At 44.2% G+C, this 68407-nt stretch overlaps 10 protein-coding genes across 13 annotated transcripts in view; 7 read left to right on the forward strand and 3 right to left on the reverse strand.

Annotated features, from left to right (window-relative positions):
* LOC8084909 lies at positions 2016-7176 on the forward strand. Of its 3 annotated transcripts, XM_021451201.1 has the most exons (3): positions 2016-2892; positions 4379-4415; positions 6741-7176. In XM_021451201.1, the coding sequence occupies exons 1-2, from the start codon at positions 2135-2137 to the stop codon at positions 4386-4388; spliced, it is 768 nt and encodes a 255-aa protein (XP_021306876.1). In that variant the 5' UTR covers positions 2016-2134; the 3' UTR covers positions 4389-4415; positions 6741-7176. The 3 variants fall into 3 exon arrangements, with proteins under 3 accessions (XP_021306876.1, XP_021306877.1, XP_002465456.1); XM_021451202.1 differs by lacking the exon at positions 4379-4415; XM_002465411.2 differs by lacking the exons at positions 4379-4415; positions 6741-7176 and having other exon boundaries at positions 2018-3123.
* On the forward strand, positions 8348-11141 carry LOC8084910. The gene is made up of 10 exons (XM_021451877.1): positions 8348-8580; positions 9060-9186; positions 9288-9339; positions 9465-9571; positions 9679-9767; positions 9865-10035; positions 10202-10276; positions 10392-10457; positions 10575-10622; positions 10755-11141. The coding sequence occupies exons 2-10, from the start codon at positions 9129-9131 to the stop codon at positions 10917-10919; spliced, it is 831 nt and encodes a 276-aa protein (XP_021307552.1). The 5' UTR covers positions 8348-8580; positions 9060-9128; the 3' UTR covers positions 10920-11141.
* On the reverse strand, positions 15076-18467 carry LOC8084911 (trifunctional UDP-glucose 4,6-dehydratase/UDP-4-keto-6-deoxy-D-glucose 3,5-epimerase/UDP-4-keto-L-rhamnose-reductase RHM1). 2 transcript variants are annotated; one of them, XM_002468035.2, is made up of 3 exons: positions 18065-18467; positions 15873-17460; positions 15076-15783 (listed from the first exon to the last, which is right to left on the reverse strand). In XM_002468035.2, the coding sequence occupies exons 2-3, from the start codon at positions 17436-17438 to the stop codon at positions 15331-15333; spliced, it is 2019 nt and encodes a 672-aa protein (XP_002468080.1). In that variant the 5' UTR covers positions 17439-17460; positions 18065-18467; the 3' UTR covers positions 15076-15330. The 2 variants fall into 2 exon arrangements, with proteins under 2 accessions (XP_002468080.1, XP_021304794.1); XM_021449119.1 differs by having other exon boundaries at positions 15101-15783; positions 15873-17505; positions 18065-18366.
* LOC8081475 (arginine biosynthesis bifunctional protein ArgJ, chloroplastic) lies at positions 25910-30921 on the forward strand. Its single transcript, XM_002465413.2, has 16 exons — positions 25910-26231; positions 26332-26455; positions 26971-27044; positions 27153-27197; positions 27309-27359; positions 27803-27871; positions 27985-28043; positions 28168-28237; positions 28311-28391; positions 28470-28556; positions 29012-29134; positions 29324-29386; positions 29583-29660; positions 29770-29915; positions 30026-30096; positions 30494-30921. Exons 1-16 carry the CDS (start codon positions 26061-26063, stop codon positions 30574-30576), a joined length of 1395 nt encoding a protein of 464 aa, XP_002465458.1. The 5' UTR covers positions 25910-26060; the 3' UTR covers positions 30577-30921.
* Positions 35105-36051, forward strand: LOC8084912 (histone H2A). Its single transcript, XM_002465414.2, has 2 exons — positions 35105-35412; positions 35531-36051. The coding sequence occupies exons 1-2, from the start codon at positions 35188-35190 to the stop codon at positions 35783-35785; spliced, it is 480 nt and encodes a 159-aa protein (XP_002465459.1). The 5' UTR covers positions 35105-35187; the 3' UTR covers positions 35786-36051.
* On the forward strand, positions 38867-39664 carry LOC8084913 (histone H2A). The gene is made up of 2 exons (XM_002465415.2): positions 38867-39171; positions 39279-39664. Exons 1-2 carry the CDS (start codon positions 38944-38946, stop codon positions 39531-39533), a joined length of 483 nt encoding a protein of 160 aa, XP_002465460.1. The 5' UTR covers positions 38867-38943; the 3' UTR covers positions 39534-39664.
* On the reverse strand, positions 44148-45288 carry LOC8084914 (histone H2B.1). Its single transcript, XM_002468036.2, has one exon. It carries the CDS (start codon positions 44992-44994, stop codon positions 44548-44550), a length of 447 nt encoding a protein of 148 aa, XP_002468081.1. The 5' UTR covers positions 44995-45288; the 3' UTR covers positions 44148-44547.
* LOC8081476 (ATP synthase subunit b', chloroplastic) lies at positions 51032-51954 on the forward strand. The gene has a single exon (XM_002465416.2). It carries the CDS (start codon positions 51141-51143, stop codon positions 51783-51785), a length of 645 nt encoding a protein of 214 aa, XP_002465461.1. The 5' UTR covers positions 51032-51140; the 3' UTR covers positions 51786-51954.
* Positions 52051-54214, reverse strand: LOC8084915 (pre-rRNA-processing protein TSR2). The gene is made up of 4 exons (XM_002468037.2): positions 53929-54214; positions 53662-53759; positions 52620-52733; positions 52051-52363 (listed from the first exon to the last, which is right to left on the reverse strand). The coding sequence occupies exons 1-4, from the start codon at positions 54143-54145 to the stop codon at positions 52292-52294; spliced, it is 501 nt and encodes a 166-aa protein (XP_002468082.2). The 5' UTR covers positions 54146-54214; the 3' UTR covers positions 52051-52291.
* Positions 66007-68407, forward strand: part of LOC8084916 (organelle RRM domain-containing protein 2, mitochondrial) — a 7062-nt gene continuing 4661 nt past the window's right edge. The window contains exon 1 of the mRNA XM_002465418.2: positions 66007-66307. Within this exon, the coding sequence (XP_002465463.1) occupies positions 66103-66307 (205 nt within the window). The 5' untranslated portion in view covers positions 66007-66102. The remainder of the gene's footprint in view (positions 66308-68407) is intronic.

A 68407-nucleotide genomic window follows, 5' to 3' on the forward strand; every position in this document is an offset into this window, starting at 1 on the left:
TGCCACTCGGCCAACCTGAAAATCAATAAACAAATCATCATGTCTCCTTCCTGCTTTGCCTCAACTTTACATTTGTCTCATACTTGTGCTTATTGTTTCCATTTCAATCTACTTGGTGTGCTTGTTTGTGAGTACATGTAGTGTGCGAACAAGTTGTTGGGCACCTCAAGAAAACACCTACAAAGTTTGCTTTGCTAAAACCCATGAAATATGGTTTAGTTGGGCTTCCTCCATTAGGCATACAAAATTGTTTTAGCATCTAGGCAGCGGCGGAGCTAGAGAAATATTGAGGGGGGTGCGGTCGTAGCGGCAATAGTGCTTACCATTTACCAAAATATAGGTAGAGGATGCTGCAACTACAAACAAAAGATTATTAATATTGACCAATCCATAACCACAAGATCCTTTCTGTGACTTAAGAAAAGAACAAACCATTCAATTTTATGTAAAGAGAAATGAATTCACTGAAAAAATAAAAATAGATGTATTACCTATATGGATCAAGGCCTTGTTTACTTAATGGAAATTTTTGCAAATTGTTACTGTAGCATTTTCGTTTGTATTTGACAATTATTGTCCAATCATAGATTAACTAGGCTCAAAAGATTCTCTCGTAAATTACATACAAACTATGCAATTAGTTATTTTTTTATCTTTATTTAATGCTCCATGCATGTGCCGCAAGATTCGATGTGACAGAGAATCTCGAACATTTTACAAAATATTTGGGGAAGTAAACAAGACCCAAATCTAGGTCTGTTCCCTTCCATGTTCATAAAGCGATGAACCACGTCAATATGTCATCATTTGTACCTATGTAGCCAATTTCTACTTATCAAAGCATTCTGATTTAAATATTTTAGGATTATCTTTTCTAGCATCCATAATAATATTTAAATTTTAGTTGCTTCCATTGGTATCAATTTTCAAATATCAAAGAAAGAATCAAACAACCTAACTCTAGAATCCAAACAATTAAAAAAGAAGGTATGAACTGAAAATGAAACCAATTTTACTACTCAAGTTAATGGAAAATTGAAAGTAGAGAAATTTTAAGTCTTACTTTGCCCTTTAATCTTGATCAAGAACAAAAGCACGGGAGGGCAGGGACGTAGGGCGGCACTCCTGCCTCCTTCTGTCCTCTCTCCTGGTGTTTCAGTGCTTCAGGATATTAAGTTGAGGCAGTTGGCAGCGGACAGCATCCAGCAGCGTCGGCATGCCGTGGGTGCAGACGTTTGGCCAATGAGGGTGATAGAAACTTGAATTATTTTACATTTGAGCCTGGGTGCACATGCTTGTATATGGATCCGCCCGTGCATCTAGGTTTCACCTATTCACCCCCTTTCTACGACATCGAAATCCTTTCAAGATCATCTAACGATCATTGAAATCTAATAAAAAATTGATAGGTGATCCAAACATTTCAAATTATATCAGAAAATATAATAGTCGAATAAACAGGTTAATAAATTCCATGATCTCCCTCGAACCTATTGTTCAACCAACAATAATTAACCTAACGTTTATAATCTAGCCACCTAAACAACCCAAGTTATTATTTTATAGATTCAGATCCTTATAATCTCATTCACTGTATATATTATAATAATTCATATGTGATTAAATAGTGTCTAAATTGTCTCTAGATTTGAGTAAACATATGGAAGGATACATGAGACCAGAGAAATGATGGGAAACTTAACAAAAAAAAGGGTCAATTTTATAGCCACTTTGCTACATCCTTTTTTAAATCTATCTACTATATTTACTAATTCCATTACAACTTCTTATAATACATACAAAATACAAAATAGAATTAGTTTTTATAAAACACAATTTATTTGAGAAGGACTTTTTCTGCACCACATGCCCATTTGCAAGGTGTCACTTTGTCACTTTGAAATGGGCCACTACTATGCTTACCAAAAGTCTAAGGTTAAAGCATCTGAAGCCCAGCCCACGCAAGAGGCCCAGGTTCAAACACTTCCCTTCCAAAAGGAAAATATCTCATCGCTTCTGCCATCGTCGCCGTCCACCCCGAGTTGGCGTGGTCATTCTCCAATCCCCAACCTGCCGTCCCGCTTCCGCAGCCAGCCAACGCAACCCCCGAACCCAAAACCCTACCACGGCGCCCATGGCCTCGCCGCCGCCGTCTCCTGCGCCGCACCCCACTTCCGCAGCAGCCGCAGCTGCGGTGGGCAATGGTCACGCCACCTCCGCTTCGCCGGTGGACGCGCTCTTCCTCCAGAACCTCATGAGCCGCGTCCAGCTCCGCCCGCCCTTCCTCGACACCAACTCATTCCTCACCCAGGACCTTGACGACTTCCTCCTCAACGAGTTCGCCGCGCTATCCGCCGCCGCAGGGGCGTCGGATGATGACGAAGACGAGGAGGATGAGGACGGTGGGCTCGCTGGCGGGGAGGGCTCCGGGGAGGCGAGGCGGCGGCGGATGCTGGCGAGGGAGGAGGCGAAGTTGGAGAAGGAGATCGTGCGGATGGTGCTGGCCGGGGAGGCCGAGGACAAGCTCAAGCCCAATTCGGGTCAGTCCGTGGCCGTCGGCGACCACCACCTCTGCGTCGGCTTCCATGACGACGCCAGCGGGGAGTATCGCATCTGGGAATGGCACGGCCACGTCATGTTGTTCGACGACGACGACGGATACTCCGCAGAGTACATTTATGGTAACCACTTCGAGCCGCTTGCTGCTGCCACAGCCCGGGCCAAGAAGAAGGAGAAGGAGATGAGAGAGAAGGACATGAGCATGGGGCTTCGGGATTTGGTCTTGGACACTGACGACGGTGGCAATGGCAGTCTCTCCAAAGTGAACCGCAGCAATGGAGGGCACAGGGTAGTGCGCAGGAATGTCGTCAATGCCCCTCCCACGCCTGCTAGGTAATGGCTTTCTAGAGCTTGCAGTTGCAGTGAGCTTGGTTGAAGAAGCAGTGCATCAATCCGTGTGACAAAAGCAAATAAAGATTTTGCTGTCCTTTTCTCGCTGATGGCTGTTTAAGCTGTCTCCTGTATTATGATGAGAAATCAATCACATCTATACTTTGCTTCTGTTATCACACATACACTTTAATTCTCGGATTTTTAAATGGAATCTTTCTTCAATACTCTACATATATGTTGCTTGTTGGTTAAATGTACCTCTTTTCTCTTGCTGCTCATGTGATCATGTTTTTGCTTCAGTGCTCTGAACCCTCTTGTTTACACATTGCAATGTGCTATGGGTGACTGATATGCTCAAGGTGTATGTGTGATGACAGAAGCATGGTTACTGATATGCTTAAGGTGATTTTGCTCGGAAGTAGATCTGATCTGCGAGAAACATTGTTTTCAGCCAACCTTGCACACATTCCATTGGCATGTGAGAAATATCCTGCAAAACTGTTTCTACTACTATTCAACTTGGATAACCGAACAGGTGATTTCCATAGAAAGCAGAATATGGTGAATATGGTAAAGGCCTTGTTTGGATACACTTGTATTCACCTCAATCCATGTATATTGGAGTGGATTGGGGTGGAACTTTGTTTAATTTCCACCACAATCCCTCCCACACACGTGGATTGAGGTGGATACGAGTGCATCGAAACAAGCCTTGAATAAATTATGCTCTGAGGACCTGACTAAAATTCAGGTGCCTGAAATTTAGTTTCTTTTCAGGCGACAGTTATTGCACATATTTTATACTAGAGTTGCAGATTTTGTTTATTGCAATTTCAATTGGCGCAATCTGCAGTTTTCAGTACCGAGAATAAAAAACCCATTAGACAAAACCACAAACCCGACAAAATTTGATTTGTGTGGGCACAAAGATAATTTACAATTTACAATTATTTTCTATAGGAAGAGAAGGACACAAAATTAATAGGTTATGACACAAAGACGAATAACAAATCACAAAAGTAACAATTTACTTGTACTAGTTAGAGGTACAGGAGTGTTGCCTGAAATCATCTTAAAATTCAGGCACCTGAAATATATTGATTGGCTGCATTCAGTTGCTATTTTGTTCTTTCAAAGATTAGAATTAGTTTTGTTGAGTTGTCATTGTTGATGGATCATTAATAAGCCTTTACAATTTTTAGGCCCATGACTCTTATACACTACAATATGCTGTTTGTTCAATTAAATGTGCCTCTTATTTCTTGCTTCTCGTGTGAACATAGTTTTGCCTCTTGGGATATAAAGCTGAGAGATCAGGCATTGATATGCTAGGTACTTGCAGTTTTTTTTTCCATTGCTCTGTATCCTGTTGTCTACACTTTGCATCATGCTGTCATGGGTGGCTTTATGTGTTTTGAACGGTTGAGTATCACTGCCAATTGTATCTGTGGTTTGTTATGTTTAATTAAAATGATTTTTCTTGCAGGTATATCTGATTTGTAGAAGAAATGTCATAAATAAAGGTAAATAAAACATCACAAATGATAAAACATTGTTTTCACCTACCTTGAACACGTTCCATTGAAATGTGCAATATATCCCAACAGCTTTGGCTGTTACTATTCGGCCTTTGAATTATCCAGCCGCATGTAACTGCACATGTGGTTTCCGTAGAAAGCACTATAGGATAAAGAGTGTAATTGGATAAATCTATGCTCTGCATTCAATAACCACTATTTTGTTCTTTCGAAGATTATGATTAGTCTAATTGAGTTGTCATTGTTGATTGATCATTAAGCCCCTAGGACTTTCAGGCTCATGAGTCATGACTCAGGAGCCAACGCCACAACACTGTTGTGTTGTTACTCTGAATGATTGTGCAGGCCATCCAGTCTTCCAGACTTGTGTATTCAATTAATCATTTTCCTGTGGGAAGATTGGCAACCAAGCCATATTCTTGTAGCTCCATAGACATTTCTGTTACACTTTAAAAATTTTGTTTCCAGAAGGACCACACGATACTGATGATTATTACTTTAGAGCTGTTTTTCAGCAGGGATGTCAAAGGCTTATTTGTAACTACATAGTATATATTTTCTCAGAGGTCTTTATACAATTGTCAATGAACTAAAGCTACTGCTGCTAAAGTTCAAACTTCAAAATCTTTTAGAGTAGCATCTCACTCTTACATGGTATTAACATATCACATGGTATCCTGTGATGCTATTCTCCAAATCTTTGTTATTTTTCCTACTAACATTGAAATTTGTTTTTGCGTGACATAACTCCTGCAGTGGACCCAACCAGATTAGAATTTTCTACCACCTCTTTAATGAAACACTCATAAATCCATGCTCATAACCAAAGTTCTGGCATTTCTGGTAATTATGATTATTGGTCATAGCCTGTTTAGACTACCCTGACTAAGACATTTGAACTGCTCAATGTTTGAACGTTCAGTTTTGTGCACATAGTAAAAGTCACAGACAGGGATCCCCTTCGTAAAGTCAAAGGTTTTCTTGGCTATTGTAATATCACATTAAACCAAGATAGCTACAGATCATATATCATCTTTATCCTTCTTTCTAGATTGAGTTTGATATCTTATATCTTCCGGGATTTGTGTTTGCTTACCATTTTGTTTAACTTTGTGGTTTCTAGCTTGTCTCTGTCATCTTGGCTTAGATCTGCCTTTTTCGAGAACATGCAGGAGAGCTGTGCCTGTGAATCACTATACTATAAGAAGTTTTTTTTTTTTTTTTGGTGGGGGGGATCGGAGCCCCCATACAGATCACACACACACACGAAACACCTAGCAGAAATATAACTCATGCGCTTAATAACTTTAGATACCAACTGGTGCAAGGGCAAGGAGATATGACACACCTTGAGCCCCAGCTGAACGTCAAAACCTCGACTCTAGTTCAATTAACTTTAGATCTGTTGATTTATGGTTGCTTTTTGAAAGAGGTTAAGTTGAGTTCTTAAGTAGATGTAACTTGTACAATTTGAATAGAAGCATGCAAACGACTATCGTCCATGGTGACCTTGGTATTAATATTATATATGTGATTTAGTTGTGTAATTGGGCACTCTGGACTGATTTTTCAACTTTCAATGTGAGGTTAATCAAACTAGTTTGCATGATTAGTTGTCATGGAGCAAAGTTGCCTTATAGTCTGCATCTCTTCAAGATGTCATATACCTGCTAGTGTTTCATTTTTTCCTAAAGTTATTATTTTTGTTCAAATTATAGATGTTGTTAGTCTGCTTCCATATAAGCCGATAAGTGTGTCATTGGCTAGTGGAAGGCAAGTTGAAATCCCTGTCTTTTTCCTGAGGGAAAAAAATGAAATGCCTGTTGCATCAAAGCATGACCAAGTGTGCTCCTGTTGAATTGAGTATGGGTTTACCTGCCACATAGATGATTCTTGATTCTAGTAGTGGAGTAGTAGCATCCAAATGTAAGCTTTCTGGGCAAGAGATCCATGATTCGAATCATGTCAATATGTCATCCACTTCATTTGCCCTTTTCTGCTCACACCTTACCTGCATAAACTAGAGTTAGTCCCTAGTTTAAGCCTTTGGAAGGGTTGATACAATAGTAGTAGCGGTCAATGTGGGTCACGCATCTTGTGTCATGTAGCTCCTATCCGGTCACTGGTTGGAAGAAAACTATTGAGGCTGATACAGCACTCCTCTGTCCTGTAATGAATCGGCCCTTGTGATGACTGATGATCAACAAGCCGGGTCAGAGTTGTCCTTGCATTCTTTAATCTCGTGCTGCTGGCTGCTACTGCCATGACTTTGTGAAATGAAACAGTTTCTTACTGCTTCCTGGTGTGCAGGTAAATATAAGGCTGCTGGCTGCTGCTGCAGCTGCGAGGAGCGACAGGTTCTGAGTGAGACTCGTCGGCGGCAGTTGCGACTAGTATTATAGATGGCAGAGACGGCAGGCGCGGCCGTGACAAAGGTTTGCTGTGCAAGCATCAAATAAACCAGAACGCGATGGTCATATGAAACAAATATCCTTTGCCGTCTTTGGAGAAGGCCTGACTGAGCTCTCTACAGTCCAGTCCAGTAGTGTAATTTTAGTGTTTTTTTCGGTTCCTTTTATCTTTTCCTCTGGTCATTTGCAAACTGCCCCTGTTTTTGTGAGATTATGCATATCACAATATGTCGTGAAGAATCTTGCGTTGGTGTTCTTTGAGAGCAGCGTGATGTCTTCCTACGCGCCATTTTTATACTGGAAACTCTGAATGAATCGGAAATCTGGACGAGAAAGGGCATCTGATGATCTGAGCTTGCTTTGCTGAATTCGGAGACTACTGGAGGGATAGGAAATTCCTCTTCTGGCAGTCTTCTCGGTTTTGGATAATACGCGGCGGTTCGAGACCGAACAGAATCTACACAGAGGGTTCATTTAGTCGCAAGTAGAAAACACAGTTTTCCGCTCGCCTAACACGTAGTATTCCTGGGTGATTTTAGACAGCACTTTATGGGTTCCTTGGCCGTAAAGACAAGCCAAATTTATCAAGTTTGACTCTGGATAAAGCGATAAAGCTAAAGTGAACTATTCTACTTCTAGTCTGGCCGTATAGTTCAAAATGGAGAACTCTGCCACGCGCCCACGGCCCACGCCAAGTAGAGAGCTCTAACCCAGTCTGTTGTGATCCATGGCGTCTCCTGACTTATACAAAGCAAATTTACTCTACTATCTGTAGTTGTGACGTTTGAGGAAAACAAAGCAATTACCAGTTGTTGTAAAGAAAGAAGAGCAATTACTGTACTAGTATTTCCCATAGACTAGAGTTTGTGACGTTTGAGGAAACAAAGCACGGCCGGACGGAGGGTGGATCGAGATCGATCGAGCAGGAGCGGCGTTGATGCGACGCGTCCCTTAAACAATTGGCCGGCCTGATCTGATCTCCGGCGAGAGGACAGGAATCTCTTGTCCTTGCTCCAACACTGGTCAACTGGGGTCCAAACCCTACGCCGTGACACTCGTCAGCACGGGAGCGGCGGACAGAGCAAAGACAAGAGCCTAGGCCACAATCTAACCCCCCCCCCACCCTGACAACGAGGTGCCCGGCAGTCGGCTGTCGAATGGGATACCGTAGTATACGTGATAATAACGAATTACGACATGCCCTTCGTGATTAGCACGCGGGATTAGTGATGGGCCTGTCATCTGCTCATCATCATCATCATCGTGTAAGAAGTCAAAGGGGTTTTCGGAGCTGGACAGGGAGAAAACAAAAGCCTGAAACGGCAGGATCAGTGCTAGAGTTTCTGTTTATTTATTACAAGCTGGGGGTGGCTATTTATGGTGCTAATGAATCCCCTTCCTGCCTTCTCTATCTATCTATCGATCGATCGATTCATCGATCCGGTAAGCATTCCACTGAACCGTGGGCTCCTCCCTTTTCCGTTGCCCCGGCGTGCTTCTCTTCCCTGCCTGCCCGTCTACTAGTAATACTGGCAGCGGCGTCCCAGTGGAAACGGCAGCAGACGAGGAGACGAAGCCCAAGCAGTAAGTAGCAGACGACGCATTGATCGCTGCTCATCATCACCGCGGCGCGCACGTCTGTATTTAACCGACGCTCCGGGCTCGCTTCTCCGTTCCTCTCCGCTCGTCTGCTGCATCGACCTGCCGCCGCCCTGCCTGCCGGGCCGCTGCCGGTGCATGTAAGTAGCGACGGCGACCATGGATCCTGTACTTTCACGGCCTTCTCTTGCATTGCTAGCCAAATGTGTAGTGTATCTCGGACCGATGCTAGCTAGCTAGTGGGAGGGAATTCAGTGTCACGAGAGATGAACTTGTGCTTGGCTCGATCTGTCTTTGCATGTTGCTGACATGCTGCTGTAGTTGATGATCTTCTCTCGTGCCTCTTTTGGGGTTGGGGCATGTTGTTTCTGATTCGTCTTGGGTTTTTTTCTTCTTCCTGGGCCCCTATAGAAGCTGGGGAGGTGTGTGTTAGCTGCTTGAATTCCTTGAATTGTTCTTCTTCAGTCTTTCGCTCTGTTTCGTTCTCTGCTGGGTTTTCCTTTTCCATGTCTCTGTGATCGATCGAGGAGCCGGATCACCATCAAAATAAAAAGCTTTCTTTCCATCGTGTTCTTGTATTCCCTCCCTCAACACCACGGGCATGGCGTTTGGTTTCCAGGCGGTGAGAGGACCTGCGTACGTGTTGGCGGGCTGCCGACGATCGGAGTTCCATTTCCATCGGTGCGCAATGTGGAACTACTCTGCTGCACCGCACTCGCTCCTGCTGCAGTACGGCGACGACTACGGTACGTTCTTGGTTCTTCTACCGTCCTGCAATCCTCTTGGTCGCGTTTCCCTCTGGATGGAATGCAGTCTAGTCATCGTGGCTTTTCTTCGATGCGTGCAGCCAGGTGCGAGAGCTCTAGTTCATCGGCAGGATCCGTGGGCCTGGACAGGATGTGAGTTCTATCTTCCATGTCGCTGCACTGGCTTCGTCCGGGAGTTGGTGTTCTTCCTGTTCCATCGCTGGACATTTTCATCGTGTGCCATTTCAAGTAACTGAATTTGGTTTTGCACTGAGCAGACTGGCAGCGGAGTATGGCCGGTTCGACTCTCTGAACTTGTCGCCGCCACTCCACGGCCTTCAGACACAAACGCTTTTTGCTATGCACGGTTCAGAGAACTGCCTAGGTACTTTTTGTTTGTTGTGTTCATTGTTTAACGACGCCGGCTTCTATGGAAAAGGATATCTTTTCGTTTGTTTAATCTCACTGATCGTGCATGCATGGATGAACTAGGAATAGGCGCGAATAATCCGATCTACAGCAGTGAGGCCCGGCCTGCGTTTTCGCAGCTCAGCTTCACCCAGCCAGCTGCCACTGCTGCCGTAATTATTTCTTGGCATTGTTCAAGTTGAAACCTTCTAGTATATCATGCTAATGGTTCTATTAAGCTTACGTCTTGGACATGCCTGTTTCTGCCAGCACTACTCGATGAAATGGACGGCAGCAGCGGGGGAGACGGTGACCGGTGACGGCAGCCGTCTCAGGGGATTAAAGAGGCTCAAGACAACGACGCCTGCAGCGACAGCGCAAGCTCCACAGCAGCACGGCCAGCGGTGCAATCCGAAACCAACAAGAAATCAGTCTATGAAGGTAATCAAAGCAGGTTGTTTTGTTCGCATGTAAACCCCGTTTGTATGCACAGCAGGCTGGCTTCGATGCCTGCCTGCCTGCCTGATCCCGGACATCAACATCACCTGAACGTTCTGCATTCTAAATGTTTTTTTTTCTTGGTTTGCTTGTTTATTACTTTGTGCAGGCGCCATGTAAGAGGAGCCAGAAGCTGGGGGACAAGATCACGGCGCTTCAGCAGCTAGTCTCCCCGTATGGCAAGGTCGTAAGCTCCAGCAGTTGTTAGACTTGGTATTTGTGATGTGCATGCTTTAGCATGCCAATCCGAAGAGCGTCTGTGTCTCTGAAACCTGAATAAGATCTGCCCTCTTGTGCAGACGGACACGGCGTCAGTGCTCCACGAGGCAGCCACCTGCATCAAGCTTCTCCACGAGCAGATCCAGGTGAGAGCAGATGTTGTATTAACTTCTTACTGAATGGTTTGGACACGAGCAGTAACAGATCTGCAGCTACTCACGGTTTTCTCGTCCCCGTTTCGTTATCTTTTTTTTTCCCTGCAGATTCTGACCGCCTCCTACCCTGAAATCAGTTCTAAAGCGTCACAGCAGGTACCCGATTACGGGATCATATGCGAGCATATAAAGCGACTGATTCTTTTGTCTAAATTCTCAATGTGCTTCGCACGAAAGATGTGTGGCCTGAAACTGAAAGCATTGCTGACTGGCTTGTGTGGTTGGCAGGACACGGGCGAGGAAGAGGGCGGCGCGACGGATCTGCGCCGGCGAGGCCTGTGCGTGGCGCCGCTGTCCCCGGCCGTCGTGCAGCTAGTGTCGGCCGAGGCCGCGCTCCGCCACCGCGACGCGGCCTTCACGGAGGATCACTGGCGCTGCCTCGGCACTCTGTAACCGGCGGCGGCGGGGAGCCGGAGGATGCTGCCATGGTTCAGTTCGTAGACGGTAGGAGTACGTACGAGACATGAGACATGGCATCGCCGGTTGCCGGTTGGTGTCATCAGGCCTTAAGTTACAGCGTTAGAACTGCATTTCACTTGGAAAAATAAAAGTTACTCACGCGCTTCCAGAGGTTACTATTATAGTATAATGGATATATATACTACATTACTAGTACGTCATCAGCTGTTTTATCCTGATGGTTTGCCTTTGTAGTCTTTACTGCAAGTTTTACTCCATGATGCCACCAACCGTGTGTTTGGTTGGAGAGCAGGGCAAGCCGGGTCGGAGTGAACCCGTTCTCGTGATTGTTTGGTTGGGAAATGGGAGGGTTGGGTTGGCTCCAGGGTGGATATTTTTTTCGGATGCGGGTTGGACTCGTCCGTCAAAATATGGCGGACGGAGCCGCCCCAGCTAGGTTGACTCCCACCAAAGACTGAATTCCTTCAATCAAACATTGAATGGAGCCGCTCTGTCCCCAATCCTTCAACCAAACACTGAAACGGGTTGGCTCAGTCCCCAAAAGCAGAAGTGTAACCAACCACTGGACGGGTTGGCTCCGTCCTAAAAACTAAGTTGGATCCAACCCAACCCACCCAACCCCCAACCAAACACACGGCAAGTGCTTAACTCTGACCTGGGGATGTGTACCGATCTCCCGTCTGAGACTAGAGTGGCTGAAATATTGGTATTCTGTTAGGGCTTGTTCGTTTAGCCCTTCTTGCATAGGAGATCAAATATAGTATAAATTAGCACGCATTCTAGGTTGAAATTAATCCGGGGTCCATTCCGTATGATCCGAACCCAGATAATCAGCTTAAAGAAAAATCAATCACTTAACGCCTTAACTCATTTAGACAGTATTTTTCTTTCACGGAATTTCAGTATAAGGCCCTGTTTAGTTCCCCACCCAAAATTTTTTCATCCATCCCATCGAATCTTTGGACACATGCATGGAACATTAAATGTAGATAAAAAAATAAACTAATTACACAGTTTAGTTGAGAATCGCGAGACGAATCTTTTAAGCCTAGTTACTCCATGATTAGCCTTAAGTGCTACAGTAACCCACATATGCTAATGACATATTACTTATGCTTAATAAATTTGTCTTGCAGTTTCCTGACGAGCTATGTAATTTGTTTTTTTATTAGTTTCTAAAAACCTCTCCCGACATCCGTCCGACACATCCGATGTGACACCCAAAAAATTTTCGTTCCCAATCTAAACAGGCCCTAAGCAACATAAACCAACTTTTAACAAAATGCCTTTCCAGGCGTCATCTAATGAAACAAATGCTAATTTACTTACTCCAGATACTGTCCAAGAAAGGAAGGAGAGGCAGGTGTTGATGTTGCCCTGTCTGTCTTTTTTTGAGCTGCACATCAACATGACAACCAATTAGAGGCCTAAATTCAAACATATAGGATATAGCGTGCCACAGGCCGGCATCGATTCTTTTCATTTTATTTATTTGGAGATTCTGCGCGTGCTGAAATCTTTTTCGTGCGTCATTGTTTGATTTGGTTCTATGACTCTAAGTGGAGTGTTGGGTTTTACATTAAACACTCTACAAAAATTTATATGTTATTTTAGATTTGCTTCCTATAAAATTTAAACACAATAGTTTTGATAAACTTCATATAAACTTTTGATAAGCCTCCTGGGGTGGATGTGGCCGACTCATGGTTATAATGGTATTGCTATATCTCCAAACATTCCAAAAATCCCTCTCAATTAAGGTTTTTTTGGGGGGTAAGATTGAAAAGGATTGCTCTCTAACAACTCCCTACCTCAATTCTTAAACTTTTCGCACTTGGAAAAATCGACCCAACCATGCGCAAACATGCGCGTGTGTATCTACCAACCAATTTAAAGGTGGAAGAACGTGGGAAGGGATAAGGAGAAAGACAAGGTTTAATGCAAATGTATAACAGATAAATAAAGTATAAAATTGGTTGGTATGATTTGAAAATAGTCTGAGATTCGTGATGCGAAATTGACTTTTATATATATTAGGAGTTAGATTTTGAAAACGAGTAAAATACACTGGCGGCCCTTTAACTTGTCAGCCTGTGCCACTTTGGTCTATGAACTTGCAAACCTGAAAAAGTGACCCCTGAACTTGTCCGCCTGTGTCACTTTGGTCCATGAACTTGCAAACGTGAAAAATTGCCCCCTGAACTTGTCGACCTGTGCCACCTTGGTCCATGAACATACAAATACGAAAATAACACTAGCTGCATGGCACTGTTCTACCACGTGGCCGCCTCTAGTAGGCCATGCATGGCACCGTTTATGGTGTTGACATCAGCGATGATGTCGGCACTTTTTTTAATTTACGAAATTGATATATTTTTATTCATAGCGTCAAATATATCAAATAATATATCAATTCGTTGCATTTATTAATTAAAAAAGATAATTTTAAAACAAGCAAAAATTATTCGTTTTCTAGGTTTCATATTTTTCCTAGGCAGAGTACATTATGAAGAGGCTACACATAACATTTCATGAATTTAGCATTTCACTAATAATTAGTTATGAAATAAACAAATATTTGTTGACGCATTGAAAGAGCCTTTACACGCATGGACCAAAGTGGCACAGGCCGACAAGTTCAGGGGCCACTGTTTTACGTTTGCAAGTTCATGGACCAAAGTGGCACGGGACAAGTTCAGGGTTCACTTTTTCGAGTTTACAATTTCATGGACCAAAGTGGCACAAGCGGACAAGTTCAGGGGTCACTTTTTCGGGTTTACAAGTTCATGGACCAAAGTGGCACAGGCTGACAAGTTAAAGGGCCGCCAGTGTATTTTACTCTTTTGAAAACTGTTAGAGGAACCCAACAAATATTCTTTTAATTTCTTTAGCCACCTGAAAAAAGCCTTTTATTTACCAACTGACTTTTTAAGGTCTAGCAGCAGGAGGTGGCATTGTGGCAAAGTTGAACTCCTCACTTCACATCGAGTTGCCTAGTGCCTCACTTCCTTAGGTATAACTCTTCGACTTTCTGAATATTATGCCCCCAACAATACGTCTACAGATGTTTCAACAAACGTCGTTTACCATTAAAAAATAGTATTATTAATTCTTAAAATAAATATAAGAAAATACGATTGTTTGTGTCAAGTCGAGATTTTAAACTTGGATTAGGTTTCAACTCAGCTAGCTACACTTGTCGTCCAGCACACGCGGCTGCTCTTTCGTCTTGCATGCTCTTGCAGTCTCGCTGCCGGAGTCGCAGCCCTGGAAGTAGGACAGTAGGTAGTAGTCATCTTCTCGCAGCTCATAGGACTATAGGAGTACGCCCCTATAGGACACAACTCAGGTATTTGGACGACACGACGGGGCGTGACGGGTAGGCATCTTCTCGCAGATTATACGCCTCCACTGGCCACAAGATCAGGTAACGTGGACGGGGCGTGTGACGGGAAGTCGGTAGCATCGGTCTTCTGGCAGCGGATGGGATGCAGTCATCACGCGGATCTCAGTCGGTGTCTCCTAGATTACGTATGGTTATTGGCCCGATTGGGACGTGATCGTGTTTTTTTTTTTTGTGCGCTAAACGCCTAGACGCTGTTTCAAATACTGCCCGGGAGACCGAGAGGGAGTAAAAAAGATGGCAGGCAGATAGTGCCACCGACACCAACATGACCCCATGGACCTTGGGCGTCGGGCAGCACACATGCCGGTTGCTTGGAATGGAAGCGTTGGATCATTCTTTGCTACGTGGTTCACATCACCTGCGTAACGCTGCTCAAAAGCTTGGAGTCAGATCTGCTCCACGGCTCCATCTGTGGCTTACACTGGCAAAAGCCTGGAGCCAGATCTGCTTTGGCTCCATCAAGAGGGGCAGATGCAGGTCGACACACACAGGGAAACTTCGTGACACTCCTGTTTCGTTTACCGTTAGTTGGTAACGGCCTGTTTCGTATAATACTTGTGTATGTGGTTGACACCACAGGGAAACTTCGTGACCGAGGAGAGGGGCAGATGATCGGTAACACAGAACAGATCGAAACGAAGATGATTTAATTTTGGCGTACTGACACTATAAACAAACTTCTGAAGAAAAAAGGAAAGAAAAGAAAGCACACAGTGCAACAGAGAAATAGAATGCACGACAGAATGACTTATCGTGTTCATCGATAACCACATCTCAGCATATCATCCACTATATAGAACATTAAGGATCTACGTGTTCTGTTAAAATTCGATGCATAACAAAATTGAAAAACAAGAGGTATGCCTGTCAATGTTCCAGGAGTATCGACCACAACTACGTAACACACCCAACATTATATAGCTAATTTAATGTCTAATAGTAACCCAATACCTCAATGTCCCTTTGTATCCTAAATCCTCAAATAGCCGGAACCTTCCTGTTAGGCTCAAAGACATACTTGATCAAAGAATCCTTGATGGACAGCAGCTGAGGGAACTCAGCCTTCAGTTTTGACGCGTCCATCTCGTTGTTGCTTCTACGTGCGACTATGACCTTGGCCTGCTCTTCGAGTGTGAAGTTGGTCCACTTGAAATCAGGATTGATGTATTTCTTGTACATCTCTAGAATCTCATTGTGGCTGACAACGCCAGGATTGGTGAAGTTCCATATGCCCCTGCAGTCCCGTTTTGCCATCTCAATGGAGATAGGCAGAAGCTCATCCAAAATTGTCATGCTGTTGGGAATGTTCACCACCTTGTCATAACGAGCTATCTTTGTGATGAAGTTACGAGGGTTGCTTAGATCTGATGATATAGGCATCCTGACCCTAAGAGTACAGACATTATCATACTCCTTCAACAGCTCTTCCACCTGCACCATGTCAATATCACAGAAACTAGTTTCAGGCATTATGAAGAAGTAAAATCATTGAAAAAAAGGAACAACAAAGCTGAACTTACCATTGCTTTCGTTTTAGAATAAAAGGAACCCGTAAAGTTGGGTGTGTCTTCCTCTTTAAAGCCAATACCAGACCCTTCAGGGTGCTTAGCATCATACTCAAATATACAGCCTGTAGCATAATTAACCATGAGCAAACCCTGCTCACGACAGATGTCAGCAAGATTCAATGTTCCTACGACATTGGTGCGGATAGTGTCCTGTTTATGGGTCTCGCACCAGTCAACATTTGGTCTCCCAGTGACTCCGGCAGCATTGAAGACATGAGTTGGCTTCACATTTCTAATGTCCTCCAACAGCTGAGAGCGCTCCTCCAAGCGTCCTTTCCCATACTCATATGGAATCCCTTGCTTTTCACAAATCTTCCCAAGGAGGCCACCAATCCATCCAGTCCTGCCATAGATTAAGAACTTGAACAAAGGCTTTTGAGGAGCATCAGTGGCTCTTTTGGTACTGGTTGCAGGAGCTGTTGTGCTAGCTTCAGCTGGTGAAGAAGTAAGAGATTTGATCTCCTCAGTCCAGTTATGCCTTTCAACTCCAGGAGTCATCAACATCCTTGGGTGAGGGAGCAAAGCACCAGTAACGTCTCCCCAGTAATCAGGATTGGTGGTGTACCACTCAATTGTCTTCTTCAAGCCCTCTTCCCATGGTGTGCGCTCTGCCCATCCCAGTCTCTTCAGCTTCTGATCATCCAGGAAGTACCTCTGGTCATTGAAGGGTCTGTTCTCAACAAACCTGATTACTTTCTCAGTATCCAAGTCAAAGAGCCTGCAAATGTCTTTGGCCACATCAATCACCCTCCTCTCCTTCACAGTACCAATATTATACACATGTCCAACCTCCCCTTTGTGAAGAACCACCTCAAAAGCTTCAGCCACATCCTCACAGTACAGGTAGCTCCTGACATTGGAACCATCTCCATGAATTGGAAGAGGCAGACCTCTCATGGCCAAAAGAATGAATTTGGGGATGAGTTTCTCAGGGAACTGATTTGGCCCATACACATTGTTGCCCCGAGTGGTAATCACAGGAAGACCATAAGACCTTCCGTATGCCATCACAAGCATTTCAGCTCCAGCTTTTGTAGCTGAATACGGATTTGTTGGAAGCAACTGTGAGGCCTCATGATTACCAACCACAGCATCTTCATCAGTTTCTCCATAGACCTCGTCAGTACTGACATGAATAAACCTCCTGATCTGACCAGTAACCTTGCAAGCCTCAAGAAGGACGTGTGTACCATATATATTGTTTTTCGTGAACTCAAATGAATTGCCAAATGAATTATCTACATGAGTCTGAGCAGCAAAGTGCATGATGGTGTCAATCGACTCTGTGACCAGAAGGTGGTTCACCAGATCAGCACTTGCAATGTCACCCTTGACAAACTTCAAATTTTGTGAGGCCCGCGAGGGGTTGAGGTTCTTTAGGCTGGAGCAGTAGTCAAGCTTGTCGAGGACAACAATCTTGTAGTGCGGATAGTTCCTAACCAGGCGGTTGGCGACATGCGATGCAATAAAACCAGCAGCACCGGTGATAAGAATGTTCTTGGGCTCGTAAGTCGCCATCCTTGTCTGATAGTTCTCTGGCCTATTACAATTTGTTAGCAAACACAATGAGATCAGGTCTGCTCATCTGTAAAGTACAGAAAAGCAAATAGAAGAGATTTTGTTGCCATCAAAGCTGAATTGTTTTAAACATGAGCACATTTAAGTAATAGTAAAACGTAGTATTCGGATCTAATCTGAAACTAACAATGACCCCCATAAAAGACAAACTCTATATTCATTTCAGATACGTGGGTATCATGTTCTTGCTTAAGAGTTTTGCATGCTACACAATTAACACTACCAGTAAGGGCCATAAATACTACTACAAGTAAGCACAATTAGCTCGGTGAGGCAGAGAAAAAAACAGACCACCTTCACGATACTATCCTCAAACCTAGAGAATCAACTCCACAACACGCGAGGCAACCAATTCCATCGGCCACCTTTTCTCTACGAGCCTAGGAAACATTGCCGCCGACTGAAGCAAACGAGGAAGCAGGAAGTGCCGGTCTGTCGGATCAAGATCTATCGAGCTCGCGGCGAGCCACGAGGATCAGATCTATCGAGCTCGCCAGTCGCCACCACTGCGCGAGATAATAATTCGAGACACCGCGAAGCGATCAGATTCAAGAGCAGGGACTCACGAGGAGCGGTGGCCGAGATCCAGGAAGGCCGCAGTGGAGGCAGAGCCGAGCCGGGGCGCAAGCCTGTCGCGGAGGCGAAGGACGTCCGCGGGCGGTGTCGGAGGGTGCGGGAACCACGGCCGGACGATCACGATGCCTCCTGCCGCGACGGGGAGGAGATCGAGAGGGATGGGCCGTGCTGGCGACTAAACGCGGGGCGGGGCCGCGGAGTTCCTGGTGCTGACTCCCTGGCCGCTTCGCCGCGTGCTTTCTATACTCTTGCTGGCGCCTCGGCCTGGCGGAGACGCGGAGTCGCGGAGGCGGTGCCCGGCTGTCCGCTGCCAAGCCAGGCACCAGCTCAGCTTCTGACGGGCGGACCACGGGCGGGACGTGACGGCCACGGCCTGAGCCTGACGGGAGTAGGTGGGCGGCGTCTCGCGCCACGCGGATGGTGATGGCCGGATGGGGGAATTGGGATGCGGATCTCAGCGGCGCTTAGGCCTTGTTCCTAAAAATTTTGTAAAATTTTTTAAATTTTCCGTCACATCGAGTCTTTAGACGTATGTATGGAGTATTAAATATAGATAAGAATAAAAACTAATTGCATAGTTTGATTGAAATTGACGAGACGAATCTTTTGAGTCTAGTTAGTCCATAATTGAATAATATTTGTCAAATACAAACGAAAATGCTACTATTCCTATTTTGCAAAATTTTTTAAAGTAAACAAGGCCTAAAGAAAAAAAATCCCCTTTTTTGTTTCTTTTTTTATTAAATCTGCTATTTATCTACAGATATTCGTTCTTTAGGAGCATCTTCAACAGGCTAAAAAAACTCATAGATCAGTGAGTCTTCAAATGAATTAAAAAAAAGTTGAGAGTACATTTGTTGGGCTCCCCTAACCATTTATAAAATCCCATCTTATTCGCTTGAGTTTATTAGCCGAATCTGTCGGTCATTCAGCAGTGTTTTTCTCTCAAAATAAATTAGCTAAAAATACTTTCTGACATAGTTTATCAGCCAAACGATGCTCCCTCCTAAATTATAAGACATTTCATTTGTTTGACCTCAAATTTGATCACTCGTCTTATTTTAAAAAATATGCAAATATAGTCAAATTTAAGTTATTCTTCAAGAACTTTTATTAATAAACTAAGCCACAACAAAAGAAATGATATTTTGCACAAAAAATTGAATAAGGCGAATGATCAAATTTGGTATAAAAAAGTCAAACATCTTATAATTTGAAATGTATTAAGTAGAAGATAATTTCACTTCAAGAATCCCGAACTATTTGTTCACGAGGTTCTCATTTGATTTAAACCACTTTTAACACTTTCTATGTCTTTTATACATTTGTATTGAAAACATTGTCCTACTCCTTTTTCTTCTTATCCTTTCACCCCACATTTGGATATGTGCATGTATATTTTAGCGAGATTGTGTTGATTTTTCTGGAAAGATTGGGAGTCATGATAGGGAATTTGTTGAGCAAATTTTTCATCTTGCTAAAAATCAAGATTCAAAGTGGGATTTGGAAACTCTTAGAGATGCTTTAACATCAAGATAAAATTGTTTGTATCTGCCACCGCCGCCACCGCCACCATGCTATGCACTCGTGAAGAAGAAAAAAAAAAAGAAAGAAGCAAGGACAGAGAAGAGGGAAGGGACATGGTTAAATGTAAAAACACCTCCTGTTGTTGGTAATGCTATGTAAACAAAATATTACCGGCAAAGCAATATGGACTGTGAATCTATAGTTAATAAAATACCAAAAGAAAATCTAAAAATATATTTGTAAATTTTGTTGCCATAACAAGCACGATCTTACAAATTCAAGGATTATTTATGCATTTTATTCTTCTTTATTCATTGCGAAATTCTCAAATAATGTTTATTTGTCTTATCCTTGGAAATTGTTGCTTTTTTATTTGGTTCTCTTTCTCCTTGTTCTAGAATTGATGGAGCTATTTGTCCTTGTTATCCTATTCCATGCTCTCTCTAATTGATGTTTTCCCCTCAAAAAAATTCTCTGCCATTTGTTCAAAAATCTAGATGACCCCACACCAAGAATATTCACTACAAATAGCATAGAAGCTCCTCTGGCCACTGATGATGCTCAAGTCTCACCCCAAGACATCAAACTAGAAGGAGCTCACTCTACATTGGAGTACATGGCCCACGTAAAACCATTTTTTCATGTGGGCTTTGCGTCGTGCACGTTTGTTACTCTAGCGCTACCAACCATCGTTGATCTGTTTGTTCGACAACACTTCTACATAAAACTTAATGGAGGTGTGCAAAAGATATTACCGAGGCAGGTAGGCCAGTCGTCTCAGATTAAAGGTCACGGTTAATCGTGGTATTTTTCGAGACATTTTGTTGTCAGCCTCGGTAAAGCAAATACAAAATGAATGAATAAAACCTGTGGATAAGCCCGGTGAGTCCATCCACGCGACGCTGTAGTCGCAACTCGCCGAATCTCCCTGCTTGCCAGATCCGGGCACCCACACTGGTTCCAAGCTCCCGCTCGATGGATCTAGGGCCTTGTTCGTGGGAGACGGGGGGGGGGGTGGGCGGATCTACCTCCGGGGAACCGCTGTAGGGCCGGAGACGTCGTCGTATCTACAAGGTAGGGAGGGAGATGGTGAGAGATGTATCTGATAGGAGAGAGAGAGAGAGAGAGGCATACCTTCCACCAGTCAGCGCCGCCAGATCTGGCCCGTGTCACCACCAGCCAGTGATAGGAGAGGCCAGCGTCGTTGTGCCCTTCATCCCCCTAGATCTGGTCCATGCCGCCATAGAGAGCTCACCCACATCGCCGTGGTGGAGAAGGGATAAGGGGGCGCTGGTCGTGCCTGAGACGAGGGAGATCAATAGCCATCGGGAGAAAAGGGAGAGGAGGGGTCTGAAAGCCCAAGTTTGGTTTTGGTAATTAATGACACCAAGTTGCTAATGCCTTGTGTTTAAGTGATTTGAGTTAGGCATAGCAACACATGCGATGAAGGTGCATGGTGGCATGGAAAGGTGGCCACATAATCACAAAGGGATGAAGCATGAAGTGAAGATCATGGTGATAGACAAGGAGCAAAGTTATCAAGGCAAAGGTATAAACATAGGGTTTTACTTTTGTCGGTCTAAGATGAGTAGAGAAGTGATTGACCGGGTTTAGGATAGATAGCCGACTATCAAGAGAGGAAATCACGGTCATCTCTCGAATCAAGTGCTACTAGGTCTACATCTTGAGCATATGCATTAGGATCTAGTAAAGTGCTAACTTAACTCCTTTGGTGAAAATGTTTGTGAAAAGCTAACACACATGCACTTTGGTGGTGGACACTTGTTGGTGTTAGCACTTTTGCAAAGGAGGTGGAGTTCCTAGGGTTGAGAGAGGTTTGGGTTCCTCTCTCCCTCCCGCCGAGCTTGCTCGGCGGGATTCGGCGCTTTTGAGAAAAATAAGTGTATTTTTTCTATTGCGTCGGTGGGAAATTTAGAGAAATCACGGGAGTGTTTTCTCGCTGAGAAACACTCACCGGACGCTGAGTGCGGAGGCACCAGACGCTGGCCTCAGAGTCCGGTGTGCTTGACCCTGCTAGGGTTGAGCACCGGACGCACTCTGAGAGCGTCCGGTGGTTAGCGTCCGGTGTGCGGGTGTTTTGCGACCCTCTCTGCGCATGGGTCCGGTGAGCACCGGACGCTACCGGTGCTTAGCGTCCGGTGACCCGCAGGTTTACGGAACTCTCTGCGCATAGGTCCGGTGTGCACCGGACGCGTCCAGTGTGGACCTGCAGAGCGTCCAGTGGTGCGCAGGTGACCGCTAGAATCTGACACGCGAGTTTCCTGAAGGACACGTGGCCTTCCCCTGAGCACCGGACGATGGAGGTCGAGCGTCCGGTGATCACTTAGTAGCGTCCGGTGCCCCCGTTTTCAGCCCAGTGAAAACAGCCAACAGCTAGTTTCTTTGAGGGGCTTATAAATTGAGGGTGGCCGGCTTTGGGAGGTTCTCTCTTGCACTTTTGATTACTTGAGACATACATTGAGCTAGAGAATACTCCCTCCACTCATCTCCTTGCTTGATTGCTCATCCTAGTGAGATTGAGTGAGATTCAAGTGAATTGCCTTGAGAGTTGCATTTAGTGGCACTTGATTCTTGAGTTTGCTGTGGATTTCTTGTTACTCTTGGGTGTTTCCCGACGCCCTAGACGGCTTGGAGCAGTGGTGGTGGTGAGCTCGTGATTGGAGATTGTTTCGAGCCTCACCAAGTGATTTGTGAGGGGTTCTTGAGTCTTTCCCGTGAGAGATCGCAATTGGCTACTCTAGTGGATTGCTCGTGGCTTGGAGGATCCCCATCTTGTGAGTGGATGTGCGGCACCCGCTGAGGGTTTGGCTTTGGATTGCCAATTAGCTCGTGATCCATCAAGTGGGTGTATCGCCACAACGAGGAGTAGCTTGTCGGGAAGCAAGTGAACCTCGGTAAAAAATCTTATGTCATCTCTTGCCGAGGATTCTCTTGTGGTTGTGAGTGATTGGTTGGATATATCTCTACTCTACAATGTTGGTATAACAATCACTCTCCACTCCTTTACTTACTTGTATACCTTGCTAGTTGTTTAGCTTGTTTAGTTTAGTCTTCTTGTTTAGGAGTGTAACTAGCCTTCTCTTGTTGTTGTGCTTTAGTGTTTAGCCTCGTACTAGTTTGTATAGGTGGCTTGCATAGCTTAGTTGAGCTAGTGCTAGAATTGCTTCGCCATTTGTTTTACTAACTCACTTGCTTAGTGAAGTTTGTAGAAATTTTAAATAGGCTATTCACCCCCCTCTAGCCATTTGGACCTTTCAGGGTCGTCAGCATGGGAGATGGGAGGGGAAAGGAGGGGAGGAAAGGAGGCGACAGGGTGGGAGAGGGGAGGGGAGGAGGCGATGGTATGAGGCCTGAGTGCGGCTAAGTGTGGGAAGAGAAGGGAGTGATTCTAGGGTTTCTCATCTCGTTTATATATTTGACATGATAGTAGGCTCAAGTGGGCCTAGAGGACTAGGCCTGATTTACTGAGACAGTTGCTTTAGAATGTCCCCTCTGTTAATGATTTGTCAAGGCAATTGTCTTAGGATGACTGTCTCGGTTAATCATTATTAACCGAGGTAGGTATTTTAACCTCCCCGTCTCGGTTAATTGATTTTGCGAGACGGTTTCTGGCAACCGACTCGGTTCATAAAAAAAATGACCGCCTTGGTTAATGCGTACCATTATCTGAGGTGGTTGAAAATGGTGCCTGCCTCAGAGGCCTATTTCAAAATGCCTCGTAATTTTTTTTGTAGTAGTGCAAGGGACTAACCAAAGGCCTCGCTAGGCATGGTGGTAGCATGAGGGAGTGGGCTGACTTACTGTCTACCCCTATGCCACCACGAGACTAGATTAGCTTCTACGTTCTCTTCAAGTAGTTTGAATACAGTGGGTTCCTCAGAGAATCAACCGGTAGTGCTTTAGTGGCTGGTTCTTTATGTCCTTGTTATTGTCATTTACATCGAGTTCTCAATGTAACTAGGGATTTTCTCCTATGCAATCGTGTGCCATGCTTGTTGTGAGGACCCTAATTATACTAAGTCAAGTGTTATGCATCGGCCACACTTCGATTTAATGCAACTAATTCAAACGTCCATGGAATCACACCATTCACACTATCCATTATGCACATAATTCTTTTAGGTATAGAGTCTGAAGCACTCCTTTGCGTTGCTCTTAGGGTTGATAGTGGATATGGGAGTGGTAATGCGACTACCACCGTTCAGGTTGACCCCCTGATTCACGTCGAAGTGATGCTCACATTCAACATCTATTGGTATGGTGAGTCTAGTGAAGCTCACTTTATCTACGGATCAAGATATCATATCATCAAAGACATAGGCCATAAGAGGAGCCGTTGGTTGTACTATCGGAGTATAATATGAGGATTCTCGTGGTCATCTCTCTCTGCAGACCTAACGCCCTCAACGAAGACATCACTTTTTGTTTGCTAAAATAGAACGTGACTTTTTAATATCTAGTTTGTTTTATGCCCATGTCTAGACCCGGTTTGACATGCATAATTTTTTTCTGTTATTATATTTTATAAAATTAATTAATTACAATAACTATGAAATTCATATAACATGAATGTGAAATTTCTCCATTCCAAATAGCCCTTATGAATGCATTTGCGCAAGTCTTTGACTCTAGGAAGCTACATCCCTATACATGTATCGACTCTAGGAAGCTACATCTTTCTTTGTCACTAGGAAGTTTGTTCCTAAATCTAAGTGGTTGTACATGTCCTTTGGTTTTAAAGAAACAGGGTGTCACCAGGCACCGAACGGTACAGCTGCATGCAAGCCATAACCCGATGATCCAGCATCGAGCGCAACACAAACCAATTGAAAATATGGTACTACGTTTGGCATAGAAACACCAAGAACAAAAAAAGGGAGCAAACTGCAACAAAGGAATATAATTTACAAGACAATGTACAACTGCTCTTAGTCTTGGTAGTGTTCATCGATAACAGTGTCTCGGCATATCAGCCACTATTTTCAACTGCTTTTGGTCCAATCTCATATTTTCATCTGAATGGTTTAGAGATATGTAAAATTTATAAAGAAATTTATTTTAACTTTGTCAAATAAAGAAATGACCAAAATAAATATTATATATCTTGAAAAGTTATATAACTTTGTAGTTAAAATCTTTTTTGATTTAAATTCATTTAGTACTTCAAAATTCGTTTTTTTTGCCGACTATTTTTTTAGACACTCGGCAAAAGACCTTCTTTGCCGAGTGTTTTTTTAACACTGGGCAAAAAGCCTCTTTGCCGAGTTTTTTTTGGCACTTGACAAAAAGCTAATTTGCCGAGTGCCTTAAAAAAACATTCGGCAAACCAATTAACACTCGGCGAAGAATCGGATTGCAAGTAACCTCCACATCTCCGTGACCTAAATCCTCAATTAATAGGAATCTTCCTGTTTGGCTCAAAGACATACTTGATCAAAGGGCCCTTGATGGACAGCTTCTCGGGGAACTCGGCCTTCAATTTCGATGCGTCCATCTAGTTGTTCCTTCTAGGTGCGACTATGACCTTGGCCTGCTCTTCGAGTGTGAGGTTGGTCCATTGAAATCAGGATTGATATATTTCTTGTACATCTCTAGAATCTCATCGTCTACTCATATGGAGTCCAGAAAATTGGATTTTTTATTTTAAGTTTTTATTTACTATGATTTTTTTAAAGATTTTCAACCAAAAAATAAAAAAGACAAAATGTTCATAGCAAAAATTTTATACTAAAATATATCATATTATATATTCACTATATATATCTACTCATGTAGAGTTCAATAAAATTAGTTTTTCTATTTCATGATGTTTCTGTAATTTACTATATTTTTTTCAAAGATTGGACCAAATAAATAATAAAAAAAGATAAAACCTTCATAGCAAAAATATTGTATTAAAACATACTATATTATATGTTCACTATATGTATCTACTCATATGGGGTCCAACAAAATTAGATTTTTGATTTTATGATATTTCTGTGATTTACTATGATTTTTCAAAGATTCAGCCAAAAAGAAAAAGACAAAACCACCATCACTAAGCAAAACCATCTTTCACTTTAGTAAAACTGTATTAAACTACTCTAGAGAGGTAAAATACACGGTTTAAAAATTGAGATAGGTGGTTTATTCGGTTTTTGAGTTGAAAGAAAAAAACAAACTTTGAAAATTAGGCTATTGGATTTGCTACCTGCAGAAGTCACCACTGCGATTGTAGCAGGTGGGCCCGTAACCGGTTTAGGGCCCAGGGGCGTGTTTGGGCCCGAAGACCCTCCTGCTGCCCCCGCCAGGCGCGCAGGCCGCCGCCGCCGCCAACTGCACACACACCCGACGGCCGGCCTCGGTGCCTCGCCCGATAGGTCGCCGGCCCGCCTCTCGCCACGCTCCCACCCTCCTGCCCCCGCGCGCCACGACCAGCCGCCTCCAGCAGCAGCGATGCCGCCCCCGTCCCTCCTGCACCTCCACTCCCGCGCCCCGCTTCAGCCCCGCCCCTTCAGGATGAACTCCCGGGCAGCTCCGAGCAGGGTCGTCGTCTGCTCCGTTGCGTCCGCCGAGGGGTTCATCTCCGCAGCGCCGATCCTCCTTCCCGACGGTCCTTGGAAGCAGGTGACTGGCGAAATAGCAAGGCTTCCAGGCGCGGGTATCAGTGAGTGGGCTTTGGTTGGGCTTAAGACTAAACTTGGTTGCTTGTTGGTGTGAAATGCAGGTAGAAGGCGGCGTTACTGCTGCGAAGGGGTTCAAGGCAGCGGGCATCTATGGTGGGTTGCGTGCCAAGGGCGAGAAGCCTGACTTGGCACTGGTCACCTGCGACGTCGACGCAACTGTAGCAGGTATGAGTGATTCTTATGAGCTTCTATGGTCACTGACTCACTGGCATGTGGCGTGCTTCAAGTAGCAAGATGTTATTTCAATCCCTGAATGCCACTTTGGCACGCTAGGTGTCTAGTCTATGCTCAGGCCTTGTTTACTTCCACCCAAAACCCAAAATTTTTTCAAGATTCTCTGTCACATCGAATGTTTAGACGTATACATAGAGTATTAAATATAGACAAAAATAAAAACTAATTACACAGTTTGGTCGAAATTTATGAGACGATTCTTTTGAGCCTAGTTAGTCTATAGTTGGATAATAATTACCACAAACAAACGAAAATGCTAAAGTGTCACGAAATTTTTTCACCCAGAAACTAAACACGGTTTCATTTGGATTTGGATGAACTGAACAACTACATATGCTATTGTTGCTTATGTTGCAGGGCGTATTGTCTTCTGAATTTACTTGCTATGCTTTATACGATTGGTAATATATTAGTTAGGCCCAGTTCTTATGCTGAACTCCTTTCAGGAACATTTACAACAAACGTCGTTGCCGCTGCACCTGTTTTGTATTGCAAGCATGCCCTTAGTACATCGAAAACAGTAAGCTAACCCTGCCTCTCATCTGCCTTCAAACTGAAGCACTTCGCTGATCAATTTGGGCTAATCACTCGTTAATTTTTTGTCCTTTTGCAACACTTTATTGCATAGGGTCGTGCTGTGTTAATTAATGCTGGGCAAGCAAATGCTGCAACTGTAAGTGTTTATAAGTACCATATCTGTCATACTCATCAGTAGCAGTTATGAACTGTATATTGGAACTCAGTGACTGATATTGAGCTATTGTCTCAATTGATTGGCTATCAGGGTGATCTTGGCTATCAGGATGCAGTGGATAGTGCAGATGCTGTTGCCAAGGTAGGTACCTGCCCTTTAGAGGGCCTGTATGGTTTCCTTCTCAGGTAGCCTGCTTCGCATCTAGCCAGCCAGGCCTCCCCTGGCTAGGTTGTGGCCATGCTGGCAACAGGCCATTGTTGTGGTTGCCTTTATCTGCAGCGCCAGGATGCATAGAGCAGCTGTTTGGTTGCCTTGATCTGCGCTCGCACCTGCATCGTCGCGCGCGCATGCTCACGCTGCCTGTGCAAGCCAGGCCACCTGGAAACTGATTCCCGCGAGCCAGGCTGCGGGGCGCTGGCTGCACACGCCTGGGCAGCCCAGGAAGGATTGCAGGCAACTAAACGGCCTGAACATGCATCCCAGGGTCTAGGCCAGGCTATATCCAGACAACCAAACATGCCCTAGGTGTTTGTTTGCAAGTAAAGTCATTTTACTGCTATGCTAACTCCTAACCACTGCTGCAGCTTCTCAATGTGAGCACAGATAACATATTGATTCAGTCTACTGGTGTCATTGGTCAAAGGATAAAAAAGGTACACTATGATACGCCCAATATGACTGGGCTATTTGTTTCACATTAGCCCACTGATGCTAGTATGATATAATAGTAGAGTGCCTATCTGATATCTGGGCTTTGGCATTGTAGGAGGCACTTTTAAATTCGCTACCTAGACTTGTGGGCTCGCTGTCTTCTTCAGTTCAGGGGTAATAATATTCAGTATCATGAGTAGCGTATCTCAAGCCTTCAAATTGTAAAATCATCATGATAATCATTGATATAATTTTAATGGTACTTATTGTTGCTCACCTAATATACCTTCTTCAATAGAGCGAATTCTGCTGCTGTGGCCATTACAACTACAGACCTTGTTAGCAAGAGCATTGCTGTCCAGACTGAGGTTTGAATCTCTTTGTTTACTTGTAGTGTTCTCCCCTTGGATTTTATTGTCATCAATTCTTGTTCAAAACTAGATTGGTGGAGTGGCTATCAGAATAGGTGGAATGGCTAAAGGTTCTGGAATGATTCACCCAAATATGGCAACAATGCTCGGTGTATGTTCCCGCCCTCTGTTTCTCCCTCCCTCTATTGAGGCATGTAGCAAAGATTGATGGTCATTTTTTCTATTACAGGTTTTAACCACAGATGCTCAAGTCAGCAATGATGTCTGGAGAGAAATGGTCCGGACGTCAGTGAGTAGAAGTTTCAACCAAATTACAGTGGGTCTCTGCTCTTGTATATTGTTTTGATCACGTGTAAGCAATCACATAACATGGGTAGGAAATTTTGGCATCATCAATTATTTATATAGAAGGAAACGGCATGGCACATTCACATAAATCCCAGATGGTTATTAGGGGTGGGGGACACCACAATTTTGTTCTTGAACATAATCAATATATTTGGAGTATGCTGTTCATATCTTCAACCTAACAAATACTACTATGAGTTATACACTGCTAATTTAAAGAATTGATATTGCAATAGGTAGTGTGCATATTAGATAATGGAGTACCTTTTTCCTGGAAACGAGATTTAATTTTCTTGCTAATGTGGCAATCTAACAGACAGGAACTTGACCTAGGTCCATTATTTTGCAGTACTGTTATGGATTGTATGTTCTTCATATAGTTGGCGTACAAACCAATAATTGTTTTGTGCAATAATTCTGAAGGTGGATGGTGATACTAGTACCAATGACTGTGTTATTGCTATGGCAAGTGGGTTGTCTGGTTTATCTAGAATTCAAAGTCTTGATAGCATTGAGGCTCAACAGTTCCAAGCTTGCCTAGATGCAGTAAGTATTACTCCATGTTCCTTAATATTTTCATGTATGTCAGCAAGCGCTTATGTTCAGATGCACTTTAATGCGGCACAATCATTATTAAGTTATTTTTCGCTCACATTTCTGCACCTTAGTTTTTGCCCCCTAAGCAGATATTGTTTACCTGTTAAGTTCCTATGCTGACTTATTCCTTCCATGTAGGTAATGCAAGGTCTTGCGAAATCTATAGCATGGGATGGTGAGGGTGCAACATGCCTAATTGAGGTTAAGTGACATAATCCTTTGATGCTATTTATTTTAAACATGATAATTGGGCTTCTAGGTTTTAACAAACAATTTTGCTTATCTGGAAAGTTAAAACTGGACTTATCTGAAAAGTTAAAACTTTAGGGCACACTATATATCTCCTTCTAGGTTTTCAGGGATATGACACAATGTTTTACTGTCTTCTCCTGTGCAGGTTACTGTAAGTGGCGCCAACAATGAGGCAGAAGCTGCTAAAATTGCTCGTTCAGTAGCATCTTCTTCTCTGGTTAAAGTATGTTAATAGTTTTGTACCAACTTCTGCAATTCAGTAGTATATCAGCCAAAGCAGTCTTCTTTTCTCATCCCCCAGAAGGCCAGAATAATTATATTATTTGTGACAGGCCGCTGTGTTTGGAAGAGACCCAAATTGGGGACGAATTGCTTGCTCAGTTGGCTATTCAGGCATTCAATTTGATGCAAATCGACTTGATATTTCTCTGGGAGTTATTCCACTAATGAAAAATGGCCAACCACTCCCCTTTGACAGGTTAGAGAAAGTTTTATTGCATAGTCAATCCATGTTTCGTTGTTTTGGTCATTGTAAATAGATTATTTAGCTCTTCAATTAGGATCTAAATGCTTATCCTCTTTCTTTAGATCCGCTGCTAGCAGGTATCTCAAAGATGCTGGAGATGCCCATGGTACAGTGAACATTGATATATCAGTTGGTAAGCTTTCAGCTTCTTTATTGCCGAATGAAGATTATCAGTTAATGTGGTGTTTATTTATCTTTGTAACTGTTCAAAACATCTGGTTCGTCAGTGGGACCCTTTGCATCCGGCATAGATTTGTTGTTCCTGCATTTGATTTGCGGTGGCATTTCTCTTGTTCATCGGTAGTTTGGCTGATCCTATGTTATCACAGTGGCCAGGCAGACTAAACTGGCATCCTATGAGTTCAACAAATGCTTGCAGCAAACACTTGGATTTTGTCATTTATTACCCATCATTTTGTACCAGACTATTTGGTGCTCCATCTCAACTACCTTACCAAATTCTTACTAAAAAGCTACCTTACGAAATTGCTATTTGTTATTATGAATTATGTCGATTGTGTTATTGACAGGGAGTGGAGGAGGAAATGGAAAGGCATGGGGCTGTGATCTGAGCTACAAATATGTTGAAATAAATGCTGAATATACGACGTGAAAATTATATTTGCCATGAAGGGAAAAAATGTCTTCTTGGAATGAATGAGTGCAACTGCCATCAGGAGAATGTAGTTTCTATTGCAATGGCAGCCTTGCCTTAACAAGATGCTGTGGATGTATTATTTCCTGTGAGATCAATCAGATCAATGTTTTCTAAGTGTAATAATGTGATGAATAACGGTGGGCACAGTAACAACACTGACCACCTTGTTCGCTTCTGAATTTCTGATGACGGGAAAGCATTGGTCTGACAAACAATTTTTTGAAATTTGGTATACAAATCTTATTGCTGGTCATGCGTGTCAAACTGAAGTTCCACTTATATTTGAAAGTTGGACTGAAATGGTGTCAATTTCACCGTCGATCCCTAAATCAATTGGATCCCCTGTATGCAAGTTTGTCAATTGGATTCCTTGACGGTTTTCCAGCTGCCATTCTCTTGTTTTAACATTTTAGCCGTACAAACAGAACGTGATGTTGACGTAGTTGGCAACTACTCCCTCTATCCCAAATTATAAGTCGTTTGATTTTTTTAATTTTAAGTTTGACCACTCTTCTTTTTCAAAAAATTTGTGCAAACATAGTTACATTTAAGTCATTCTTGTAGTACTTTTATTAATAAACCAAACTACATCAAAAGAAGTGATATTTTGTACAAATTTTTGAATAAAACGAATGGTCAAACTTGGTGTCAAAAAAGTCAAATGTCTTATAGTTTAGGATGGATTGAGTAGTTTGTGACGTTTCATGTTAGAAATAATATTAATACGATGTTGTAGGTTGTTGTAGGTTTATTATTTTCTTTGAACTTAAAGTGTACTACATGGCTTTATATGAATCTCAGTAAGTCATATTTGATTTGGAAAAGCCAACATTTCTAGATTTATGAATAGTTAGTTTAGTTAGATTATGGGAGAATAAAGTGTGTTGTTATTAAATTGTCTCATGTTGGCTAGGTCTCGACACTCAAAATGCATCTTAGACTTGTTTGGTGTGCTGATGATACAAATCTCCCTGATCAGGATAAACTTGCTTATGTGGCTTCCAACATGTGTCTAACACGTATGAAACACAATAGTATGGCTGACTTTTTCACCCTTTGGAGACAAGGTGGTCTAGACTCGAGCCCCAAGGGAGCTCGAATGCCCCCTTGCGAGGCCAACAAAGGTCTCGGAACTAAGGTGGGCCCTTGTGATGGGCCCCACGATCAAGCTATGGGGGTTAGGTTGCTTCCTAGGAGCTAGGCTGCGGGGGCTGGTATGCATCCATCGTGCCAAGCCTAGGTGGTCATCCAAGCTACCAATCAACGGACACATGTATCCCATGGACCAAGTTGGCTGAGAAGCTTGCAACCAATCACACCCTTAGTATTCCTAAGCTACCCCTCCCGCCAGGCTATACCATGAAGCTCGCGTGGGGCTTGACTTGTCTCAACTCGGAACTATGTTTGGCTATTGGGGGCAAGTGTACCCCCTGCATAGGTATTCGTGACATACGTAGGACAAGTAATCTTGTATGGCAAGATAGTGAAGGTCAAGCAGATTTGGTACGATGGACCGTTGCAACAGTGAAGTGTGAGTAAGGCTTGGGCCGACGGACTATGAGGACCATATGAAGTTATAAAGTTATTCACATCATTTGGGGAAGAAGAAAGCCCGGAGATGGTTGCCACATGTGGATACAAGTGGCTTGGAGAATAGAGAATAAATAAGCTTCAAGTGCTGATAATGGTCAAGATATGGCGATTGTCATTGAACATCAAGATGGAGTGGATGCAATGAGAACTGCATGCTTATGAGAATTGAATTGGAGTTATTGTGGTTTTTCTCAAAGCAAAGATATGAAATGTAGGACATTTCATTTTGCTGATCTAAGGTTATTAGAGAAGTGCATTAGTGGGGTTTAGATTAGATAACTATACTATTAAGAGGATCAAATTTGTTTTACATAATGATTACCCAGTGTCACTATGTGAAATCTAACTTGGTGTATGTATTAGATCGAGTGGTATGGTGATATGCAAGTGAAAACCTTTGTAAAATGATTTAAAAATGCTAACTCAGTGCTAAAAGGTGTGGTTCTTTGTGGGATACCAATTTGGAGTTAGCCATTTGGAAAAGGTTTGAGAGAAGGGCTTGTTACAATGCTTTTGCACTCACTGAATTACTCCGGTTGTCACTAGAGGACTACTAGAGTTTAGGCTCCCACAAACAAAGTGGTTTGACCAACTTAAGTTAAATAACTTTGGTAGTCCTTAAAGATGCATCCTCTTTTCACTCTTCTGCTTAGAACTCATTTTTTGGAATAATCTAGATGGCTAAAGAGGGTGAATTACCTATAAAGATTTCTCTACAAAACTCATAAACACTAAAGACAAGTAGTTAGTAAAATAACCAGGCCTAATAGGCACTACTTTGCCTAGCTCTACTTTACCCAAAGCAAACCCCTACAAAATTCTAATAGTAGCAATTGAATTCTACTACTAGAGCACACAACCACACAAGACTAGCAACTAAACTAGGCTACTCTAGATAGCTAAACAAGAAGAGTAACTACAACTAGCTACTCTACTACTAAAGCTACGACTACTAGATAGCTACACTAATAAGCAACTACACTACACAAGCTATATATGAACGAAAGCACTAGTGTAGTGATCAATACCTAACCGAGCAAGAGATGAACACAACCAATTTGTCTCTAAAGGTTCAGTTGCTCGCAGATAGCTTAATCCCCATTATGGTGAGTCTATAAGTGAGTGACTCGTGCGCTAACTAGTCACTCAAGTTAGACCCACAACTTGTCGGAAGAACTAATCGGAAAGAACACTTCATCTAGCCATAAGCATTCCACTAGAGTTGTGCTTCATGATCTCCCGCTGCATGAGCACAAGACCCCTCACAAATCAAGTGAAGCAAGCCCCCGAACAATCATCACACGATGCTTAGCTTACTCACTGCTCCAAGCCATCTGAGTGGCTGCAGACAACAAGAGTGACAAGAAAACTACAGCCTAGACGAAGAACCTGTGCCAGTACATGCAAATCAACTAAGCAAATGCACTAGATATATCTCAATCTCACTTTGATCAAGTAACTGGTAAGGAGCTTAGTGGGAGGCTCACACAAGTGTTGGATCAGTTAGAACACCAAGAGAGGGCTTCTTTGCTTCACACCGTGGCACACTTGCTTGGCACATGCATCAATATCACACGATTCATTTTAGACACATAAGGTCAAATGCATGTGTTTGGGAACGATCCCTTGGCCAAATAGCCCACTACATGCAAGAAAATATTCTTGCTTCAAAACTTGTGTCAAATCTCTTAGTATTTTTTGCTATTTGTTTAAGGCCTTGTTTAGATGCAATTTTTTTTGAATTTTGACATTGTAGCATTTTCGTTTTTATTTGACAAAATTGTCCAATCATAGAGTATAACTAGGCTTAAAAGATTTGTATCGTGATTTACAGGTAAACTATGTAATTAGTTATCTTTTTTATCTATATTTAATGTTCCATACATGTGCCGCAAGATTCGATGTGACGGAGAATCTTGTAAAAGTTTTGGGTTTTTGGATGCATCTAAACAAAGGCCTAAGAGTCTGCGAGCTCTTCTAGTGCTTCGAATTTGGCAAATTGACTTGACATTTGTTGCTATTTGCAAACTCCCAAAACAAAATGCAAAGGATAAAACTAGGCCATGTCCAAGGGAATTGGCATTTGGACTTGGCAAAGGATAAAAATAGAAGGTCTCCAGGCGCACGCGCTTTCCTCGCGTGTGACTTTGCTCGCACGATCGAGTTTGCAAAGTCGTCCACAGCTTGGCAATTTTGCCAAGTTTGCTCCCTCATTTGCCAAGTTGCCCAAATTGCAAACTCCAAATGCAAAACCGTTGGATACCTCTTTTGGAGCTTTTTGGCAAATTACTCAAATGCAAACCTCAAATGCAAAACCCTTGGAGATGCTCTAAGGCTTTGTTTAGTTGGCAAAAATTTTGGATTTTGGGTACTGTAGTATTTTCGTTTGTTTGTGACAAATATTATCCAATCATAGACTAATTAGGGTCAAAAGATTTATCTCGCGATTTACAGGCAAACTGCGTAATTAGTTTACCAAAATTGTCTAAATTTAATACTCAATACATGTACCGTAAGATTTGATGTGATAAGAAATTTTGAAATTTTTTGAAACTAAACAAGGCCTAATATTCGCAAAACAAAAAACTGGCGATCCTCGCTGCCCAATTTCCACCACCAAAACAATTCACTTGCTCCGTGGCGCGTGCCGCCGAAAATCCTCTTCTCGTGGGCGGGAGAATGGAGGCGCAATATTTCGGCATCCCCCGAAATCTGCTCGCACCTTATTGGCCGAGGCACCCCTCCCACGGATCGTGCCCCGCTGGCACCATCGCAGCCATCCGCGCCTCCATAGATCTGACCGTCTGTTGCCCTCGCACGCGGATCGACTGGCCCACCACCCTCCGTCGCCGCGCTGTTTAAATACCCGGCGTCGCCTGCCAGTTTCCCATCACCTCGCAATCTCGCACTCCTCCAATCTCCAGAGCCCTTTGTCCTCTGTCCCGAGAAGCAACTCGCAGCACAGCCGCGGCCATGGACTCCACCGCAGCCGGAGCGGGAGGGAAGGCGAAGAAGGGAGCGGCCGGACGCAAGGCCGGCGGGCCGAGGAAGAAGTCAGTGTCGAGGTCGGTGAAGGCCGGGCTCCAGTTCCCCGTCGGCCGCATCGGGCGCTACCTGAAGAAGGGCCGCTACGCGCAGCGCGTCGGCACCGGCGCTCCCGTCTACCTCGCCGCCGTCCTCGAGTACCTCGCCGCTGAGGTAAAACAGCATCCCAACTTGCGTTTTCCCATTAAACCGTGGGTTTTGCTTCGCCTTGATCTGGCAACGGTGTATTGACTCTGAGGTGCTGATTTGTTTTGCAAACTTGCGTGATCAGGTTCTGGAGCTCGCCGGGAACGCCGCCAGGGACAACAAGAAGACGCGCATCATCCCCCGCCACGTGCTGCTCGCGATCCGCAACGACGAGGAGCTCGGGAAGCTGCTGTCCGGTGTCACCATTGCCCACGGCGGTGTGTTGCCCAACATCAACCCGGTTCTGCTGCCCAAGAAGACGGCGGAGAAGGCGTCCACCGGTGGGAGCAAGGAGGCCAAGTCGCCCAAGAAGGCCGCTAAGTCCCCCAAGAAGGCATAGAAGGGTGTCTATGCTTATCTGATGTTTACCGTCGTATTACCAGTGATGTGTTGTAGATGGGTGTGGATGGAGATTAACCGGTCTTGTAGTATGTTATCTTTAATTCCCAGTACAAGAAATTCCTAGTTTCTTGAAAGTTGAAAACGTCTTCTTATTTTCATGTCTGTATTCCTGTTCTGCCGTGTGCTCTGCATTGTATCTTGCTAAAAATCGGGGCAATGGGCAGTAATTTAGATGTGGAAATTTGAATTATGTTTTTGGCTCTAATGGGGATCGAAGTGAAACTGTTGCACGGGTCTCTTAACAAGATGTGAAATAGCAGAAGCATATGGCTGTTGCATGCTGGACAATTATGTGGCGCTTCATCCTATTGTTGAATTTGTTCCCTGCGCATTTGGTTTTCTACGTACTTGGCAGCATTTTTAGAGTTTAAAAACTTAACTAGAGAGTAACAGCAATTCCGTAGGTGAACAGATTTTTTTTTTTAAAAAATAACACCCCGTAGCTGTACTTTGCAATGGACTCATAACTGAATCGACAGTGAGTTTGTTGGTCTCGGGCTCTTGCAGTCTTGCTGCATGGAGATCTTCACGCCCTTTGTTTCACGACATCGATGAGTGTTTTATGTGTTTTATCAGTTGCCATGTACTCCTACTCCGTAACCACATAATGACAATTGGGTCTGACGTTTAATCTGAACTCAGCAACAAGTGCTTGTGGAGAAAACGAGCCTTGTAAATTGTAACATGTGAATCGGGTAATAAGGCCTTGTTTAGTTCCCCAAAAATTTTGCAAATTTTTTCAGATTCCCTGTCACATCGAATCTTTAGAGGTATGCATTAAGTATTAAATATAGATAAAAATAAAAACTAATCGCACAGTTTGGTCGGAATTGACGAGACGAATCTTTTGAGCCTAGTTAGTCAAATATTTGTCAAATATAAACGAAAATGTTATTATTCATATTTTGCAAAATTTTTTAGAACTAAACAAAGCCTAAGAGTAGTTTTTGCATGTGGAAAGAGTACACCGTCAAATGGAAATCTCATGTTGTGACCTTCTAATTCCACTCGTCAGCTTCTCTTCTATTCTCCGGATTAGCCAGAAATCTGAAAGAATAGATTTCTAGGATATATGGTCCCCACTGCTCGCCTCGTATTCATCGTGGCATCCAAGACGCACACGCCTCGTCTCTCTCTCCTTAATTTAGTGGTGGACAGTTGGCTGGATGAGTAAATGACGTGAACAGCTCGTAGCCCAAAGCAGTGATTCCTGTGCATCTTAATGGTGAAACTCATATTAATTAAGGGTAACTTGGTCATTTGGCAGCTATGCTAATCTGTCTTAAACTTGCTATAAATCTATTATTTCAGGGACGGAGGGAGTAATTGCAACTTTATTCCCACAATAATCACCAATTCAGCTTCGCCCAATGACGAATAATTTCAGCAGTTTTTCAGTAAAATTTGTGTTCGCTTGAGCGTATCAGCTAAGCAAACATATATTGTTTGGCGTGGTTTTCGAACTCAACAGATGGTCCACTTGTGATTTCTTACAGCTATCGTTCGGCGCTTGCAGTGTGATCTGTGATGGTTCTAACTTCTAACTACGTTCGGCGCTGGAATTTGACGGTTCCGTTTTTCATAGCTGTCCTTAACTAGGCCATCTGGCATTTGCCAGACTTGGTTACCTGGCTGCTAAGGCCTTGTTTAGTTTGCAACTCAAAATTTTTTCATCCATCACATCGAATGTTTGGACATATGTATGAAACATTAAATGTACATAAAAAAAATAAACTAATTACACAGTTTGGTTGAAAATCGCGAGACGAATCTTTTTAGCCTAGTTACTTCAATGATTAGCCTTAAATGCTACAGTAACCCACATATGCTAATGACAGATTAATTATGCTTAATAGATTTATCTTACAGTTTGCTGACGAGGTATGTAATTTGTTTTTTTATTCGTTTCTAAAACCTCTCCCGACATCCTTCCGACACATCCAATATAACATCCAAAATTTTTTTATCAGCAATCTAAACAGGGCCAGTTAGCCTTGCCGCAATTTTTTGTGGTAAGGAAATATCTAACCTCGTAGACAATTAAGTAGGGAAACTGACCAACAAGTTAGACTAGCCTTGTTTAGATGCCTTTAAAATTTCAAAAGTTTACAAGATTTTTCGTCACATCGAATCTTTAGACTCATACATGAATATTAAATATAAATAAAAAAGTAACTAATTACACTAATCTTTTGAGCCTAGTTAGTTCATAATTAAACACTAATTGACAAATACAAACGAAAATACTATAGTACCCAAATCCAAAAAGTTTTTTTTTATCTAAACAAGGTCTAAGTTATGCCAACAACTAAGCGCTACCACAAAAACAGTGGTTATCTAAAATTAGCTACGGTGAACTTAGGTTGCAATCCAAACAATCTATCCCTCTTGCTGTAAAATGATGATGTTTGATAACCATGGGGTTGGCAGTAGGCCGGAAAAACATGCGGTGAAAACTACCTATTTAGTGGAAACATGTAAAGTATTTTTTTTCAAAAAATAAAATTTCATAACTAAAAAACTTTACAAGTTGGTATTAACAATTATTTCATAGAAAAAGTTTGCAAAAAAGGGCTATTCTACATTTTGGATTTTGACTCAAAAGGTAAAAAAAAGAAAGCTCAAAAGAGACTTAAAGGCCCTAATGATGATGATAAATTCTGCATTTTAAATAGAACTAAACATAACTTTAAAAATTTAACATTTTATATTTTATTATTTCGAAGTACTTGACATTTTGTGTTATATATTTTATAGAAAACTAAACACACTGGATGAAAAAGAAATAATCCCATCTGCTTTCAGCCATGGGCGGGAGATCGGAGGCGCAAGTTTTCGGCGCTCCCAAAGTCTGCTCGTATCTGATTGGCGGCGCGACCCCTCCCACGGATCGTGCTCGACGAGTCCATCGCAGCCGTCCGCGCCCCTTCAGATCCGACCGCTCGTTCCCTCGCACGCGGATCGACGGGCCCACTAGTCTCCACGTTTAACTACCCGGCACCGCCTGCTGTCGCCGATCATCTCGCACTCTCACATTCCTCCGATCTCCCAAGACCTCCTCTGACCCGAGAAGCTACTCGTAGCGCAGCCGTGGCCATGGACTCCACAGGCGCCGGAGCGGGAGGGAAGGTGAAGAAGGGAGCGGGCGGGCGCAAGGCCGGCGGCGGGCCGAGGAAGAAGTCGGTGTCGAGGTCCGTTAAGGCCGGGCTCCAGTTCCCCGTCGGCCGCATCGGGCGCTACCTTAAGAAGGGCCGGTACGCGCAGCGCGTCGGCACCGGCGCTCCCGTCTACCTCGCCGCCGTCCTCGAGTACCTCGCCGCTGAGGTAAACGACATCACGCGTCTGCAATTAGACCATTGTACTGAATCTAATCTCGCAACGTCGTATCAATTCTGGGGTTCTGAATCGCTTTGCTTCCTTTGTGTGACCAGGTTCTGGAGCTCGCCGGGAACGCCGCCAGGGACAACAAGAAGACGCGCATCATCCCCCGCCACGTGCTGCTCGCGATCCGCAACGACGAGGAGCTCGGGAAGCTGCTGTCCGGTGTCACCATCGCCCACGGCGGTGTGTTGCCCAACATCAACCCGGTTCTGCTGCCCAAGAAGACGGCGGAGAAGGCGTCCAGCGGCGGGAGCAAGGAGCCCAAGTCGCCCAAGAAGGCCGCCAAGTCCCCCAAGAAGGCATAGATTGTCCAGACAGCTTAGCACTACCTTGTTACCAGTGATGCGTTAAGTTGTAGATGGGATGAATGTGGTTGGATGTGTACCTGTGTTTGCAAGTTCTGATTTATAATGGAAAGAAATGCCGTGTTTCTTAAGTCGCAATGTCTAATGCCTGATTTCATTTCTGCACTGCTGCGATGTGTGGTTTTCAACCTGGTCAGTATGGGGTTTTTGAGATCCTCTTGATAAGAACTTGCCAAACTTAATACGCAAATCTGGTAGAACGCTGGATTGTTTACTTAAATATTGGATTGTAAATTTTTCTCGATTTATTGTGAGATTCCATGAATGCGTTGGAGACATTGTGTAATTGATATTTGTGATTTAAGGCATGATTGGTTGGCTTTCAAAATATGGCAAACTGAAGATTTGGTAAGTCATGATTTTTGACTATCATTTAGTTTGCTACCATAATTTGCTAACCTCGTGGCAAAATTTTTACCCAAGTACCCAACTTTGTCATGCCAAATCCTTGGCATGTCAAATTTTGGCTGCAAAATCCAGCCCTTGGAATTGCGGATAATGTGCTCGCCGTTGCTTCTTCCTTTGCTTGCTAAATACTCTCTCCATACTTACAAGTCATACAGAAAGTCATTTTAGACATGTTAGTTAAACATTAGAAATATAGATCATGAATAACCTTTAAGTAGTTGAGTTTAAAAATCTGAAAACTATATTAATAGATTTTTCTTGAATTGTTTTTATTAAAATACACATAAACCACTTTAAATAAAGAGTCAAAATTAGATTTTAAAAACCGTGTCACAGTCTTAAACGGTTTTATTTATAGGTATGGAAATCCCTCGTAAGGGCGACATTGGGGGATGGAGGGAGCTGAAATTGAAAATAGTGATGAGAGGTACTCCGTAGTCATAATAATGCACTTTGCTGTTTACTTTTTTTTTATTAGAAGGTGCTTGTGGCTGGCAGTTCAAGTGTGAGGAGGTCTCAACATCTAGTTTCTGTGAGCTTTATCGCCGCACAAATTTTCGTTGAGGTATACAGATTCTCGATCTTTAGAATATCTTTCCCAGTCATGTTACTATATGATATGTAGAATTGTGCTTAACAGTCATCTTACTATATTATTATCTGTAGAATACCATTACCAATCTTCTCTTAGGCATTAACATTTTCATTCCTTCATTCCAAATTATAAGGCGTGTTAGCTTTTCTAGACTAGATACATAGATTTTACTATGTACTTATATATAAACTATGTCTAGATACATAGCAAATGTAATGTATTTATAGAAGTTAAAACATCATATAATTTGGCAATTCGGAACAGAGAGAGTATTGAAATCTTTAACTATATTCTTTTTGCAGATTTAGTTTTGAATACTATTTGTTAACCAACCAGATTGTTGACATGTCAACAGAAACAAATACAGGGAAACTGTTTAAGGTAGCGGTGGCATTAGAGGTACCTAAAATTAACTTCTGCATACAGTAATTTGTGAGAGGAGGAGCAGCAGCCGGCTGCGGCTAAAAATAAGCACAACTGAACACTTTGATAGAGGACGGCAATTGGAAATTCAGGAGACTTGGCATCAGACATAACTTGATGGCATTCTCATTTTCAGGTTCAGAAACAAACATACAAGCTGAAGCGTGCAGTTTCTGTAACAAATATACTTGTTACTTGCTAATGAACCAAAACAGGCTCCAACGAAGGAAAAAAAAAGAATGATCAAGATAAGCTTGGGGATCAATCTTGTAAGTAAAAGCCAGAAATCAATCTTCCGGGTCCAATTTGTTAAGATACAGTTCATTAGAGAAAGTTAAGTGAAAATGATAAGCCATGTCAGAAATTACTGTTGGCTGATTTATTGTGAAAGAAAAACACTGCTGAATTGCTGGCAGATTCGACTGATAAGCCCAAACGAACAAGGCTGAATGGCTGATACCAGATCACAACTTGATTAGTATTCAAATGTTTTTCATTTTAATTTAATTCAATTCAACTGGATTGAGTATTGCTGATGGCAGTGGAATTCCAGGCTTAGACACCCTCAGAAGTTGAAAGTATATCGGTTTGTAGGGATGAAAACTGGTGGAAATAGTCGGAAAGAATATATTGACCCCTTTGGAAAATTGGAAGTTAGGAGCCGTACATGAATTTCGCTAGAATAATCTCATTTTCACATGAAAACTGCAGAAAACAAGAAAAATCCTCGCATTTCAAAGGTGTCATTAAATGGAAAGAATCTTGGTGGATCAGAATTTTTCCATATTTGTCAATTCAATTACTTATTAGTGGTGGCTGCGGTATGGGACTACAACAGAATAGAAAAAACAAAATTTATATACAGTAAATATCAGAAACGATCATAAACAATCACTTTTACAAAAACAATCCCTATCGATATTTACACACCAGCAGAAGCTTTATGTGTAGAACATATGCCAAAATAAAATTTTATTAAATAAGAAACAATAAAGCTACAAATCAACATAAAACTATGTTAAGCTTGCTGGAAACATGTGTTGCCTTGATGGAAACTAGTTAATTTCTAGCTTGTGCTGAATTGTGATTTTACGAAAAGTTAGAAACTCCTAATATAATGCTGCTGAAAGGAAAGTGCAATGCAACTATTTATAAGCGGACAAAAAAATCTTGACCTTTTTTTTTGGGTGGGTGGGGGAGGGGGGGGGGGACCATTGATTTAGTGGTTACTATAGTCCACTGGTCTGCTTGCACACAAGTATATATTAGGATTTAGCATATTAGGTGCAAGTTTCCTACTGTACCATATTACCATGAGTATAGTTCTGCCTAGAAGGGGGACAGATTTTCTGAATGAAAGACATCTTGTTCAGTGTTCATCATGGAAATAAGAACTGTGCTGCTAAAGCATTAGTGTTATCTAAATTATACAGTCAAATTATCTTTCCCTTGCAGTCATCCAGGTTGCTCCATCAATGACAGGCAGGAAGATGAAAGGAAATGCTAAATAGTCCCTGCCTTAGTAACTACTAAGTGGACCACATAAAATGTATTTATTTCAATCCAAAACCCCCCAAACAGGTACTTTCATGATGGAACGCATCCCCAGCAGATTTTAAGACTAAGCTAGGAAACACTCTTTTTATATAAAAAGCCATGTTAAATGTAATATCTGTGCATCTTCGACTCTTTGTTCTCTCAATTCTTTTGAAAATAGGCATGATAATTAATACATTCCGCTTTCAAGAATCAAGATTCAAGAGTATGTTATATATTTTTGAATGGAGATTTGCAGAATGACTAGGTCAAGAAACCAACAACTTGGGAGTGGTTCAGTTGAGAAAGATGACATCAGAGCTCATGTGCACTGTCATGAATTTTCTACAGTTGTGTTGGATAAATGGCAACTAAACAGCAGCAGCTAGCAGTTTGTAGACATCACAATTAGCATCACTAAATCAAGTTTGTATTGGAAGCGAGTGAGAAGAGCAGATAGCAAATACCCTGCCATTCCATTGCCTTAACACCTTCTCTGCCTCTGCTTGCGATGAATATCTAACAAAACCAAATCCCTTCATCCTTCCAGTTTGTTGGTCTCACATAAGTCGAGCTGCACTTGAGATTTGAGAAGATACTGGGACCAACATAAAACTGAAAATAAGCTATTTTGGTTCAATCAGCACAACCAATACTGTTACAAAACCAGATACAAACTATCAAGTTTCAATAAGAAATATGAAGATTCCCAACTGCATGCGTTGAAGAGCTTGCTAGGGCCTGTAATAGTATATAGCACAGGTAATGTACCTTCCTCTACGGGGCCTAACAGTGAAAATACTTCTTTGAGTTCTTCCTCCATTGTATAGAATGACAATCCTACAAAAACACAATAAAACGGGGTTAATACTGGATGTGGTATGCCACAACCACATTAAAGTAACAATAGTAACAGGCAGCATTTGCATACTACTTGATAAGACATATGGATGTATGTTCCCTATGAACAGAACTTGTACACCTTCAATCACTCATCAGGTAGAAGAAAGTTCACAAAAAGAAAAAGTTACCAAAAAGAGGGATATATTGGAAACATTTACAATTTACTGTTTGCATGCTGTTATTGAGGTCCATATTAACCAATGGGAATCATCTCCAAAACACAACTGACAGCAATACTTCAGGAGGTGAAGATGACAGCCTACCACACATTCCACCAAAGATGAAGGCACTAGATGCACGAATACACCAAATTCATCAGCATTTGTTGCAATCAGGCTAACACAAATGAAGAAACTTACAACTAACCAACCTAGAAATCATCATTGTCGCTATGTGTTACCATCAAAAGGAATATATTTTGATAGCACCAGATACTACTTGCAAACCCTGAAATCCACAACCTCACAAGCAAAAATGATATGATCACGCATTCACAAAGTTTTGGCACAAATCAAATCATCATTTCGTCATATGGTATTTTGATAGCACCAGATACTACTTGCAAACCCTGAAATCCACAACGTCACAAGCAAAAATGATATGATCACACATGCAAAAATGATATGATCACGCATTCACAAAGTTCTGGCACAAATCAAAATGATCATTTCGTCACATGGTGAACCATATGGCTTCAATACACAGTTGATTGCTCACAAATATCTCCGTGCTGAAGAACCTGAGACCCTTCGACCTCGTGACCTCAGATCTTCATCGGTAATCCATGATGGTCTCAATTCTCCACTCTCCGGTAAAAATCTTAGATCCCCAAATACCAGAGCGGAAGAGATTTAGCAAGCGGAGAAGGCACCGATACAACTATATTCCACAACGGGGGCAGCAAATCTAAGAGAGGCATTACAATCCGGCACGATTTATAAAGCAGGGAAGCTAGCTATTAGTCTTTGTTCCCGAGGAGAACATCAACGATTTCAGAGCACATACATAGGGGGAGGGAGGAGGAGAGGACACAACGAAGAACCCTCCTAGAAAGGGAGACCTAACAAATCCGTGGACGCTGCAGGTCGCTCAGTTGCTGGTGAACTTGGTGACGGCCTTGGTTCCCTCGGAGACGGCGTGCTTGGCGAGCTCTCCGGGGAGGACGAGGCGCACGGAGGTTTGGATCTCGCGGGAGGTGATGGTGGGCTTCTTGTTGTACCGCGCGAGCTTGGCGGCCTCGCCGGCGAGCTTCTCGAAGATGTCATTGATGAAGGAGTTCATGATGGACATGGCCTTGGAGGAGATGCCGATGTCGGGGTGCACCTGCTTCAGCACCTTGAAGATGTAGATTTTGTAGGTCTCCACGCTCTTCTTGGCCTTCTTCTTCCCCTTCTTCTCGCCGCCCTCCTTACCGGAGGACTTGGAGGCGGGCAGGCGCTTCTCGGCCTTGGGCTTCTTTCCTGCGGGCGCCTTCTCCGCCTTCTCCTCGGCGGCCGGCTTCTTCTCCGCTGGCTTCTTCTCGGCCTTGGGCGCCATCGGGTCGGGGATGTCGGGGACGAAGGGGGAAGGAGACGGGGGACGATGCGGTTGGTTCGAGACTCAGGAGGAGGCTTTTCTTGGCGTGAAATGGGGGATTGATTGATGGGGAGGGGAGCTTTTGTAGAGGAGCACGATGGAAGGGGATTGGTGGAGATGGGTGGAGCGCGGATCGATGAGTTGGCGCAAGCTACAGGCGTTGGATCTGGGCTGCCGTGGGAGGATGGACGGCGGAGAGTTGGAGCGTTGAATTTTCGACGGGTAGGGATAGAGATGCGTGGAACGAAATAGATGGGCGCGAGGCGTCCGCGCCGCGCGTGCTGTTTCAAGCTGGATCAAGCGGTTCGGAAAAATTTCCGTTCCGTGCCGTTTGTTTCCGATATTTTGGAGATTAATTTAAATTAGAGTTTGGCTATTTAATTGAGCCTATTTTTAATATAAAATCTCTACGCCTAAAAAGGGATGGTTTAGTGCACCGGTACTTCTGCGATGTTCGTTTGACTAAATCATGACAGAAAGTATCGTTGACTGATTTATTATAAGAGAAAAATATAGTTAAATAAGGGCATTCACAATGCAGACTCTATCATAGAGTCTAAAGTTATTTATTACCTCGAATAATATGGACTTAGAGTTTAAATAAGATTTGAAGTCTTATTTTTTCTACCTTTTTCTTCAATAAATATGCTGCCACATCAGTAAAATACCATAAATAATATGTAATTATTTGTCTTAGACTTTGTGATAGAGTCTTAAATTGTGAGTGCCCTAACTGATATATTCGACTGATAAACTCAAGCGAACAGGCTGTTTATGTGCGCCCTTCTTTCATCAATAAGGCCTTGTTTACTTCCACTCAAAAACCCAAAATTTTTCAAGATTCCCCGTCACATCGAATCTTTAGACACATGCATGAAGTATTAAATGTAGATAAAAATAAAAATTAATTGCACGGTTTGGTCGAAATGTACGAGACGAATCTTTTGAGTCTAGTTAGTCCATGGTTGGACAATAATTACCACAAACAAACGAAAGTGATACATTGTCGTGAAAATTTTCACCTCACCGACTAAACATGGCCTAAGACCTTGTTTAGTTCACCCAAAATCTAAAAATTTTTAAAATTTTTTATCACATCGAATCTTTCAGCACATGCATGGAGCATTAAATATAGATGAAAAAATAATTACTTGCACAATTTATCTTTAATTTACGAGACGAATCTTTTTAATCCAGTTAGTTTATGATTGGACAATAATTACCAAATACAAATAAAATTGCTACTGTCTCAAAATACAAAAAAATTTTAGATCTAAACCAAGCTAAGGCCTTGTTTAGTTCATCCTAAAAATCAAAAACTTTTCAAAATTTTCCATCACATCGAATCTTGCGACACATGTATGAAGTATTAAATATAGAGTGTATTTGGTTGGCCTCCAAATCTGGCTTTTTGCTTGATTGGGCCAGGTTTGGGGTGTTTGGCCTGGCTAGCCCCTGGAGCCAAGCTATATCTGGCTTGCCGTACAGGCAGGGCCAGGCCCAAGTAGAAACACCAGGTTGGTGTTTCTTCTGGAGCTAAGCTCCGGTTGGCTCCGTGATTCATTCCCATCACCTCCTGGTCTTCACTCCCGTTCTATTTCGCTACTAGTCTTCTTCACCGATGGTGACTAGTTAGCTGTGGTGGTGTTTGATAAAATATGTGAGAGGCGATAACCTTACTAGAAGAGAGAAGAGGTAATTTTGAGCAAAACAAGATAGACAACCAAACACACCCAATGCTAGCCAGGCTAGTACAATGTACACAACCAAACAACTACGAATTGGCCTAGTTAGAACTGACTAAAGGTAGTTTGGCTTAGTTTTGCTAGGTAGGCTTGTATAGAAAACGAACCAAACACACCCATAGATGAAAACAAAAACTAATTGCACAGTTTGCCTGTAAATCGTGAGACGAATCTTTTAAGCATATTTACTCTATAATTAGACAAAAATTGTCAAATAAAATGAAAGTACTACAGTGTCAAAATCTAAAACTTTTTAGATCCAAACAAGGCCTAAGTGTTCATGATTTCCTTCCATATTTGTGACCCTGTTAGCATAGGGTACCATACGTGAGTAATTAGATTGTACCTTAGATACAATATGAGAGAAAATATTTGATGCAAATTTTACAGACTTATCTTGATTATTGTTTAGTTCATCCAAAAAAATCAAAAACTTTTCAAAATTCTTCGTCACATCAAATCTTGCGGCACATGCATGAAGCATTAAATATAGATGAAAACAAAAACTAATTGCACAGTTTGCCTGTAAATCATGAGACAAATCTTTTAAGCCTAGTTACTCCATAATTGGACAATGTTTGTCAAATAAAAATGAAAATGCTACAGTGTCAAAATTCAAAAACTTTTTAGATTTAAGCAAGGCCTTTATAAACTTGTGGACATGAACACCAACAATAAAATAAAAATTCAGATTTAGTAACAGTGGTTGTTAGAATCTGTTTGGTTGTGTCTGTTTTTTAATACTTATCACATCAAATGTTTGGACACATGCATGGGATACTAAATATAGACTATTTACAAAACTAAAAACCACAGATAAAGAGTAATTTGTGAGACGAATCTTTTAAGCCACTAATTGCTAAATAAAATAAAATACTACAATACATGTTAAACTTTAACACACCCAACCAAACACCCTCTTATTAACTATATAGACATTTATAGTTTTTTTATTTTATTATCATTTTTGATGACTGTCTTCTTCTATTTTTTAGTCACATATCTGCTAATGGATTTTGAAAAGGACGATTATTCCGCGACATTTAAAGACAGGACAAACCTAATTGACTAAGGTAAATACTGATGCTCACATGTGTATAAATATGTATCATCAATATAAATGTTTTGATATATAATAGAAATATTGTTAACTTCTTATTTCTGTCATCTTAAAAAAATAGGTGACCAAAGTGAATCCAAATCGATTACATAAGTCATCGATCCCAAAGAATATAAAAGCCAAAGAGACAGTGCACGACGTGTACACAAATGACTGAAGATCAAAGAAGTGAAGTTAATAGGATGCAACGTGAATCATATCTTTCCTTAATATTTAAAGATGAAAATTTCAGTCTGCCCGGTGGTTTTATCCGTTCATCCGTTCACCTATATACTACCGGTGGTTTTATCCGTAGCCTCAAATTTCGTCTGGACTCAAATTTCGTCTGGCCTCCCTAACATCCGAATAGGATACAAATACAAAACATGTGATTTTTTAAATTAAAATCCGAAACATTAGAGTCCCCTCATCGTGGACCGGACAGAGGAACAAATAGAGAGACACAAGAGGAGTAGAGTACCAAATCGAGACCATCACCACTGAGAATGAATCAAAAACACCATATCGATCCAAAAACAAGTTAATCCATACACGAATCGATCGAGGAGAAAATTAAAGAAATATAATCGAAACAAGAAAATCAGATAAAGCATCAAAGAGGGTCATGCTTCTAGGGCGCCTGCATCGCCGGTCAGGTCCGCCTGTGCCGCCAGCTTGGCGTTGGCCGGCCCGGGTGCCCGTGCCGTCGCCTCCCCACAAGCACGCATCCAGATACACCTATGTCGCCGGCCAGGTCTTCCGCGCACATCGGCCATGTGCGCCTGTGTCACTGCCTCCGGGAAGCCTGGCCAGGCCTAATTCGCACACGGTGGAAGAAAGGAGGAGTAGGGAGGAGCAACGGCTAGATGGGTGAGCGGCATAGGCAAGCTACGCTAGCACTGGCATCAGCTGTCGTACCGACGAACGAGTGTGAGCGAGGAACTTCGTGAGCGAGCGGCGGCCATGCCTGTTCGTGTGTCCTGGACATGTGTGTTTCTTTATTAATCATATTGAAGAAATGTGGCACACGTACATGGGCTAGGGCAAAGGCCCAATATTTAACAACCGACCAAGGCCAACCCAAATTTGTTCAAAAAAAATATTCATTGTACTACAAAATTATAATAAAGAAAAATAAATATTTAAAATAATATATATCTATATACCTCTGTATAACTAATATTAAATACTTCCTGCGTTCCAAATTATAAGTCATTCCAAGAATCTTGGAGAGTCAAAACATTTTCAAATTTGACCAAAAATATAGAGAGAAATATAAAGATTTATGTCATAAAATAGGTATGAAAATATAACTAATAAAGAATCTAATGATACTTGGTTGGTACTAAAAATGTTATTATTTTGCTATATAAATTTGGTCAAACTTAAAAAACTTTGACTCTCCAAGATATGACTTATAATTTGGGACGGAGGGAGTAGCTAACATTTATGCTCATTCTTTTGGTATGACCCTCTCCTAATCTACATCTATTAATAAAGAGACAAAATTTTAGTGTTTTTTCGCTCATCCATTTTTGGTCCGTCTCCCTCCGATTACCAGACAATAGAGACGTTCAGACTTCACGATACAGATTCGATTCCAAAACTTAATCGTGTATGTGACCCGGACTCAATTTTCTTGTGATAAACTGCATAGATAAGAATTCTAATCTTAATAGAGCGCTTAGTATATATATTTTTCCATATATATAATATATAATTGTGAAAATTTCAGTTCACCATATCTTTATATGTCCGCCGGTCTAAAGATTAATTAAACGATGCTCCTCTTTGTTCGGATCTGGTTTCCTATTATTTTTAGCTTATTTTCTGTTTATGGCACGAGGACTCCTGGTCCAATTGACTTAGGGAAAGAAAAGAAAAGTTATGTGCTGAATCTAACTCGGAAGCCTAACACGAGTTTAAACCAATTTTAGATCGAAACAAGGGAATGGTTGGGCTCGACCAAAATCCAAAACGACCAGAAATTTTGTCTTTTTATTATTAGAGAAGAAGAAGAAAGAACTACATATTAGGACTTTGATTTTTCTTTTGTCTCCGATTGGCATCTAATTAAATAAAGAAAACGGATCAAAATAAAGAACATAATTCTTATCCTTTTCTATTTGACTATTAAGAGTACTTGGGATGTGAGAAATCTATTTATATTAGGACTCTTATTCCATATTGGTTTAGACACAAGTTATTCTAACTCGTATGAGCGGTTATATATATGAGTCCAGGTAAGAGAAACTCTCCATCGTTCGGTAGTTAAAGGAAAACAGACAAAAAAAACATGGATGGACGAAAAAAGGAGCCTAAAATTTTGCCTCTTTATTATTAGATATAGATATATATAATTAGGTAATAGAGATATAGATATAAATTTGATATTTTTTCTCCCGTTGCAACGCACGGGCATGTTTTGCTAGTCATAAAAAAAGACCAAATCTATATTGCCCGAAGAATCCGAAGGTCACATTGCATATAATAACCATTGTACCTACAATACCCTTTCATTTTCTTATAATAGTACTATAATGTGGAACTTATTTATAGATGTCTATGATGGGTGAATTGAAGTTCTTCCTCGGTTCTCAAAGAACTTTCATATGCTAAACGAAGTACAAATAGACGAGATCTCCCACTTGACATTCTCTCCCTAATCTATGTTTATCGCCATGATGCTTCATTCTTCATCGAGCTCTTAACAATTGTTGTTGAATCAACTTTTTCATTAAATTTCTCTCATATAGCCAAGCAAATAAGTTTTATGACACTTTCATTGTCACACAAGAGTGGTATTGTGGTAAAGCGACATCCGAAATCACGAAGGTTTGCCTTGTCCAAATTTTGTAACTCTATTTTTTTTGAGTGGATGTAACTCTACTGTAATTCTTCAATTTTATCCTAGATTCCCTCCAGAGGCCTGAATCTATCTATTTCTGCTCTTTGCTTTACAAGTTAGTGACAATGGCCCATGAGGCTCTGCCTTGCTGCCGCCGGCTTAAGAGATTTTGGGCCAAGAATCACACGGGCCTTTTCTGACGAAGCACAAAATAGAATATCGGGGAGAGCATTCGTGGTAGCGAAGCGAGCATCTGCATCGTGTGGCCGCCGTTCGTCGGGACACCGCAACCCAACCCCGTTCGGATAGATAGCCGGCCGCCCGCCTCCCTCCCTTCTCCCCACCACACCTCCACTGACAAGCCGCCGCCGCTGCTCTTCCACGCCCCCACCGCACCTCTCCCGGCCTCGCACCCATGGCCACGGCTATGATGGCTGCATCCACCACCTCGTGCTCTCCGCGCCGTGCTGCGCCGGTCCTGAAGCCGGTGGCCTCCTCCTCCTCCTCCTCCAGCAGCAGCTCGGCGCGGCCGCGGCGGCCCTTGGCGCAGCAGCTCCCGCGGCTGCTGGCGACGGCGGCGGCGGCGGTGGCTGCAGCGCCGCTCCCGGTGCTGGCGGAGCAGATGGAGAAGGCCCAGCTGTTCGACTTCAACCTGACGCTCCCGGCGATCGCGACCGAGTTCCTGCTGCTCATGGTGGCGCTGGACAAGCTCTACTTCACGCCCCTGGGCAAGTTCATGGACGAGCGGGACGCCAAGATCCGCGGCGAGCTCGGCGACGTCAAGGACGCCTCCGAGGAGGTGAAGCAGCTGGAGGACCAGGCGGCCGCCATCATGAAGGCGGCGCGCGCCGAGATCGCGGCGGCGCTCAACAAGATGAAGAAGGAGACCACCGCGGAGCTGGAGGGCAAGCTGGAGGAGGGCCGCAGCCGCGTGGAGGCCGAGCTCGTCGAGGCGCTCGCCAACCTCGAGGCGCAGAAGGAGGAGGCCGTCAAGGCGCTCGACGCGCAGATCGCCTCGCTCAGCGACGAGATCGTCAAGAAGGTGCTCCCATCCGCGTGAGGGAACCAAACCAGCGAGCCGGCGGGCGTTCCTTTCTTTAGCTTTCTGATGATCAGTGTGTATACGCTTGTCGGGCTGCCGTCCATGGGCGGCCGCGGCCCTGCCTTCTTATCTTATGACTGTAATTGCATCGAGAAAATAAACGAATGATAATTTTGAAGAAATCTCAGACTCTGTACTCAACTACTCATGAAAGATTACTGGATGGTGCTGTGTTCACCGCCTGTGTTGGATTGCTGGCAGACTCGCAGTGAGGTTTACTTGATACGCTTGTGCAACTAGTGATTGCAACCATTAAAACCATAGGATACATTTCGTCCTAGTGATTTACCATTCAATCTTAAGTTATATCCAATCCAAATGATTCTTCATTTGGCACTAATATGTAACTCGGCTCACTCGCTATTCGTTCTAGGCCTTGAGCCAAGTTCAAAGTTGGATCATGCTCTGGGCACTCTCGAACCATCTCAGATCTTCAACTGCAACCATCATGCCTCAATGGGTCCTTACTCATCATCATCATCTTCTTCCTCTGAGCGTGAGATCTCATCGCTGCTACTCTCGCAGCCTCTTAACACCTGTTTCAGAAGAGGAGACCAACTATGAGTTCATTTAATTTATTACGACAGTGGGTGACTCTGAAGAAGGGGAAAATTAAAGGTTGCATATGCGCGTTGAACGCTGATGGGCAGTTTTTAGGCCCCTAATGGAAAGGCACAAGAGAAACAGCCAAAAGTGTCTCTGAAATTGCATATACATGCATCGATTAAAAGCTCATGCCTTTGAAGGATATTGCATAATGCATCAAAAGCTCAAAACATTCATAATTATTACCTCTTTGCTCTGGGTAATGGCGCTGCCTGCAAGCCGTGTCTTCCTAAGCTTATCGATGTATGAATAATCCTTTCGCAGACAGCGTGTGTACATAATCATCAGATGCTTAGTAACCTGCTTGGGAGAAGAGAGAAGGTTAAGTGTCACGGCAGCTTTAAACGGAAACAAATTAACTGGATGACTCCACACAACAATGAACAATAATCAACATCATCTTTTGGCAATTGAGTAGAAGAATGCAATATAACTCATCCAATTTATTAGTCATCTATATATGTTGAGATGTATATTCTTCTATATTGATATATATTTTGAGATATATATACAGGCATACATACAGCTTCAAACAGAAGATCAGCTGTAACGGGGGGAAGGCCCCATAAAATTTTTATTTCAGGAAAGCAAATTAAGTTGCAATAATATGCAAAGCTGTGCAGGGGTAGGCAATAGGCAAGCACTATCCTCAATTCCTCATAACTGTGTGATAGTAACAATTATTCTTTGTTTCTACTTGGATGTAGGTCAGAATTATTATCTAAATTCTGAAGGCAATGCCCTGTGTGTTTTTTTAAACATGTGTGCTACTATTCTTTTAGTCCTGTTTTGCGATACATATGTATGTCTGCACTTCATCTAGTACTGTACTGTCTCGTTGTTAAATCATCATGCGGTTCTGGTGTCATCGGGGATGATATTAGTGATACCTCAAGCATCTTGGCAACATTGTTCAAACTATCTCTGAGCATATATCTTTGACCTAATAATAAAATAACCAGGTTTTAGATATTTTGCACATCCGAACGAATGTCACATCGTCCAAATTAAGTTTGAAAGGCAACACTGCTGCAGCTATTCTGACAACGAATTAAATTCCCCAAGTTCATTTTACGAATAATAATATGCTAATTTTCTCTAGTTTCCGATCGTATTAACTACATACAGATCGGTTTGATTTATGGTTGAGAGATTATATGTTTTTTTCGAAAACCTATGAGAGATTACATTATACAGAGAGAATTTAAAGCAGGAGAAGAATACATACCTCCTCGACGCTCCCATCCTCAATGTCAGCGTCGAAGGACTCGTCCATGGTATCGTACAGCAATCCCTCCAGCTCGTCCTGGTCGAGTGGTCCAGTGCCTTCAGTAATTCAATCCACCGATAGCGCACAAACGAAACAAACAAAATCAATCGTATTTCATCAGAAGAGGTGGAATGGTTTCGATTCCAGATTTAATTAAGTTTGAAAGACAACAATAATGCAATGCGGCGGCGCGGGTGAACAAGGAGACGAGAGATCGGTCGAGACCTCTGGCGGCGGCGCGGGTGAACCAGGAGAGGACGGAGGAGGCGAGCCGGTCGGCCTTGGCCTGCGAGTCAAGGCCGCCCCACCGGTTCTGCACCGCCAGCTGCAGCGCCGTCCACCTCCCGAACAGCAGGCCGATGCACTCCGCCATTGCCGTCGCCCCCTCCTTGGACAGCACCACCCTGCCGCCGGCCGTGCCGGAGGACGAGGAAGAGGCCATGGCCCTCTGGGCAGACTGTGCGGGAGAGAACAGATCGTGCTGCGTGAAAACGGCAACAGAGAAAACCGCGCGATTTCCCTTCCTTTTTTTTTATAATTAAGTTGTGCGAGAGTTTGTGAGAGACGAGAGATGAGAGATGTAAGTCCTCCCGTCTTCGGCGCTCCCCGTCTCCAACCCTAGTATTTCTCTTCCCGACTCCAATCCCCACCTTCCCCAGGCCGACGGCGTCCCTCGGCTGTACGCCCATCGCCCGTGCTACGCCGGCCCTAGGCCACGCCTTACTGAGCCAGTGCGCCGCCGCGGTGCTCTGCAATCGGCAGACTGCTTCAGCAATCAGCACCCAACCCTAGAACAAGTCTCCGCTAGTATATGCCGGATTGCTATCCTATACTCTAAGTGCATTTTTCTTTCTTTTATCACCGATCAGATTGTTGTTTACTTCACGCCATGGTAAGTCCGTGGAGCTCTGTTTCGAGTCTTGAAGATGACGAAGAAATAACTGTGGGAGCAAGTTCGCAGCAGCAGCAGCAGCAGCAGCAGAACGTGTCTGCTAAAGCTGGTTCGCGGAGACACAGAGGAAAGCGTGCAAGACCAGTGGATCTTTCATCTTCGAATCTATCAGCTTCAGCTTCTCGCAAGTCTGTGGCATGCAAAAAATTCAAGGTAATTTCACCAGATGTTCTGGCTTACTTAGATTGCCATAAGAAAATTTGAAAGACGATACTATGAATGGAACATCTGCTTTGGTTGAAGCTTCAACAGATCTGTGAAATGCCAAGCCTGCTGATGTGTGCCACATGTACATGAACCCACTCATCATCGGTTATAAACTGTCTGGGTGCAACTTGTTTTAATAAGGCTATAACCCATGATTTAGATCCCTGGTTTTCCTTTTATTATGCATGTGTTACTGTATGAAGACATATACGCCTGTTGTGTATCCTATGCTTGTTTGCTTGTATGAATTATGGGGCTACTTTGTTGTAGAATGTAGAATATAAGTCTAGTATTATATTTTGATCTGTCTCGTTGAGCTTTTCATGAAACAGAAGGTATTGCTGTGTATAGTGTATATGTTGGGTTTCCGGTATGGTCTTCAGGTTGGCTTTCAGGTTTCTAGTATTTGCTGAGGTGTGCTTGGGCCTAGATTTTGCTTTTGCTTTGGGCCTCACTTTTTTGGCTGGGGGCTTTTGTACGTCTGACCCAAAATTTGCTTCACAATTAGTATGCCCGGGTCTAATTTATTGATTTTTTGCTTGTGATTCAGCTCATGTTAAATGTATGACATCTGCATAGAGCATTTTTACCAAGCTGTTCAATACATGTTGTAGCTTAAAGTAATTTGCTTGGCTGAGATTTCATGTGGCATGGACTCGTTACAATATTCTTGGACAGTGGAAGTCATATATGAGTAATCTGTTTCCTGAAATTTGTAATATGTTGGTATTATTGCTATCATCAAAGCCAGGACAACCTTTTGCAACGTGATGGCTGGCATTTATTTTGGCCATACCTGTAAGATATAATCTGCTGTCCCTCTTGTATTTTTGTCCTGCAGTCGGCAGGTTCAAGTGGTCAGCTCTTGGCTGCCACTGTAGAAGTATGGCAATAGGCCATTTAGTCTTCCATAGTTGGTAGAAGTACACCAGCTAGAGTAGTGGGCTGGTTTAGGCTGGTACAAGAGTAGGTATTGGCTGAGATAAGCCATGTAGAGTAGTTGTTGGACTGGTGTAGTCACCATCCAAGTAGTGTACCAGCAGGTACATAGTTTGTGTATATATACCCTACCTATTGCAATGGAAAACTCAGTTCATTGCCACTCATTCAGTTCTCCAGTTTTCAGTTCAAGTCTGAAAACTGTGTGTGTGTGCTGCGTGAGTGAGTGAGGGAGCTCAGGGCTTTTCCTCTTCCTTGGAGCAGGGGAGAGGGAGAGGGAAGGTGAGCAGGGTCTGCTTACCTGGTGCTTGTGTGCAGGTGCCAACAATTGGTATCGGAGCCGTACAGGCCGTAGCTAGGTCCACTGACCAGAAATGGCGGAGGATGCGGGCCGGAATGGTGGCGGGGAGGGTGGCGAGCGACAGCTCCAGCCGGCGCCACCGCAGGTGGAGGTGCGCGTGGTGAAGGAGTTCGGTGGCAGCGGCTCCTGGCCCATGCTCACCCGCACCAACTACGGTGAGTGGGCGATGCAGATGAAGTGGAAGCTGCGCGCACGGAAATGGTGGCGGGCGATTGAGGAGGATGACCGCACTGAGGACGCCCAGGTGGGAGTCATGGAGGCGCTCATGGCCTCGACGCCGGCGGAGTACCACGAGGCGCTGGGCGCCAAGGAAACCGCGAAGCAAGCCTGGGAGATGCTGGAGTCGCTGCGTGTCGGCTCGGACCGAGCCAAGCGGGCAAGAATCCAGCAGCTCCGCAGGGAGCTCAACGACATCAAGTTCAAGCCCGGAGAATCGGTGGAGGAGTTCACTCTTCGTCTTCAATCCCTGGCCACGCAACTGGCCACCTACGGGAAGAAGGTGGACGACGAGGACCTCGTCACCAAGCTGCTGTGCACCGTGTCGGCAAAGTATTCGCAGCTTGCCATGTCCATTGAGACGATGTTGGACATCTCCACATTGTCTCTAGAGGACGTGGCTGGGCGGCTGCGAGTAGCAGAGAGCCGCATCACGCCGGCACCGGAGAAGGAGAAGCCCAAGCTACTCCTGACGGAAGAGGAGTGGACCGCGCGCATGAAGGACAAGCGCCGGACCGGGGAAGGCTCCACCAGCCGCGGCGGTGATGGCGCCAAGGGGCGCGGGAAGCCGCCGGCGGACAAGAAGAAGAAGAAGAAGAACACCGACCCCAACGCGTGCAGGCGCTGCGGGAAGGTGGGGCACTGGGCACGAGAATGCCCAGAGAAGAAGCCGGAGAAGAAGGAGGAGGCCCACTTGGCTCGGGACGACAGCGACGACGAGTGCGCTCTGTTAATGGGGGAGTGTTGCGCGCTGCAGGAAGGCGAAGCAGGGGAGGCGGAGGCGGAGCAGGGGACTGCGCCGCAGGCCGTCGAACTTGACGAGTCTCGCGCGCGTGTCCTCCTAGGAGCGGACGGAGAAGAGCTGGAGCAGAGGTGGTACCTCGATTCAGGCGCGAGCAACCATATGACAGGAAGCCGCGCTGTTTTCTCCGAGCTTGATGAAGAAACCACCGGGAGCATCAAGTTCGGCGATGGCTCCCGGGTGGCAATCCGCGGCCGTGGCACTGTCTTGTTCCGGTGTCGGAACGGGGAACACCGGGCGCTGACGGATGTCTACTGGATCCCACAGCTGAAGACAAGCATCATCAGCCTCGGGCAGTTGGACGAGCGCGGCACAGAGGTGATGATCAAGGGCGGTGTGCTGCGGATCCGTGACCAAGACCGGCGGTTGCTGGCCAAGGTCACAAGGTCGAAGAACCGGCTGTTTCTGCTGGACCTTAAGGTCGAGCAGCCGGTGTGCCTGGCGGCACAGTGCACGGAGGAGCCGTGGCTGTGGCATGGCCGGTTCGGGCATTTGAACTTCGACGCACTGAGCAGACTGGCGGCAATGGTGAGGGGGATGCCCAAGATCCAACACGCCAGCGAGCTCTGTGACAGCTGCCTGGTGGGGAAGCAGAGGAGACTGCCGTTCCCCAAGGAGGCAAAGTACCGCGCCAGGGAGATGCTTGAGCTGGTTCATGGCGACCTATGCGGGCTTATCACCCCGGCCACGCACGGAGGGCGGAGGTATTTCCTCCTGCTGGTGGATGACTACAGTCGCTACATGTGGTTGCGGCTCCTGACCAGCAAGAGCGAGGCAGCCGAAGCCATCAAGCAACTCAAGGCGAAGGTTGAGGCAGAGTCTGGGAGGAGACTGCGGGTGTTGCGAACGGACCGTGGAGGGGAGTTCACGGCGGTGGAGTTCGCCACCTACTGCGCGGAGGAGGGAGTGGAACGCCATCTCACGGCGCCCTACTCACCTCAGCAGAACGGCGTGGTGGAACGCCGGAATCAGTCCATCATCGGGATGGCGAGGTGCATGTTGAAGGCCAAGGGAATGCCGGCGGCGTTCTGGGGTGAGGCAGTAAGCACAGCGATGTTCATCCTCAACAGAGCTCCGACAAAGGCGCTGCACGGGAGGACACCGTTTGAAGCTTGGCATGGCCGCAAGCCGAGCGTGGCATTCATGCGCACGTTTGGGTGCATTGGGCATGTGAAGAACACCAAGCCCGGCCTCACCAAGCTTGAAGACCGGAGCACGAGGACGGTGTTCCTCGGATACGAGGAAGGATCAAAAGCCTACAGGCTCTACGATCCAGTCACCGGGAGGGTGACAGTGTCCCGCGACGTCGTGTTTGATGAAGCGGGGAAGTGGAGGTGGGATGAGGAAGACTTGGCGGGAGAAGAGGGCGCGCTCGGGATCGGTGGGTCTTTCACCGTCGAGCAACTGGTGATCACCAGTCAAGTCCACGCACCAGCCGGAGTCGTGGAGGAAGCAGCAGCCCCTGGAGCAGGGGAAGCAGGGGGCGAGGCGCCAGCAGCAGGGGAAGCCGAGCCGCCCAGCCCCACCACGACGGGCGACACTCCGCCTCACTCTGTCTCAAGACAGGAGCAGAGGACTCCGACCACGGCTCAAGTGGAGTATGCCACTCCACCACCAGACGTCACCGAGTTCGTGGACGCCTTCCACGACGGCGAGGAGGTACGATTTCGTCGTGTGGACAATGTTCTCGGTGATGCAGCAACTCCAGGATTGGCAGCACGGCTGCTGGGCGAAGAAGAGGAGCTCATGATGCTGAGCACAGAAGAGCCGGCCACCTTCGCCGCAGCAGAGCGCGAGCCGGAGTGGCGGCGCGCTATGCTGGAGGAGATGCGGCAGATCGAGGCGAACCGGACCTGGGAGTTGGTCGATCCACCGGCTGGATGCCGGCCGATCGGACTCAAATGGGTCTACAAGGTGAAGAAGGATGAGCACGGCGCGGTGGTGAAGCACAAGGCGCGGCTCGTCGCTCGGGGGTTCGTGCAGCGAGAAGGGATCGATTTCGAGGAGGTGTTCGCGCCAGTGGCGCGCATGGAGTCGGTGCGACTCGTCCTGGCCATGGCGGTGGCCAAGGACTGGGCAGTTCACCACCTCGACGTCAAATCGGCCTTTCTCAACGGCGACTTGACGGAGGAGGTCTTCGTCAAGCAGGCCCCAGGCTTCATCGCACAGGGGGCTGAGCACAAGGTGCTCCGCCTCAGGAAGGCGCTCTACGGCTTGCGACAGGCGCCGCGAGCGTGGAACTCCAAGCTCGACGCCACCATGGCGGAGCTCGGGTTCACACGGTGTGCAACGGAGCATGCCCTGTACACCCGCCGACGGGGGAAGGAAGAACTCGTCGTCGGAGTGTACGTGGATGACTTGATCGTCACCGGTGCGCGGGAGAAGGACATCTCATCCTTCAAAACCGAGATGGCGGCAATGTTCCAGATGACCGATCTCGGTGCGCTCAGCTACTACCTCGGCATCAAGGTGAAGCAGGGAGGCAAGGCAGTCACGCTGGGGCAGCGTGCCTACGCGCGCAAGGTGCTGGAGCGGGCGGGCATGGAAAATTGCAGGCCTGCGGCGACTCCGATGGAGGAACGGATCAAGCTGTCGAAGCAGAGCACGGCGGAGAAGGTGGACGCAACGCGCTACCGGAGCATCGTCGGCGGGCTGCGCTGGCTCACCCATACTCGGCCGGACATCGCGTTCGCGGTCGGGTATGTAAGCCGGTTCATGGAGGACCCGCGGGAGGATCACTGGATGGCAGTCAAGCGGGTGCTGCGCTACATCCAGGGGACGATGGACCAGGCTCTCGTCTTCCCGAAAGGCCGGGGGTCTGGTGGAAGCGGGCTGGAGCTCGCGGCTTACAGCGACGCGGACATGGCAGGCGATGTCGATGGACGGCGCAGCACCTCAGGCGTGTTGATCCTCCTCGGCGCGGCACCTATCGCCTGGCAATCGCTGAAGCAGAAGACGGTGGCTCTGTCGACTTGCGAGGCAGAATATGTCGCTGCAGCCACCGCGGCATGACAGTTGGTGTGGATGCGCCGGCTGCTGGGGGAGCTCACAGGCATTGAGCCCCGGCCGTCTGTGCTCAAGGTGGACAATCAGCCAGCAATAGCGCTGGCGAAGAACCCTGTTCTCCACGACCGAAGCAAACACATCAATGTGAAGTTCCACTTCCTGCGTGATTGCGTCGAGGAGAAGCAGATTGTCATCGAGTTTGTTGAGACCGGTCGACAACTCGCTGACATCTTCACTAAGCCAGTTGGGCGACTTCGGTTCTTGGAGCTAAGGAGCAAGATTGGCATGGTGGAAGTCAAGAGTACACAGCAGGATTAGGGGAAGATTGTAAGATATAATCTGCTGTCCCTCTTGTATTTTTGTCCTGCAGTCGGCAGGTTCAAGTGGTCAGCTCTTGGCTGCCACTGTAGAAGTATGGCAATAGGCCATTTAGTCTTCCATAGTTGGTAGAAGTACACCAGCTAGAGTAGTGGGCTGGTTTAGGCTGGTACAAGAGTAGGTATTGGCTGAGATAAGCCATGTAGAGTAGTTGTTGGACTGGTGTAGTCACCATCCAAGTAGTGTACCAGCAGGTACATAGTTTGTGTATATATACCCTACCTATTGCAATGGAAAACTCAGTTCATTGCCACTCATTCAGTTCCAGTTTTCAGTTCAAGTCTGAAAACTGTGTGTGTGTGTGCTGCGTGAGTGAGTGAGGGAGCTCAGGGCTTTTCCTCTTCCTTGGAGCAGGGGAGAGGGAGAGGGAAGGTGAGCAGGGTCTGCTTACCTGGTGCTTGTGTGCAGGTGCCAACAATACCTAAATAAGTCTTGAAGATAAGGTAGGTCCAATACAACATTTTTGCAGATTAGATGGGATGATCAGCTATATGATGTGTGTCCTACACTCCTATTTGTTCCCAACAATTTTAGTAGCGTTTCTAGTCTTGGCTAGCATATTAATTTTTTGACAAATATTTGTGGGGTAACACTGCATTATTTGATGATGCTAAGATTGACTGATCTCCAATTGCTAGTACTCCGAGGGAGGGAGCACTGGGCTGTTTTCATGTCCTGATGTGCCTTCAGAGCATAATATTGATGTTTTCTATGCAGGCCAAAGAGGAACAGGTATTGTCATCAGAAGCAAAGCCGAAGACCCCCTTGGTGAAGCGGAAAGCATCTACAGCAAAGCAGCAGGCCAAAGAGGGGCAGATATTGTCGTCATCAGCAAAGGAGAAGACCCCCTTGGTGAAGCGTAAAACATCTACAGCAAAGCAGCAGGCCAAAGAGGGGAGGATATTGTTGTCATCAGCAAAGAAGAAGACCTCCTTGGTGAAGCGTAAAGCATCTACAGCAAAGCGGTTTGATGTTGGCAATGGAGGAGGTAAGACTCATACACACGCACACCCAGAATCGAGAATGGTTCAGTGGTCCTATGCATTGCATACTATCTGTTATCATACAGTGAATCAAACTCTTAGATTCAGTCTACCTTGCTTCAGAACCACTTCGAAGATTATGGAACAGGGCACAGGTAAGGTTTGCCTTTTTAAAATAACACTCAGAAAACAGGAAGAGGGAGAGGATACATACCTGGTTCAATTGGGGCCTAGCAGGAAGCAGGGTGAAGTCATGGCTTCTGGTAGAGGAGGCTGAGCCGAGCAGTCCTCCAGTCATCCTTGCCTTGGGCTCATGCAAACGGCTGCAATTGACACTCGTGGGTTGTGTCGTGTTGGGAGTTGATGAGCCGCGTAGTGATGCATCGGCAGGAGCTTGCTCTGTGGAAGAAGCGTAAGGTGGCAGGCGCGTATGTTTCTATCTGTCCTTGTCTCCCCAATCTTTCTGTCTTGCCAGGCATTTCTTTCTCGCGCAGGGAACTGCAGAAGGCGGTAGAGTGCTGCACGTGAGTGATTTCCTTCCTGCGCAAGTGCCAGGGCCCTTTTCTTCCCCTGCGTGCAAGGCTGTTTGCCAGTAAGGCGACCGTTGCCAGACACCTAATTCCACAGGTGGACACCTAAATCGCCTAGGCAGTCGCGCATAGTTAGGCAACCCTGATGCCCCAAAATTTTTTCTCGCTTTGATGACTAGGCGGGGGCGGGGCCTTTAATACCATGGCCTCAGCCTCTGCCCTCTGGTTCACAACTGCAATGCATGATATCTGAATTCTTTATAGATTTGATGATCCCACATACCGGAACACCTTATTTTCATCCGGCCATGGAAAGTTAGAATTGGTTAATTCAGAGTGCAGTTCCTGGTGGAGTTTTCAAAGATGGACATAGAACATATTAGGCATAGGCGTGAGCCCTTGTGATGCACAACTGGCTTCATGTGTGATCACCTCGTTTTTTTAATCCTGCTTGCTTAAGTTCGCTTGGCTTGGGTCTTGCAGCATGGAAATGGAATCCGGTACACTGGGGAGTCATCTTAGTGTTGTTTGAGACGCCCTCAGGCTTTGCAATTTTCCATATGCTTGAGAGCCCTCAAGCTACCAGATGCCCTGCAGGTACTTCTTTATTCCTTCCCTGCTTACTGATGTGTTTGATTGCTATCCCTTTGTTTTTTTTTGACTCGTTTTTCTGTTTTCTGTCAACTCCAGAACACCTGGGAAAAATTCGGCACGGATTATAGGGTAGATGATGTTAGTCCCCCTGCTCCCTTTCATTTCCTTTTCTTTGTTATTTCTTTGTATTGATCGCGGCCACTTTGAACTTATTACTGAGTATTGATCTTGCACCATTCATGATCACCACAATTGGTCTGCATTTTTTTTTGCACCGAGGCGAGAAAAATGTTAACATAAGCTCAGTATTCATTTTTTTGTCTCCTGATTAACTGATTCAGCATGCAATTTGTTTTGTAGATGATATTCCATTTATGCATGCGCGCTCAAAAGCTATTCTCAGCACCATGGTTAGAGTAGATTGGTTCAGAGAATGGATTGTTGCATGCTAAAACCCTTGTATTCATTGGTTCTATTTAGTAACTGTAGGCTAGGTTTGATTGAGATAGGCAAAGATCACCAGTGTTTTCAAAATGTGTCATATTATCTCAGCACAATAATTTATCTTGAAGTACATTCCGAGAACATTGAGTGCAATATACCTACTGAATTATGTGCCTCATGTTTGGGAGGGCTTTGCATTGTGAACTACATTCCAAGAACACCATTGTAATATTACCTACTGAACATTGCATGCCCCCTCCGGCCCTCCCCCACTTAACATGGTTGTCCTTGTTCGTTTCTTTATCAGTTTGTTTGGCTGTCTGAATTTCGAAAATTCAAGGACAAGACCAATTCCATTAATCATGATACTGGTGTCAGTTGGGACCTTGCTGAGATGCTCCAGAGGTGGCTCAACCCGGGGCAGAAAATGGCTGTTGGAAAGCCTGAATACAAAGAAATCATTGAAAGAGACTTGGTTAGTAAAAGCGCCCATTGTTTTCTTATGCTTGTCAAATCTTTGGCACCAATTTTGCTTCCATTTCTTTCAGGGTGTACCCTGCCTGTTCGATGAAATTGTTATGGAGGTGATGTGGGGTCTGCAGAATCTCATGCACTTTTTAGTACCCGAAGAAAAAAAAGAAGTTCAGAAAGGAGGACCGCATCCCCATGAGCCTAGGACTAAAGATGGTCCTGAATCGTTATGGTTTTGATTTCAGTCCTGAGATGGTGAGTTCCCATTTTCCCAATTTCACTTAATGTTGACATTAAATGTTTGGTGCTTTATGCCTCCCTTCCCAAAAATTTCAATGCAAAATCTTATTAAAAAACTTTATTTACATTTTTCCTTTTAGTGATGAAGGAATGCTCTTTTGTACCTAGGTTAATGAGGTTGTTATTATGCTGGGATGCCTCTTGCTTGATTGCGAATATGTTGATGTGAAAAACACTAAGGCCTTGCGCCTCTGTGGGGAACACCTCAAGGATATATCTGGCATTGAATCTAAAGATTGGGACTTGATGAAACTAGCGACAGCTCTGAAAATCACATGTCATCCTACAAAAACAACTAAAGCTGAGGAAGCGGTAAGTGCAATATTGTGTTAATGAAAACTTGGCATTTATGGATGTAATGAACTGAAACATATTTTCTTTCAGATGTTTACACGAGATGAAGTGTCAAAGTTTGTGAGTGATTCACATAAATATGAACGCAAGATCTCTAAGGCCATTTGCTTGGTTGTTTACAATCAGTTGGTGAGGGCCCGTAGGCTTATTCCCAAGGCATGTAATGCCTTGGAGTCCTTGGTAAAGGGGGAGAAAAATGCATCTGAAGTGGTACAAAGCTGGTGAAGCGGGCTAAAAGTGCATGTAAATAAAGCTGAAAAGCTCCTGACTGTGAGAAGCCACGAGTGAACAACAGTTAAATCCAGCATGAATAATAGTATTTCCGTACAATATTACGGCTGCCTGAAGCTGCCATCCCGGTCTAATAGTATTTCCATACTCTACGAATTGAAGTTTTTAGAGACAGGGAGAGTATATAAAAACCCATCTTCATATTGTTTCATCTATGGTTCAGGTGCTATGGAAGTCGTCATGCAGGCTTATAATCAATGCTTTCATATGATCATTGATAAAGCATCTACAAATGGAGATACATTAAGCATCCGATTTTTAGGCCTTGTTTAGTTTCCAAATTTTATTTTTAGGCCTTGTTTAGTTTTCAAAATTTTTTAGTTTTGAGTATTGTAACATTTTTGTTTTTATTTGGCAATTATTATGGACTAACTAGGCTCAAAAGATTCATCCCGCTATTTACAGGTAAACTGTGTAATTGGTTTTGTTTCCAACTATTTTAATGTTCTATGTATGTGCCGTAAGATTCGATGCGACAGTTGAAAAGTTCGTTTGGCTGATAAGTCATGACAGAAAGTTCTCTTGACTGATTTGTTGTGGGAGAAAAACACCGCCGAATGGCTGGCAGATTCAGCTGATAAGCTCAAGCAAACACTGTTATGAGTGGAACTAAACAAGGCCTTATTTGATTTTATTGAAATTCAAAGGGAACGAAGCCAAAGACAATATTCCTGAAGACATTTAGGAAATTCTCAAGCGTGTTATGGTCGCAAGAAGTTGTGGTATGGCTCTATGGATGTGGTTGTGTAAGCAACATTATAACTCTGTGTTATATTTCTTTCGTGTGAAAAATCTCATTTTGGCCTATGAGAACATAAAATCTCATGTGATTGGTTTTATGTCTATGTCTAAAATATGTTGCTATAACACAGTAGGGACACTATACTAGTTGTTAACAAATGACACACTTCTCATCTAGTTACATGAAACTATGTGAATGATGATATAGCTGTTTATGAACAATGTTTAGGCCTGATTTGGATCAAAAAGGTTTTGGATTTTGACATTGTAGCATTTTCATTTGGCAATTATTGTCCAACTATGAACTAACTAGGCTCACAAGACTCATCTCACAAATTATCAGGCAGACTGTGTAATTAGTTAATTTTTTTATCATTATTTACTTATTTAGTGCTCCATGCATGTGCCGCAAGATTCGATATGATGGGGAATCTTATTAAGTTTTTGGATTTTGGGGTGAACTAAATAAGGCCTTAGTCTCTTTTTTATGAAATGATTTGAAATTTTTTATGGTAAGATTATGTGCCCATATTAGGATCTTATACAATATTTTAGAATTTTTAGACCAGGTTTGCCTTCAAACAAAAACATTTTAGATTTTTAGGGTCGATTTAAATTTTGGAGAGAGGTAGAAATCAGGTTCGTCTGAAATACAGAAATGCGGAAATGGGGCCGAGCAGGCCAATAGGCGGGCCGACAAGCCCAAACAGGCAAGCGGGCAGGCTTTTATGGGCCAGAGCCAGCGTCTTGCCTTCGCCGGCGACCCAAAAGCCGAAAGCCCGAAACCAGGAGCAAGACCGCGGGTAGGGTTCTAGCTGCCGGCGACGGCCATGGCCGCCGCCTCCGCCGCCCCGGCCCTGCTTCGCCGCCTCCTCTGCAGCTCCACCCCAGCCTCCGCCTCCGCCTCCGTTGTGCTGCGCGCTGCCTTTTGCTCCTCCCCCGGCTTCGGCCCGTCTCCTCCGTCCTCCATGTTCGGCGACGGCACCGAGGTCGCCAACGTGCCACCGCTCACCACGCCCAAGCTCTTCGTCAGCGGTAACGTCTCTCCGCCCCTCTCAATTCTTTGCACAATAGCCTCAGGGAACACAATTTCACAGTGAACCTCTGTAATGAACTGGGTAACCGGAGAGGAGTTGGACTAGAAATTTGGGGGAGTTTCAGCAAAGATCTGGGGAGTAAGCAAGAATGGAGGGGTTCAGAAGCAAGAGCTTGAGGAGGAAGACAACCCAAAAGGGAGCAGAGACGGTTATTATTTCTGTTCTTCGATAATTCGTCTCGGTTCATTACATCGGCTTATAAGAGCCGTACCCATGTGCTACTTGCTAAACGGGCCGAGCCCCTACGCCTAATGGGCCAAACCCAGCAAGACTGGCCGAAGCCAAACACTTAAGCTACAGATACAAACCACACTTAGCCACACTTGGCCTTTACTCTGTATGTCTTCTTGCCACTCTTGGGATATCTGATGCAACTTATGACATTGCTCCCCGCTTTATCAACAGCTTGTCCCCAAGCTGTGGGAAACCGCCGACGCATGTCAACAGCATCCTCCCATGAAGCCAGAGAAGGAGGTTGAAACTCCCAGTTTATGAGTACTCTTTGCTTCAGTTTGCCACCAATTGTCACATCCTGGACATCCAATACCTGAAATGGCATAAGCGTCATAGTGGGATCAGTAGCAACAGCATCCAATGCTTCGATAACTTCAGTCTGCGGTGGCACATGTTTCTTAAGCTGAGAAACGTGAACCACTGGATGTATTTGAGCTGTTGCTGGTAGATCTAATTTATAAGCCACCAAGTCAACTCGAGCTATGATTTTATATGGGCCAAAGAATCGGAAGGACAGCTTGTGATTACTGCGAAAAGCTACAGATGACTGAATATGAGGCTGTAATTTCAGATAGACCCATTCTCCCACCTGGAACTCCCTCTCCTTCCTTTGTTTGTCAGCTTGATGTTTCATTCTTTGTTGAGCTCTAAGCAGTTGCTGCTGAATTAGTTTCTGCAGCAGGTTCCTTTCTGATAGCCAAGCAGACAAATCAGTGACAGTTACTGCACTAGGATCAGGTAGTCCCAAACTTCTTGGTGGATGTCCATAAAGGACTTGGAATGGAGTTGTTCCCAATGCTGAGTGAAATGTAGTGTTATACCAATACTCAGCCAAAGGCAGCCATTTAGACCATTCTTTTGGGCAAGCATGCACTGAACACCTTAAAAAGGTTTCTAAACACTGATTCAACCTCTCTGTCTGTCCATCAGTTTGGGGGTGATAAGAAGAGCTCATAAGCAGAGTTGTGTCAGACATCGCAAACAATTCTCGCCATAGAGTACTTGTGAAAATCCTGTCCCTATCAGAGATAATTGCTTTGGGCAAGCCATGCAGTTTGTAAATATTATTGAAGTATAGCTGTGCTACAGTCAGGGCTGAATATGGATGAGCTATTGGTAGGAAATGAGCATACTTAGTCAATTTATCAATTACCACCAATATGGAATTAAATTTCCCAGACTTTGGCAATCCTTCAATAAAATCCAACTCACCACCGACCATGCCGATTCTGGTATTGGCAGTGGTTGCAAAAGTCCTGGCAGTCGCGTGTGCTCTACTTTTGCTTGTTGGCAAATAACACAGCTTTGCACATATTTATTCACTGTTTCCTTCAACTTCGGCCAAGAAAATAGTGCTTTAACCCTCTGGTAAGTAGCTTGCATTCCAGAATGTCCCCCCAGTCCACTAGCATGTAATGCCTGTAGAATATGTTGCTGAGCCAAAGCATTATTTCCCACCCAAACTTTACCTTTATGCCTCAGAATGCCATCCTCCAAGGAGAAACCTTTATCATTCTTCGGACTGATACTCAATTCTGTTAGCAGTTGTTTAGATTCCACATCCTCAACATAGCCCAATTGCAGCTTTTCTAACCAAGCTGGTGTGCTGACAGAAATAGACCAAATTTCATCCAACTGTGGATTTCTTGATAGAGCATCAGCAGCTGTGTTGTTGACCCCCTTTTTGTATTGAATCCGGAACTGTAAATCCATGAGCTTCAACAAGGCTTTCTGTTGTATCCTGGATGTGACAGTTTGTTCAGTGAGATGGAGTAAACTCTTATGATCAGTCCTTATGATGAAC

The sequence above is a fragment of the Sorghum bicolor genome, chromosome 1 (assembly GCF_000003195.3).
Source record: "Sorghum bicolor cultivar BTx623 chromosome 1, Sorghum_bicolor_NCBIv3, whole genome shotgun sequence".
Taxonomy (NCBI): Eukaryota; Viridiplantae; Streptophyta; class Magnoliopsida; order Poales; family Poaceae; genus Sorghum; species Sorghum bicolor.

What these genes read in the sequence shown, in the direction of transcription:
- LOC8084910 (XM_021451877.1), top strand. Translation starts at nt 9,129, where the DNA reads ATGTGGAACTACTCTGCTGCACCGCACTCGCTCCTGCTGCAGTACGGC. An exon ending in GCAGTACGGCGACGACTACG is followed by an intron (nt 9,187 to 9,287) that starts GTACGTTCTTGG and finishes CGATGCGTGCAG; the next exon opens with CCAGGTGCGAGAGCTCTAGT. An exon ending in GTTCTAAAGCGTCACAGCAG is followed by an intron (nt 10,623 to 10,754) that starts GTACCCGATTAC and finishes TGTGGTTGGCAG; the next exon opens with GACACGGGCGAGGAAGAGGG.
- LOC8084912 (XM_002465414.2), top strand. Translation starts at nt 35,188, where the DNA reads ATGGACTCCACCGCAGCCGGAGCGGGAGGGAAGGCGAAGAAGGGAGCG. An exon ending in TCGAGTACCTCGCCGCTGAG is followed by an intron (nt 35,413 to 35,530) that starts GTAAAACAGCAT and finishes TTGCGTGATCAG; the next exon opens with GTTCTGGAGCTCGCCGGGAA.
- LOC8081476 (XM_002465416.2), top strand. Translation starts at nt 51,141, where the DNA reads ATGGCCACGGCTATGATGGCTGCATCCACCACCTCGTGCTCTCCGCGC.
- LOC8084911 (XM_002468035.2), bottom strand. Translation starts at nt 17,438, where the DNA reads ATGGCGACTTACGAGCCCAAGAACATTCTTATCACCGGTGCTGCTGGT. An exon ending in ATTCTAAAACGAAAGCAATG is followed by an intron (nt 15,784 to 15,872) that starts GTAAGTTCAGCT and finishes GACATGGTGCAG; the next exon opens with GTGGAAGAGCTGTTGAAGGA.
- LOC8081475 (XM_002465413.2), top strand. Translation starts at nt 26,061, where the DNA reads ATGCCGCCCCCGTCCCTCCTGCACCTCCACTCCCGCGCCCCGCTTCAG. An exon ending in TTGGTCAAAGGATAAAAAAG is followed by an intron (nt 27,872 to 27,984) that starts GTACACTATGAT and finishes TTGGCATTGTAG; the next exon opens with GAGGCACTTTTAAATTCGCT. An exon ending in TCCAAGCTTGCCTAGATGCA is followed by an intron (nt 29,135 to 29,323) that starts GTAAGTATTACT and finishes CCTTCCATGTAG; the next exon opens with GTAATGCAAGGTCTTGCGAA.
- LOC8084914 (XM_002468036.2), bottom strand. Translation starts at nt 44,994, where the DNA reads ATGGCGCCCAAGGCCGAGAAGAAGCCAGCGGAGAAGAAGCCGGCCGCC.
- LOC8084915 (XM_002468037.2), bottom strand. Translation starts at nt 54,145, where the DNA reads ATGGCCTCTTCCTCGTCCTCCGGCACGGCCGGCGGCAGGGTGGTGCTG. An exon ending in CACCCGCGCCGCCGCCAGAG is followed by an intron (nt 53,760 to 53,928) that starts GTCTCGACCGAT and finishes GAATTACTGAAG; the next exon opens with GCACTGGACCACTCGACCAG. An exon ending in AGGATGGGAGCGTCGAGGAG is followed by an intron (nt 52,734 to 53,661) that starts GTATGTATTCTT and finishes TCTCCCAAGCAG; the next exon opens with GTTACTAAGCATCTGATGAT.
- LOC8084909 (XM_021451201.1), top strand. Translation starts at nt 2,135, where the DNA reads ATGGCCTCGCCGCCGCCGTCTCCTGCGCCGCACCCCACTTCCGCAGCA.
- LOC8084913 (XM_002465415.2), top strand. Translation starts at nt 38,944, where the DNA reads ATGGACTCCACAGGCGCCGGAGCGGGAGGGAAGGTGAAGAAGGGAGCG. An exon ending in TCGAGTACCTCGCCGCTGAG is followed by an intron (nt 39,172 to 39,278) that starts GTAAACGACATC and finishes TTGTGTGACCAG; the next exon opens with GTTCTGGAGCTCGCCGGGAA.